A 72,089-nucleotide genomic window follows, 5' to 3' on the forward strand; every position below is an offset into this window, starting at 1 on the left:
AGCTCAGAAAAAGGCATCTGGCCGGCCTACAAATGGACTCAGCAGGAAATAGGGCGGCCGGGCCTCCCCCATTCCTGAATCACCTTCCACGGAGGTGGATCTGGGCATGAGCTCAATCATTGCTCTGAGGGGGAGGGCAGGTCGAGGGGCAGTCATAACCAACAGAGATCTGGATCCTCTTTCCTGGAATTCTGAGCCAATAGAGCCTTCCAATGGAACTGGAGCAGAGGTGGAGATGTCATGAATCCAAGTGGCCAGGCTACTCTGCTGGGCAGGATTGATGCTCAACTGCTGCCCTCTGTCCCTGGAGTCTCTCCCCTCTTCCTTCAGAGGCTCCCTAGAGGGTAACTGGACCATTAGAGCTGAAAGCTATCTCTTAGGGCCCCTCAACCTACCTCCTGCCATTGTAAGAAGCCCACCCCCTGGCCTACTGGTATCTCATCCACTCATTCATTCCACAAATCTTTATCTAATATTTACCCTATAGCACACTTCCCTCCAAAACTCTGCTTACTCATCATCCTGCTTGTCTATCTCCCATCAGAGGCTAAAAAATAACCTTCTATCAAGCTTCATGGGAAGCAGGAATCATGAAAACCTGGGGTAGCCTCCCAAGGAAACCCCCCCCCCCAAAGATATCTAAGTGAAATGGGAAGGACATGGCTAGACCCAGTTCTTATGAAAAGGCTTTGGGGTCTTAGTAGACTACAAACTCCAAGTGAGTATAAATTCAATATGGTAGCCAGATTAATTCAGCTAATCTTAAGCTACATTAAGACCTCACATTAAGATATTCCTATCTAGGGAGTCCAAGACTCCTTGGTCAGATCAGTACAGGACTTGTAATCAGGAAAATTGGGGTTCAAATCCTACTTTAGATGCCTAGGTGGGACTCTGGGAAGGCCACCTAATATCTCTGGACCTCAGTTTCTCCATCTCCACAATCAAGGAAGCTAGACATGATGGTTGTGAAGGTCCCTTCCAGGACTTAATCTATGAGCTTCTGAAGACATCCTGTTTAGTTCTGGGTACCAGAGTTTAAGAAGACTTTGACTGATAGGCCTGCCTCTATCCCAACTGAGATGACACCATCAACTTATCTATGTTCAAAGCTGGGCAACCAGGATGGAGAGCAGCTTTGGAGATTCTGCCACAGGCAGCAAATGGGAGTGATAACTGTCTGTCAGAGGAGAAGAGATCATTTTTGTTCTACATGGTCCCAGAGGTAGGAATGAGAAACAATGGGGAAGACACAAGGTGACACATTTCGTTTGATGTCTAGAGGGTGAAACCTTCCTAAAGTTGAGAACTACATCAGTGGGGTATCTTGGAAGACAGTGAGTTCCCTATCATTGGAGGTATTCAAGTACAGGCCAGTCTTGTGGTAGAAATTCCTTGAGGTTTCACCTTTCAAGCACTGAGAGTCAGTGGCAATCTGCCAGCCACCCCCAACCTCCAACACCCAAAGATTGTTGAGTTTTCACAGGAAGAAAGGGAGACTGGAAGTGTGAACTCTCAATGATAGCCCCACCCTGAAGAAACTAAAGTGGGTCATTGCCTCTATTCATGAGGGCAAATGGACCTGGGTGCCAATGGGAAGGAAGGGAACTGGCTGCCCTGAGGATGGCCAGAAACTTTTTCTCAGACCTCCCTTCAGCCAGAGCAGTCTTAGCTTCCCCAAAAATGCCTGTCCTTTGGAAGATGAAGGAAATCCTCAGTGAAAGACTGAAGAAGGGAAAGGAGGCAGAAGTCTTGGAAAGTTGGGTCCTGTTTTACTGCACAAAGGAAATTGGGGATGGGGGAAAGGACAGAGGAGGAGTGGAGGGAAGAAGAAGAAGAAGGAAAGGGGAAAGAGTAAATTGGAAGAAGAGAGGAAGTGAATGAGAGGAGAGGAAGAGAATAAAAAGGAAAAAGAGAGGGAAAGAGGATTAGAGAAGGGAAATGGAGAGAGGGAGAGAAAGAAAAACAGATGAGAGGGAGAATAAAAAGGATAGAAGAAATGGGGGGAGGAAGCAAAGAGGGGAGAACAGAGAAGAGGAAAGAGGGAAATTCAAGGAATTAATGGGGCTCCAAAGCCCTGAGTCCATTAGGGGATGACCTCTGCCTCTTGTCCAACCACATAAAAGATTCTAGGAGCCTGATCCTGGGCAGGTGTCACTAGAGGATGCCAGCCAGCCTGCCCCCCGATCCACCTCCCAGGCCCTCAGGCAGCTTTCCAAAATCTCGGGCGCCATGAAGCATTCAATTTGGGAGAGTCTAGTGCTCAGCATTTTGTATTTATACCATCCCTCCCTCTATGGGGCCCCAAGTTACACTTAGGCCAGTTCACCAGCCCCTGGCCCTGTCCAGCTCTCCCAAGAAGGAACTCCGCTACTCCTCAGAGATTCTATTTATTAATTCCCCTCACATCCATTCTTTGGGAGATTCTCACCCTATTTTACAGAGGGAAAACTGAGGCCCAGAGAGGGAAAGCAAACTGCCCAACATTATGTAGTTTGTAAAGATAAGGCAAGCTAAGACTCAAACCCAGAATTTGATTGAGAATTCCATTCCTGTATCTCTGACAAGTGACTTGTCCAAGGTCACACAGGTAGGAAGTATCTGAGATTGGATTTCAACTCCGGTCTTCCTAACTCTGGGCCCAGGGTTCCATCCATCGTACCATTGAACTGCCTTCCAAAGCAGCCCCTTCCCTTTTGGCACAGAACTCATGGTAAAGATTTCCTTCCTGACCTGCATGGCTGGAACCAAGCAGGACAAGGCTCATCTTGCTTTCATAGGACAGGCCTTCAGATACCCGCAGATAGAAGTTGTGTTGCCCCCAAGGGAGAGGAGGGGAAGAGGCAGAAGTCTTGGAAACTTGAGTCCCGTTTTACTGCACAAAGGAAATTGGGGATGGGGGGAAAGAGAGAGGAGGAGAAGAGGGGAGAAGAAGGAAAGGGGAAAGAGTGAATTGGAAGAAGAGAGGGAGGAGGGAGCCCAGAGGCAGAGACAGCAACAGGCACAAGACCAGAAACCTTAGACCTCCTTAGGAAATTCTACTGAAAGTCTTCCCTTCCTCCCCAGATGTTATCACAATACATCTCCATATGTCCTCTGAGTTTATTACATTTGGAAAGGTGAGTTGGAGTCAGATGGGGAAGGGAGATGAAGGAGAACAGAGAAAAGGAGAAAAACAGAGACAGAGAAGGAAGGGGGGGAGAGACAGAGACACAGAAAGGAAAAGAGAGACAAGGAAGTGGGGGAGAGCAGAGGTAGAAAGAAATGGGGAGAGATAAAGATAGAGAAGGAAAGAGAGGGAAGGAGAAAAGAGAGAGGGAAAGAGACAGAGAGACAAGGAGGAAAAAGAGGGAGCGAGAGACAGAAGCAGAGAAAAAAGAGAGAGAAAGAGGGAGAGAGGGAAACAGAGGGACAAAGAGACCAAGAGGAGGGAGAGAGAAAGGGAAAGAGTGGAAAGAGGGAGAGAAAGAGAAGAAAAGGGAAAGAGATAAAGAGAGACAGATAAAGGGAGAAAGGGGAAGAGAGGGAAGAAGGGAGAGGGAGGAAAAGGGGGAAGAGAAGAAGAAGAGCATTTAATAATCACTAAGAACATTCAAGGAATAGTGTTAAGATTGGAGATCCAGGATACAGGTAGAACCAGCCAGGTAGCACCTCCCCTGAAGGGGCTTCGGGTTCTCTTGGGGGAAGATCACAGCCAGAAGGAAGGATGCTAAGAGAAAAGTGGGATGAAGGGTCAGGTGAAGAAGTGCAGAATCAGGAAGCACCTGGACCACCTTGACTCTTTATGATAGCGTGGTCCCAGGAGGAATTCACCAAGCAGAAGAGGGGCCACTGAGTGGGAGAGCAGTCAGTCCATCAGCATCTATTAAACATCTACTGCATACCAGTAGGGTACAAAAAGGAGAGAAGACACTACCTGCCCTCAAGGAAATTCTAATCTAAGAAGGGAAATGTCCTGCAAACAACTGTATCCAGGGTAAGTGGGAAGCAATCCACCAAGAGAAGACCATGGAATGAAGAGGGACTGGGAGAGATTTCCTGGAGAAGAAGCAAAAGTGACCCAGGCCTTGCCCCCCAGGAGCTCAGACTCTAAGGAAGGTACCATGTTGGGCATGGCTCTAGCCTTCTTTCCCCTCCCCTGGAGGAGCTGAGGAGAAGAAGGAAGGCTGTGGAGGGATGGGAAGGAGGGAGCAGGCCCAGGAAGAAGGCAGAGCAGCCTTGGAAACCACTTTCCTAAGTCTATAGGCTTAGACCCTTTGAAAGTAACAATTTTGCAGCCTGGTAAAAATTGACTGCAGATGAGCCGGTACAGATCCTCGCTTAATCCAACAGACATCTATTAATCACCTCCTGGTTGCAGGGCCTGGTGCTGGATATTGGCCTCCTAAAAGAAAGGCCAATGGAGGCTTAACTCCCAAGAATCTCAAGGGCAGCTTCTGAGGGGCCAAAGGGTGGGCCCAGTAACTCTGCCAGTCATAGGTCAACAGTGCAGGGCAAAGGGAAGTCTCTGAGGGATGGGAGAAGCCAGAAAGTACCTTCACCTAAGCAGGAGGCACTGTCTGGGCACTCGAGACACTAGGATACAAATGAAAAGGCTGAGAGGGCAGGTAGGTGGTGCAGCAGATAGAGCATCTACCCTGGACTCTGGAAAACCTGAATGCAAATCAGACCTCAGAGACTTGATACCTGCTAGCTGTGTGATCTTGGCCAAGACAACCCATCTTCCCCCCAAAAAATGGAAAGGCAGAGTTTGGTCAAAAGTCTATTACCCTTAAGGGAATTTGATGAGAAATAAGCTGGAGAGATATATAGAAGAGAATCTCATCTCTGAGACTCCATTTACAAAACCTGTAAAATAGGGATGAGTAGGAACTATCTCAAATGACATCAAGAATGTAAAATGCTTTATAAACTTTAAATGTTTATATGTAAATGTCAGCCTCTTTTGTCATTATTACTCTTTTCTCTTGAAGGCAAAAACAAGAAGAGAAGAGAGCAGGTGGACACATGGGAATGAAGGACTAGAAATCTGGCCATTGGATGGGTTGAGAGGGCAGAAACTGGAAGCCGAGAGAGCAATTGAAAGGCTGTTGGGATGGTTCAGAGTTGGGGATGGAGTCCTGAATCAGCCTTATGCTTGGGGAGGAGGTAGAATTGAACTCCTCCTAGCCTAGGTCCTTAGCTCTGCCCTCTGGCCCTCATACACCATGCCCAATACCATTCCCCCCCCAGAATCCTAGGGACAGCTGGGAGACAAATGACCCTTTGGAAAACATCAAAGGAAGCCCTGGACTTCCTTCCCCAAAGGAATTTATGGGGGGCGGGGGAGCAAAGGGGAATTTCAGATAACTTGCCTCAAGTCAATAGAGCAAAGTGCCCTCCAACCACTCATCTCTACACCCCATTTCTTTGGAGCTCCCCTAGAGTCCAAGCCAGAGGCAAGCCAGGGATATCTTGTTTCTATTCATCCACCTGAGAGAGATCCCCAGAAAAAAAACTAAAGGAAGATCAAGAAATGAAGAGAGACACAGAAAGAAAGGATGAGAAAAAGGAAGGCAGAGAAAGGAGAGAAGTAGACAGATAAGAGAGGGGGAAACAGAAGAGAGAACCAGAAAGATGAAGAGAAAGAACCACAGAGGCAGGAAGAGGTTGGGAGATTCATTCCCACCCTGGAGGATTGGGAAGGAAGCATTAAACACACATAAATACATTATGTTCCCAACCAAAATGACAAGCAGAGTGGGGGGCCTGGCCTGGGAGAAAAATTATTCACAGAGATGGGTGGACATGGGGTGGTTAAGAGGAAGGTGTGGCATCAGAGTGGCCCCTCCAAGCAGTCAGGAATCCATCCAAATAGATATTCTGCATCCCTTTCAGCTCCAGTACCTGCTTCCTGGCCCTTGGTCATGAAGGGGCTTTGGAAAGCCCTGACCTCCCAGCTCTTGGGGAGCCTCAGCTGAGAGCCCAAGGGTTCCCACTATGTCCTAGAGGCCACTGGCAGCCACTCTGAGAATCTGTGTGAGTGTGCATGAGTGTGTGTGTGTAGTCTCAGCTCAATGTCTATTTTTAACTGTCACACACACATGCAATTATTTCATTGATTTGATTTATTTAAAATGTGCCTTCTCCTCTTCCAGCCCTAGGTTTCGAGGCCGAGGCTGATTATAGCCTGCCCTGCTCTCTCCCTTTGCCCCTCCCCGCACAGACAACACTATTCAGCCTCTGTCTCCCCTCAGATAGACTGGTGTAGACAGTATAAGTGGCCTAGGCTGTGGTCACCATCCCAAGCTTGAAGCTGAAAGGGTCCTTGGGGGGCCCTCGAGGGTGATGCCCTCATTTTACAGAGGAAGCCTGGCTGGGGCCTCGGAAGAGGGACTTGCCCAATTCTCATGGCCAAGGTGCAGCAAGGTTGAGATTGGAACTGAGCTCCTCCCACTATGGTACCACATTTATGCCAATGCTTTATGATGCCTCTATCCTGAGAACATAAAACCCAATATGCCAGAACAGGGAAGGGCCTTAGACTAGTCAATAAGCCAAAAGAAGCCCCTAGTCATTCCCTGAACTCCACACTTCATTTCTAAGACCCCATGTCTAGAATGAAAACCCTCTTCAAAGCCACCTCTGAAAATTCATGTCATCATTCAAGGTACCAGTTGCCCCCCACACACACACACCCAAATCCTTAATGCTCTCACCTTCTCTAGGCTACTCGGATCACTTACCTACAAAGATGTTGCTCTAACATTGTGTCTTCTCTCACACCTACACACACCCACAGGCCCTAACCCAAGTGGAATGCCCATTTTATCTTTTTTGTGTATTAAAGGATGCTGTATGGTGGCTAGCATAAATAAATTAAATTGAATATAGGATGTTGGTCTGGAGACCACTGGTCTCCTGAGACCTTTAAAATGTCCACCATGCCTTTCTCTCACACCTCTTCCTTTGTAGGTGACTCTAAAGATCAGAAAAGTAAAACAAGTGCCCCCAAGGCCCCCAACAAGCCAACGGCAGAAGCCAAGACCTATCTTGAAAGTTAGAGGGACCCTCAGAGCCACCCAGTCCAACCCCATCATTTTATGCACAAGGGAGATGAAGCCAAGAGAAATAGAATTCTTTGCCCAAGGTCGCAGTGGTTGGTAGTGCAGTTAGAGGGAGACCTGGAAGCCTTTGTGGGTTTCTATCTGGGAGGAGAAGTGGGAGCTGGGAGAGGGGAGGAGCTGCCCTGCAGGTCACACCCTGGGTCACACACACGCCTCCATCTTTTCCCCCTCTGCAAAGGAGAGAGGTCCACACTCCAGCCCCCTTACTGCTCTCCATCCTAGGATCCCATCAATCCCAGGAACCGTTTAAGAGAAGCACCTCTGGCTGTTAGCTCGACCCAGAAAACCCACTGTAGGACCAGGCCAGCCAGGTTCCCAAATTAGAAAGCTGCTGGTGAAGCTCTCCTCCTCCTCCTCCTCCTCCTCCCCCCTGCCTTCCTCCCCTTGCCTCCTCCTCCTCCTCCTCCTCCCCTTCCTTCCTCCCCTTGCCTCCTCCTCCTCCTCCTCCTCCTCCTCCTCCGGAGACCTGGTGAAACCCAACACCCCCCAGCCGGTCCATTATAGGCCGGTCTACCAGGTGCCAGGCCCCATCAAGGTGGGCTGCCTCTGTCTGCCGCAGGCTGCAGCCGCAGAGCACACACCCGGCAGCTAAGTGGAGATTGTTATTGAGGGCGAGAAAGGCAGAGGGGGGAGAGAAAGGGGAAAGGTAGGGCTGGAGAGGCAGAGCCAAGGCTCTCTGCTCGCTCCAGCAGGAGAGCAGCAGCCCAGGCTGCTCCCAGGTGGAATAGGGGAGCCCCGAGGCCCCTGGGCCAGGAGGGAGAGTGGGGCAACCCGGTTCCCCATCTCCAGGGGCCACGAGGTGCTCCACTGCTGCTCTGAGGCCCCCAGTAGAAAAACAAGAGGAATAGCAGGAGAAAAGAACTCAGGGGAAAGGAAGGGGATGAGTGGGCGGGTGAGTGCCCAGGGAAGGGCAGGGGCAAGCCCAGGAGCCCCACTCCTGAGGCCGATTCTGGCTGTTCAGCAGGTGGTCTGGGTCCCCTCATGACTGGGGGTTAGAGAATTGTGAAAGAGGATTACAAAATATCAGAGCTGAGCAGGACCTTAGAACACAGAACGTCAGAGCTGAGTGAGACCTTAGAACTCAGAATGTCCGAATTACAGGGAGATTAGAACACAGAATGTCAGAGCTGGAAGGGACTTTAGAACACAGAATGTCAGAGGAAGAGGGAGCTTGGAATACAGAATGTCAGAGCTAGAAGGGAGATTAGAACCCAGAATAGCAGTAGAAGGAGGATTAGAACCCAGAATATCAGAGTCAAAGAGAAATTAGAACAGAGTATCAGAGTAAAAAGGGCTTTAGAATACAGTGTCAGAGCTAGAAGGGAGATTAGAACACAGAATATCAGTAAAAGGAGGATTAGAACACAAAATATCAGTCAAAGGGAGATTAGAACACAATATCAGAGTAAAAGGAACCTTAGAACACAGAATGTCAGAGCTAGAAGGGACCTTAGAACAAAGAATGTCAGAGTAACAGGGAGATTAGAACACAGAATGTCAGAGCTAAGAGGAATATTAGAACAAATGTGATGACTGAGATAGACCCAAGAACAGAGTAGGTAAGAGCGGGAAGAGGGGTGTTACAAGAGGGGATATCGTAGATAAGGACCTTGGAATAGAGAACATGAAGTCAGACCTGGAAGGACATTAGAGCATTGGAAGTCAGAGCTGGTAAAGACATTAGAACCCTTTGAATCCAATATCTCATTCTTGAGATGAGGGGAAAGGCCCAGAGAAGGGACCCAAAACTCAGCCAGATGGCAGAGCCCGCACTCGAACCTTCACTGTCAGTGTTCTAACTGTAGGATACTAAACAGTTCCTGACACCCTAGTCAGGTGGGAGGCAAGCAGGCAGGTGTTAGAAGGGAGATGAAGTGGTGGCAGAGGGGGGAGAGGGGAGTCCTCAATTCAAAAGAGAAGTGGAGGGGGAAGGGCACATTGTATGTGGGGGGGGGGTGAGAGAGTGGTGGAGAGGGAGAGGGAGAGAGAGCTCTTGGCTTGTTAGCCGTGGATGCTGGGGGCTTTCAGTCGCAAGGCTAATACAGAGATCTTGGCAGAAGGAGCTGCACTGGGGTGGGGAGCAGGAGACACAATCGTTAGGGAAGCCCCAAACCTTGGGTCCCGAGGAGGATACCAGAATGCACAGCTAGATGGGAAGGTGAGGTCGTCTAAGCCAAACATCTCATTTTACAGAGAGAGAAACTGAGACCCAGAGAGAGGAAGGGGCTCACTAAGACACCCAGATTGTCGGCAGCAGAATGGGGCAGCTGAGCTCCAGCCAGAAGCCAGATCGGGGCGCTTCTACACGTCCCGTTGTTCATCCTAACCAGAACGCTATAGAAGGCTTACAAGCCTTCCATTGTGTACCATCACGGCGGGCACATGCCAAGGGGTGGAAGTGGTGAAGGAGGAGGAGGACGGGGAGAGAGGCCAAGCCCTCCAGAGTCCAGGGCAGACTAGCTCCAGGGCACCCCCCAGTTCCCACAGCCCTCTGAGGACCTGGACTCCACCCCCGCCCCCACCCTCCTGCCCACTCTCTGCTCAACATATGGACAGCTCCATGGTGCTGCTGCAGAATCCCAGGGATGGGCACAGGGTCTCTCTCTCTCTCTCTCTCTCTCTCTCTCTCTCTCTCTCTCTCTCAGCAGCCTGGTAAGCCACTGGGGACAATGCAAGTCTGCCAGCAGCCCGGGAGGAAGCCTCCACCCTCCTCATCGGAGTCTTCTCTAACCATCCTCCTCCCCCCACAGCAGGAGAGGTCACATGGGGGTCCTGCTTGGCAGAGGAAGGCCAAGGCTCTTTCCTCTCCTGTCCCCTCCCCATCTCTTCTCCCTCTCCCCACCCACAGCTTCCCTGCCCAGAACCAGCCAGTGTCTCAACCCTTTCCAGGCCACCCCAGGGCAGAAGCAAGTCCTTCCAGGTTCTCAGTTCCCTCCCCTCCCCAAACTGAGGGATGCGAGCCTGGAAACCAAGGAATGAGGTTGATTCCAAAAGGAAACTGCAGGTGGACAGGGACTTGCTGCTGCAGTTTTAGAGGGAGATCAGCCTCGTCCCCTTGAAAGGAACCCAGCAGGACCTTCCTGAGGGGAGTCCGGAGTCTGAGGCCCCTGATGCGGGAGCCCTGGCCCGGCCCTGCTCTCCAGCCCCTGCTGCTTCCGCTAGACTCGGCCCATTAACCCTTTCCACCTTCCCCTCCCCAGACCTCTTCACGGCCTGGCCCCTGGGGCTTCTGCTCTCTCTGCACATGTAGTCACCAGCACTGGTTTAGGAAAGGGGCAGAGAGCTGGGGGGGGGGGGGTGAGGAAAGGGAAATAGAGGCGGGAGAAGGGGAGGAGAGAGGAGAAGAGAAAAGGAAAGGGGAAAGAGGAGAAAAGAGACGGGAGAGGGAGAAGGATCAGAGGTGGGGAAGAGCCAGATTCCAGCAGCCTGCTTTTGGAGAGGCTGGGGGGCGGGGGGGGGGGGGGGGGCAGGAGGGGAAGAGGCAGGAGGGGGCAGGCAGGAGGCGGGAGGCAGGAGAGGGAGAGGGAGACAGGAGGGGGAGAGGGAGGCAGGAGGGGGAGAGGCAGGAGGGGGAGAGGGAGGCAGGAGGGGGCAGGGAGGAGAGGGGAGCCAGGAGAGGGAGAGGGAGGCAGGAGAGGGAGAGGGAGGCAGGAGGGGGAAGCAGGAGAGGGGAGAGGGAGGCAGGAGAGGGAGAGGGAGGCAGGAAAGGGAGAGGGAGGCAGGAGGGGGAAGCAGGGAGGCAGGAGGGGGAGAGGGAGGCAGGAGAGGGAGAGGGAGGCAGGAGGGGGGAGAGGGAGGCAGGAGGGGGGAGAGGGAGGCAGGAGGGGGAGAGGAGGCAGGAGGGGGAGAGGGAGGCAGGAGGGGGAGAGGGAGGCAGGAGGGGGAGAGGGAGGCAGGAGGGGGGAGAGGGAGGCAGGAGGGGGGAGAGGGAGGCAGGAGGGGGAGAGGGAGGCAGGAGGGGGAGAGGGAGGCAGGAGGGGGGAGAGGGAGGCAGGAGGGGGGAGAGGCCGGCATGGGAGAGGCAGGAGGGGGAGAGGCGGGAGGGCCAGGCCCACCCCCCAACAGACAGAGATAGGGCGAGAAAGCCTGTTCCAGCAGCCCCGCGAGTGACCCGAGCTCGTCTCGTTCGGCTACCGCAACCGCAACCGCGCCCACCCACCCCCCGGCGGCCCGCAGCCCCCTCTGGGCTCTGCGCTACCCCAGCTCTGTGTTAGTATGTGTGTGTGTGTGTGTGTGTGTGTGTGTGTGTGTGTGTGTGTGTGTGTGTGTCTGTGTCTGTGTCTCCCCCTGTCTCGGTGTGTCTCCGCGTCTCTGCCTCTGTCTCCCTCTCGGTCCGTGGGTCTCGGGGTGTCTCTGGCCGGGCGGCACGGCGCCCTTCTTCCCACCCAGCTCTTTGGCCTGAGCTTCTCCAAACTTCGGCGAACAGAGAACTTTGCCAGGCTGCCAGGCTCCCCGCGCCGCCGCGCCTCCGGCCCCCCCTTCTGCTCCCGTCCTTCCCTCCTGGCAGCTCCCTCCCCCAGGCCGCCGCCCCCCGGCACCCCGCGACTGGCCCGGGTCCGACGGGGGCCTGGGTCCGGGAGGAGGAAAGAGGCGCCCCCAGTCCCTCTCGGGTCCCGCCCTAGCCCCCCGAAGCGGCTGCGGCCCGCCCCGGGCCCCCTCCCTCCCACTCCCAGCCCCCTCCCCGAACCCCCAGGCCTTGGCCCAGCCCAGCCCTCCCCCCGCCTCCGGCCAGGCGCCACCGGCCCCCCCCCCCAGTCCCGGGCCTGTCCCAGGGAGAGCCCCCCCCAGCCCCGAGGGGCCACTGCGGAGCCCCGCGGGCGCGCCCAAGGGAGGGGGCCGGGCCCTGGGACCCGCCCCCGGCTCCGGCTCCGGCCGCCTGGCCCAGGGAAGCCGGGGCCCCCAGGCTCCCGCACCCCCCCCCGGCTCCGGGCCCCCCGCCCCCCCGGCCCCCCCCCGGGCGCGGGCTCACTCACCTCCCGCAAACGCTCTCTTCATCTTAGGGCCGGGGCGGCGGCGGCGCGGCGGGGGCAGAAGGTCCGGCCGGCCGGCCGCGGCGGGGGCCCGGCGCCCGGCACGTGGGGCCCGCGGGGGCCACTGGGCGGGCGAAGGAGGCGCAGCCGCCCCGGGGCCGGGGTCCGCATCCAGGCTCCGGCTCCGGCTCCGGCGGCGGCTCCCGCGGAGGGGTGGGGGGGAGCGGGAAGGAACGAGGGAGGCGGGGAGGGGGGAGACCGGGGGGAGACCGGGGGGAGCGGAGGGGCGATGCAGAGGGCGAGCCGAGGATGGGGGGCGCCGGGGAGCGGGGAGGAGGGGGGCGGGCGCGGGGGGCGCTGACCCTCGGCCCGGGGGAGCCGCGGGGGGCGGGGGGGGCTCGAGGGGGCCCGGGCTGCGGGGCTGGGGGCGGCGGGCCGCGCGCCGGTGGATGCGGGCGGGCTCCTCGCCGGGCTGGAGACGGGATGAATGTTTTATAGGATCATGTGGTTTGACGTGAGAGGAATCCGCCTGGAGCCGAGGTACCCGCTGGAGGAGGGGGAGAGGGACGGAGGGGGCAGAGAGGGAGGGGGAGAGAGACAGAGACAGAGAGAGACAGAGACAGACAGAGAGAGAGACAGAGAGAGACAGAGACAGAGAGAGACAGAGACAGAGAGAGACAGATAGAGAGAGACAGAAACAGAGACAGAGACAGAGATAGAGATAGAGAGACAGAGAGAGAAGAGACAGACACAGAGAGAGACAGAGATAGAGAGAGAGACAGAGAGAGACAAAGAGACAGAGAGACAAAGAGGCAGAGACAGAGAGAGACAGAGACAGACAGAGAAGAGTGACACAGAGACAGACAGAGAGACAGAGACAGAGAGAGACAAAGAGACAGAGAGACAGAGACAGAGATGTGAGAGAGAGAGAGATGAGAGACAGACAGACGGGGGGGAAACACACAGAAAGAGAGAGGGAGAGAGGGAGTGAGGAAGAAAAAGAGAGGAGGGGAAATAGAGCAGAGCGAGGAGGGAAAGGACGAGGTCGGGGTAGAGAGAAGGGAAGGAGACCAAGACAGACACCAAGAGAGAAAGGAGGACGAACGGAGAGACAGAAGGGAGGGAGAAAGGAGAGAATGGAGGAGGGTGAGAGAAAAGGGAGACTGAGCCCAAGAGGAAGAGAGAAGAGAAGGGAGAAAGGCAGAAAGCAGGGCCAAGTGTCCCCGGGGAGGGAGAGGAGAGGAGAGAGACAGAAACAGCAGAGAGGAGATGGGAGAGCCGGGAGCAGAGCGAGAGCCCGAGGCAGAGGCGCGGGGAGGCGGCGGCGGCTGGGTGACCGGAGAGCTTTGGAAGAGCGGGGCCGGGGACCTGGGACCCGACTGGGGATGGGGGTCGGGGGGGGGGGGGCTGCCCGTCCGGGCCGAGAGACCCTAGTCGGGAGGGGAAGGAGGCAGCGCCTGGGGGAGGCCGGGGAAGGGGGAGAGGCGGATCCCGGGGCTCACCTGGCCTGGGGGCCCGGGAGAAGAGGAGCAGCGGTCTGGGCGGGGCCCAGGAGCCTCCCGCAGGCGGGGCCCTGCCTCCTCCAGCTCGGTGCCCAGCGCCCCACCCGGCCCGGCCGCAGCAGACAAAGGGCGGCGATTTCTGAAGCGGCGGCGGCCTCTACAGGCGGCCGGGAGAACGCTGGTTGGGGGGGGCGGTTAGGGTGGGGGCACCCCCATCAAGCAGAGGGACCCAGGGGAGCTGAGCAGAGCTGGGGCTCTGGTCCCTATGGGGGCCTGCTGGGCCCTGCAGAATGGCCTTCACAAGGCCAGGCAGGCTGGGGGTGCCCGGGGAAGATACAGGTGGCAGACCCCAGCCCCCCACCCAGCTCCCAGTCCCTCAAAGAGCAGGAGAGGAAGCAACAGACCCGGTGACCTTGGGCCAGTCAATTAACTCCGCTCTGTATAAGTGAAGGGAGGAACTGAACTTGATGGCCTCTGAGGCCCTTCTGGCTCTGAGGTGACTTTGGCAAAACCCTTCCCCATCTCTGGGCCTCAGTTTGCTCTGCTGTCAAATGGGACCCCACAAGGTCTCTTCTAATTCCAAGTGGACGATACAATTATTTGCGTCCTTCTTTTTACAGCCGAAGGCTCTGAGGCCCCGGGGTCACCCCGGTAGCCAGTGACAGAGTTGAAGCTTGACCTCGGCTCTCAGCCACTCAGATGCAGAGCTTTCCAGAACATCACTGTCCCTACCTCTCAGCCATACTTGACTCACCTTCCCACCTTCCCTCACGCCCTGCAAGCCTGTCTGCGGCCTCTGGCTTCCCCACCTCCTCGGTACCCCTTTCCCTTCCATCCAGTCCCTTCCCTGCACTCTCATAGGCACCGCCCATGTCTGGCCCTATCCCTTTTCACCCCCACCTTTGAATGTCTCTCCCAGCCTCAGCCTTCCCCCAAAGGTCAAGAGATCTCTTAAAGGAAAGTCTGACGGGGCTGCTCTGGGCAAACCTGAGGCTCCCTCTTATCTGCACTGGGAGAGCATCCCAGCCCCAACCTCCTTGCTGGTCCTTTTGCTGATGCCTGTCTCCACCCTGCTCTTCTGTCTGTTCCTCAGCCCCATCTACAAGTCTTTGAACTGGCTGCACCCTTCCACCTCACCATCTTGCTCTCCTACTGAAATGACACCTTCTGGAACCTTTCCATGACCTCCCAACTGCTCACACCTTCCTCGACCTCCCCAATTACCTGGGATTTCTTTTCTATATGCCTATTTGTCTCCCCAAATAGAATGTAAGTTGCTTGAGAGCTGTGACTGCTTCTTCCTGGCCCACACTGATTTATTGATGGATTGTTTCCATAGTCTTCATTCCAGTCAAACTGACCCACCCCAAATCCCCATCCCTCCTTCCAAAGAATCCGTGAATTTGTGAAGGGACCTTGAGGGCCGTACAGGTCTGCAGGGGAGAATGCCGCACTGACAATAACCTGAGGTTTGAAGGCCTCCAAAGAGGGGGCTCACCACCTCGCTAAGTAGCCGCGTCCACTTCAGGACAGCTCTGCGTTCTTTCCCAGTTTAACCTTTGGAATCTGCCCCCATTGGCCCTACTCCTGAACTGGGTCCATGTGACCGACAGCTCTAACACCCCTCTCTCAGTGTTGGTTTTTCCAGGCTAAATCTCCTCTCCACTGATCCTTCAGTGCCATAGACTCCAGGTTCTTCCCCATCCTGGCTGCTCTCTGTTCTCTCTCCAGTTTATCAATGTCCTTTGTAAAGTGGGGCACCCACCCTGAACCTGATACTCCAGATGAGGTCTGACAAGGGCAGAGGGCAGCATCACCTCCCTCTTCCTGGACTCCCTGCCTGGAGCAAAAGAGAGCATCCCCTTTTTGGGTTGCCTCTCTGCTAATTCATAAGGGATGTGCAGCCCACTCAAACCCCCAGCCTTTTTCAAACTGCTATCTAACCACACTTCCTCCTTCTTGAGCAGCTAATATTTCGAACCCATTGACTATACCATCAGAGACAAGGGACCAACAGGAGACAAGGCATCCAGCTGAGAGTAGAGAAATGTACCAAGGGCAGACAGATGGTTGCCCTAGAAAAGAGAGACATACCGAGGACAAACACTGACGCAGACAGAAAAGAAAGGATAGCTAACCTAGGAAGGAAGCAGCTTCCAGGGCCGTGTCCCCTGGCACCAGAAAATGGCAGTGATGGACTCCAGAAATGACTCATCACCAAAAGTTGTGAGGTTACTCTTTGACTGTCACATATGTCTACCCTGTCGATGATGAAGATGATGAAGATGGTGTTGTGATGTAATGGATAGAGCACCAACCCCAGAGTCAAATCTGGTCTCAGATGCTAGCTGTGTGATCTTGGGCAAGTCACTTAACCCCAATTGCCTCACATCCAGGGCCATCTCCAGGCATCTTGATCCCTATTTGGTCACTGGACCCTGATGGTTCAAGAGGAGAAAGTGAGGCTGGTGACTTAGCATAGTACCCCCTCACTCAAATCAATTCACTTGCATGCCATGGGATCACTTCCCTTCAAGAATGAAGGATGAACCACAACAATGACAACAACGCCATCATACCCTAAGCCCACTCTTCCCCCTGACCCCATGTGTATTTGCAGAAGAACGAACCCCAGGCTTTTGAGGACAAATGTTTTATGACAATAGTTTTAACGGATCGTCTTGGTAAATACCTTTACTAGACGACTAATTGATTCTGGCTGGCCAACTATGAATAAAAACCAGACCAGTTGGGGCTCAAGAAAAAGCTGGTCACCATGGACAAACCCAGCCAGTCAATGAGAATGAAAATTAGGGAAACAGGTCAAAAAGAGGTGACTCATCTGTATTACCCAGCACCTTGCCCATGGTCATGCACACAGTAGGTGCTTCATAAGAGTCTGTGCAAATAAAATAAAAGTCAGGGGCTGGAAAGGAATCTGGAAGTCATTCAGCATTGTCTCCTTGTACAAAGGAAGAAACCGAGGCTCAAAGACTGGAAGGGACTAATAAATGGTGACACATCTAACAAAAGTGGCAATAGAAGCCAGAGTGGGGGCTCTTGCCATCCCATCATATACCATCTATTCCCGTCAAATCAAAACTGAAAAATAAGTGTAGTCTGAGGTGACATCCTGGGAAGCGCTCATGATCGTGCCATCCCAAGGATCCGATTTACCCGCATCACCTCCATCTGACAGCACCCTCTATTCTCCTTCCTTCATCCTCTTTCACCTTTCAAACCCAAGATTCTTAAGTTGTCCCAAGCCCCAAATGAGTTTGCTGAGCCTGCCCACCCTGCCTTCACCCCCTCTTCCTTCCTTCTTGCTTCTTTTGGGGAAGACTTCCATCTTTTGAGAGGTACCTACCTGCCCTTCGCTGGCATTTCTCTCTTTTTAAATGTGTCCACATGTCCTGTGGCTTTGGAATCCCTAGCCCCACTAATTCTTCCATTCTGCCAGGCTTCAGAGGGGCAGAATCCCGAGGCCTTTCTTTCAGGAGCGTATTCATCTCGGGGATTCCAGGGCCCTCGACACAGGTTTCCCAGGAGACTAAGGGGATCAAAAGATTTAGAGCTGGGAGAGAGCTTAAAGACCACAGAATCCACCTTTGTAATTTTTCAGATGGCCCAGAACTGAAGCTGAAAGAGATTTTTGTCCAAGGTCACATGGGATCAAAGATTTAGAGCAGGGAGTGACCTTAGAGGTCATTGAGCCCATCCCCCTTATTGTACATAGGCAGAGATGGTGAAAGCGCCTGCCCAGGGTCGGCCAGTGGAGCCTGAGCTCAGGTATTCCTGACCCCACTTCTAAGCCATACAATCTCTCAGAAAAGGTGAGGGCAAGCTGGCACTCAGATCTGGGCATCCTGACTCTGGCTCCATCATTCATGTATCTTTATTTCTCCCTCCATAACCCCAGAGACCATCTTGCTGCCCAGCTCTGGCTGCCTCCAGCCCCAAGTTACCTTCACAAGGAAAGGAACTAGGGAACTATCCTCAGTTTCCTCAACTGTAAAAAGAGGGAATTGGACTAGATGTTCTCCAAAATAGCTTCCAGGTTTAAATTCTGTAATCCCATCATCGTGACCACAGGTAATTCAGAACCAGGCCATTATATAGCTTTGGATTTTAAAAAAGTCACAATCACAGGAAATACAGAGGGACTGGGAAGGGAAATGTTTGTCTTGGAGTCAGAACTAGGTCTCCCTGCAGTCAGCACAAACTTCTCTGGGAACCAGGGGAGTGGGAAGCAGTTAGATCAAATGGGAATCTAGCCTCTACCACCACAGGGACCCCAGGGGAAGGAGGAGGGGCCCCTATCAGGAGAGACAGAGGAACCTCAGGTGCAATTGGGACCGTTCCTCTTCCTTCCCCTTTCCCCCTCCTTTCAATTCCTTAGACCTCTTCTGGGACCTTCCAAGACCTTCCCAACCCTTCTGTCTCTCTCTGGGGATAAAGGTTTGTGGAGGCCTGTGAAGTATAAGGGCCAGAGTTGATGGTCTTGGGATTTCCTAGGACAAGGCCCTGCTCCCCTGCCCTACATATGGGTCCACCCTCTGCTCCCAAGCCAGAAACAGTCTCATTAAATCAACATTGATTAAACACCTACTGTGAACCAAACATGGAGTTGGGGATACAATGATCCAACCCAGATGCTTCTGGTGTTCACCCTCTACGGGAGTTCACTGGTACCTCTCTTCCCCTCATCAATATAAGTGAAGGTAGAGGCATGAGAACCCTGTCTGGGGCCTAAAGTAGCAGAAACAGCCTGGCCCAGGGTCCGAAGACCAGAGTTCTAGTCCTGGTTCTTCCATTAGCCTTTGACCCTTCTCTCTTGGCCTCATTTGTAAATGTCTCGAGGTCTGTTCCTGCTCTCCTGTCCAAAGGAAAACATTTGTCATTTAACCCCATTTAACCCAAAAGGCAAATCCCTTCACTTTTCAGGGCTTAGTTTCCTCTCTTGTAAAATGGACTGGCGCTGGGAGGCAATAATACACTCCTCACCTCAAAGGAAGTGCCAAAGCTTAAAGTATTGGAGGAGGTGCCATGCTCTGAGTCCATGCAGAGGGTTCTGCCTGCTACCTACACAGGGGGTCGGATGAGCCTGCTTCTCCAAGTGTAGAATAATCTAGATGAGAGGGACCCTGCCCTTGATGCAGAGTGGGCTGTGTGAGTATGGATCTTGTCTGTAGCTTTCTCATTCTGACTCTGTAGCTGTCTCTCTGTCTCTTCTGTTTCTCTTTGTCTCTCTGTGTGTCTGTCACTGTCTGTCTCTGTTTCTGCTCTTTCCCTGTCTCTATCTCTCTGTGTGAATCTGTGTCACTTTGTCTCTTTCTCTGTGTGTCTCTGTTACTTTTGTGTCTCTCTATGTGTCTCTGTCTCTTTTTCTCTATCTCCGTCTCCTCTATTTCTCTTTATCTCTGTGTGTCTATCACAGTCTCTTTCTCCTCTAACCCTTTCTCTGTCTCTCTGTCTCTATTGCTATCTCTTCCCTTTTTCTGTGTGTGTGTGTGTGTGTTGCTATCTCTCTCTGTTTCTCTCCTCAAACTGGAGTGACCAGATCCACTTGGATGATGAAGAGCCTCAAAACCAAGGACAGGGAGGGGGACATGATAGCCAGCTTCTGGCATTTGAAGAGCTGTCCTCTGGGGGAAGCTGAGGGTTACCTGGCCTCAGAAGGCAGACCAAGGAGCAAGGTGAACTTGCCCTCCAGTCAGGGAGCTGTCCAAAAATGAATCGGGCTGGAATGGATGCAGGGAGCACCTCCCTCTGTCGCTGGCCATCTTCAAGGACAGTTGGATGACCATCTCGAGGAGAGTCTAGAAAGTACCTGAGTATTTCTGCTTGGTCACAATTTGGATGTGGACTCAGGAAGGGGGGTTCTCCTTTCTTTCATCTCCCCAGTTTTAGAGCCTCTTCCCAGGGATTTCTCCCATCCAAGGCTATTAGGCTTTCTACCAGTCAGAGCTGACCTCCCCCTTCCTGCCCCCATGTTTTCTTTGGAGTCCTGTCTGCTCTCAGGACAAAAGACTACAGAGTTTAGTTAAGAAAAGGTAGGTAATGAGCTATTGGTCACTGAGAGGGGGTCAAGCGGAAGCCAATGATCATTGCTTAGTGATGCTGTAGAACAAATGGTCAGAGGATCCACTGCCCCAGCACTCTTTCCTCCCTAACCCTTTCATTGTATAGATAAAGAAACTGAGGCTCAGAAAATCAAAGGATTTGCCCAAAGTCAAAGTCTTATAGATAGCAAGGGGTAGGGTTGAAATTTGAACCCAGACCCTCTGACTTTAGACCTGATGGTCTTGGGAGACCTCTGACATGCATTCAGATCTGACAGTCTATCTGTCTGTGATTACTGTTGACCATGGGAGAGAGGAAGCCGAGCAGATGGGAAGTCACAAACGGCCCAATGAAGCTTGAGGCTTAAACAAGCGATCGAACATGTTAGAAAAGAAATATATTTCCTAATGACAATCCTCATAAATTTCACAACTCAAGCATTAACTGGGTAATTAAATTAAATCAGTGTAAACTGGCATCACCAGGCTGCTCCTGCCAGGGTGGCACAGGAGGGCCACCCATCACGGGCTGCTCTGCTGCTCTGCTCCAAGTGAAGTCCAAAGATCTGGGCAGCTACTTTCTGCTGTTTGACCTCAGGCAGGCACCTCCAACACTCTGGGCCTTAACTTCCTTCACTGTAAAATGGGCATCCTCACCACAGCACTGCTTCCTTCTATGTCAAAGGCAACCCTTTATCCAATAACAGGGGTGCTCTGAAGGGGAGATGGGGAAAGAAAGCAGGGGATTTATTCAAGGTCCATTACAGGAACTCATCTCCCTGGGGACCATGACCCTTTCCCCTCTCTCCCATGAAGCTTTAAGCTTCTATTTTCTGCCTTTCTTTTCTTGCCTCAGAACCAGACCTTACCCTCCCTCCCCTCCCCAACCCCAACACCCAGCCAGCTCCCTAGATTCAGATTACCCCCCAGCAGCCCCTCCCCCTCAGAAAAAAATCACAGAGCTAACCCTTTCAGTTCCACAACTCCTGCCCTGTCCCCTTCACATTCCAATGGGGGAGTCGCCCAAGTGGCAGAACCCTAATTTCAGACCCTAGTCTGTCCCCCCACACATCTAGGCCAGCTTCTATAGCTAGCCAAAGTCTCTGTCTAGGTCAGCTTCAATCACACTTGTCTCTGCTATTAATGTAAGCTCACTGAGGCCAGGAACTGTCTGGTTTTCTATTTGGATTCTTAGTGTCTCCTACAGTGTGAGACATAGAGTGAGTATTTTTTCATTCATTGATTCACAAAGTGGCAGAATCTCAGAGCTGGAAAGGACTTGGGTGACCATCTATCTCCTCTATCCCTTGGACTCCCACTAAAGACCTTAAAGAGGAAGACCCCTCCATCTCATGAGGCAATGTATTGCATGTATGTCTATATCTAAGGCAGCATGGGTTATCAGAATCGAGGGGCTAGATTTGGCATCAGGAAGATAGAAGTTCAAATCCTGCCTTGGGCATCACCAGCACAGTAACTTTGAGCAAATCATTTTAGCTCCACCTTGGTCTCAGTTCTTCACTGATAAAATGATAGGGTGTGGATCCTTTTCTGCGATGGATGAGATGACTTCTAAGGTCCTTTCCAATTCCAAATCTCTTATCTTAGGAGCAAAACAATCGATCAATAATGTTTAAGAAGTTTCTCCTGACATCAAGGATGAATCTTCCTCTGGGCACAAAAATGGAGAATCCCTCAAAGGATCAGGCTTGATCTGCTTAGGGAAAGCAGGAGGGTACAGTCCAAAGCCCAAAGGGCACTAGCTCTGGTGTCCCTGCTGCTCATACCAAGGCCCCTGGCCAAGTCATTTACCTCACTGGGCCATCTGTCAGAGGAGGGGATTGGACAGGATGTCCTCCAGGATCCCAGGAGGCAGAATTAGGAGCAGTGGGTGGAAGTGACAGGTTTAGAAAATGAGGCAGCCTCAGAAAGAGCCAACAAATCACCTTCCCTGACCCCAAGTTTGGCCCAGGTCCTCCCCATCCTCCAAGCCCTCTAACAGGGAGAGAAGGGCACTCATTCCCTTTGCTTTGGCTAAGTAGTAAGTTGGATCCAGACAGAGGTGGGGATGTGCTAATTATTCTGAGGAGACACTTAGAAAGTAGGCTTGGATGTAATGAGGTGCTAATTAAATACTGGAAACAAAGAGGACTGAGAACTGGGGAAGGAAGAGGCTAGAGTGAGAGCCCCGGCTACTTGGTGATGGAAGACTGACCATTCTGAAGTCACAAGGTCACAAAACGCCAATTAGGAACCCTTGAGAGTGTCAGAGACCAGAACAGGGGAAGATGGGGGCCCCTGCCATAGGTACTGGGGGTGTACAACATAGGGAAGAAAAGCCTCAAGAAAGGGGAGGAGGAGGGGCAGCTAGGTTGCCCAGTGGATAGAGCACCAGCCCTGGAGTCAGGAGTCCCTGAGCTCAAATCCGGCCTCAGACATTTAATAATGACCTAGCTGCGTGGCCTTGGGCAAGTCACTTAACCCCACTGCCTTGCAAAAAATGGGGGGGGGGATATGGGAGGTGGCTTCCACTATCTGAAGGGCTGGAAGCGGGATTAGACTTATTGTCCTTGACCCCTGAGAGCAGAACTAGCAAGGGGAGGCAGATAAGGAGTTCCTGGTGCTTCTAACACAGTAACTTGGAACCTAGGTTCAAATGTCAGCTCTGCCCCTCATTTGTGGGCCTTTAGAGAAATCATCTCTGGACCAAAAGGGGAAACTGAGGGCCAGAGAAGTGAAGTGACTTAGCCAAGATCACAAAGATAGAGCAAAAGGATTAAATTCAGATTCAGCACTCTATCTACTATGCCACCTAGCTGGATGACTTCCCAAAGCTTTCTTGTGGTCATTTAGTAAACACTCTGGATATGATTTGGTAATACTCTGCTACAATAAAGTGTTCAGTTTAAGTTGGGGGCGATATAGGGACCCCTCAGGGGATTCCTTCCCCTGGCTTAGGGAATGCAGTTTATTTCATTTATTTATTTGTTTATTTGTTTGTTTATTTTAGTTTTTGCAAAGCAATGGGGTTAAGTGAATTGCCCAAGGCCACACAGCTAGGTCATTATTAAGTGTCTGAGGCGGGATTTGAACTCAAGTACTTAGGGACTGCATTTTAAATGAAAAAATTTAAGTTCAATCACAATTGTTCTGAGTCCCCAGTTAGGAAAATTCTTACCTTGTAGGCAGAGGTCGGACTTTCTATCTAACTTTACACATATCTGTATCTAATTAGCCACTGGATTCTTGTGGTTGAAGAAAAATTCAATTTCTGAAAATATTTGGGTACTGCAGCTTGATGATGCAGCGGAGTGAGCCACAGATCTGGAGTCAGGAGCACCTGAGTTCAAGCCCAGGCTCAGAAATTTACTAGCTAGTTGTATCATGCTAGGAAAGTCCCTTAGCCTCTGTCTACCTCAGTTTCCTCATCTGTAAAATAAGAGTAGCACCTATCATCCTGGATTGTTTAGCACAGTGCCTGGGAAGCCTTAACAAAACGGCAGAATATGGTTATCTCTGTGCATAGACAGGCAAGGGGAGAGGAAGTTGGGGCAGGTCAACATTTTCTGCCCTGACCTGAGTTTAATGATCAGGGATGCCTAAAGACCTAACGACCCTCCTCGGTATCTCCCTCCTACTCCTCAGAGGTGTGCTAGAATATCCTCTCCTGCTCCTTCCATTCAGGAAGCATCGATTAAGTGCTTACTGTGCGCTTGGGACTGTACTAAGTGTCTGCATCCCACATGCCATGGAAATCTGTTCACCCTAGACTTTTCTTTTGGTTTTGCAAGGCAATGGGGTGAAGTGACTTGCCCAAGGTCACATAGTTAATTAAGTAATTATTAAATGTCTGAGGCCAGACTCCGGTCCTCTTGACTCCAGAGCTGGTGCTCTATCTACTGCCCCACCTAGCCGCCCCTACCCTAGACTTTTAAGGAAGATGCCCACCCAGCTATGTCCTCATTGCACTCCTTACCCTCCAGACTTTCTCTACCCTCTCCTTCCCTTGTCTCTGCATGCATCTTCCCTTTTCTTTGACCACGAGTATGTAAGCAATTTGAAGGCAGGGCATTTCTTCTTTCTGCTTGTACTTGGGTTCCCAACATTCAGCATGGGGCCTGGACAAGAATAAGAGCTGGATATATGATGTGAGTTTGTCCTGACTTCCCATTTCCAGCTAACTTGATGCTTTCAGACAGAACTCAGGGAGCATGATCGAATTGCTCGGCAAATTGGAACAGGCTTCCAGTCTGACATCATTTCACTTCATCCAATGGCTTTCAGACTTTTCATGCTTAGTCTAAGGCCTATGAGTGAGAAGTTTGGGCATCTTAACGGTTGTTTGAAGTGAAGTGGGGTTAATGAAATCAATAGACTCACTGTTGCCTTCATATACATACCTGTTGCCTCATTCATTAGACTTGATCATTCATTAGATCTGGAGGACAGGGACCACTTAGCTTTAGCCTTGCATCTCCTGAATCTAGCAAAGAACTGTCACAGTAGTAGACACAGGTGGCACAGTGGATAGAGCACTGGCCTTGGAATCAGGAGGACAAGAGTTCAAATCCCGACTCAGACACTTGCCTCCTACTAGCTGTGTGACCTTGGAAAAGTCACTTAAAGCCCATCACCTTGTATCCAGGGCCATCTCCAGTCATCACCCTGTTTCCTATCTGGCCACTGGACCCAGATGGCTCTGGAGGAGAAAGTGAGGCTGGGGACTTAGCACAGCACCCCCTCACTCAAATCCAATTCATGTGCTTGTCATGGTGTCACCTCCCTGATGTCATGGTCTTTGAGAATGAAGAACAAACATGACGGCATGTTATTCCTCCTCTGATGATCATCTCTTCAAAGGGGGATAGTTTCAATTTTGTCATTGTATTACCAATGCTTGTGTCAGTATTGGGCATATAGTGGGTGCTTAATAAATGTTGAATGATTGATCCTGGCTCTGTCACTCCCCACTCTGGACCACAGCTTCCTTAGAAACTGGACAAGAAGAACTCTAAGGTCCCTCCAAGTTCTAAACTGGTGGTTCCATTACTCTCCTAAGTAAAGCAGCAAGTCACTTTCCCTGGAGTTCCTTGAGTATATGCCTTGAGTTTGGAAAACAGACCAGCTGGCCCAGAGTGGAAGCCAACTCCTCCAATGTGACCTTCCACTGAGGAGGAGGAGGGGCCAGCCAGAGTGAGCTGTCACCAGGGCCAGGGAACACTGGGGATGCTAGGTGCCCATCTGTCCTACGCCATGGCAAGCCAAAGCCCATCCAAGTCATTGCTGGTCTAATGGGGAAGATGGCAGAGCAAGGCAGAAAAAGACATTAACTTGGGAGTGGGGAAGCCTCTTTCAAATCCCAGCTCTGTCATTTGCCTAACCATCTGCCTCAGTTTCCTCATCTGTGAAATGGAGATAATAATATGGATGGATGGAGCAAAATGAGAATTTCAGGTCCCCAACAAGTCAGAGAGATTGGGAGAGATTGTTCAGAGCCCCACATTGCCTAAGGGGCAAGAAGAAGAATGTGGGAAGAAGACCCTGATTCTCCTGAGGTCCATATTTCATTGAGCCCCGCCCAGTTCTTAAGTCTAAGCAAGAGTCTGCCCGACTTATTCAGGCCCTCCTCACACTGCCTGACTATGGCTTCTTATTTAGTCAGTCTCTGGAAGTTCCTTTACCCGGATTTCTCCTGCATATACCAGTTGGGGGATGGCAAGAGTCAAAAAGAAGGACTCTCTGGCTCCTTCATGGAGGGAGGCAGTTTAGGGGAGGCAGGCAGAGCCCTGGATGATCAGAAGATCTGGTTCGAAATTACCTGGGCCATTCCCTTGCTGTATGATCTGGGGCAAGTTTTATTCTATATATCCATAATTAAGTAATAAGTTATATATAATTATAATAAATAAATTACATAAATTTATATAAATATAAATAATTAAATTGGCAGTTATTTATTTATTTGGTTGGTTGGTTGGTTGGTTGCTTTTAAGATTCCTCAAAATTATATTGTCTCTCTGTCTCTCTGTTGTTGTCTCCAGGTCTCTCTCTGTCTCCAGGTCTCTGCCTGTCTCTGCCATTTTTGTCTCTGTCAGTCTCTGTGTTTCTACCTCTCTCTGTCTCTGCCTTTCTCTGTCTTGTTCTGTTCTGGCTGCCTTTTTGTCTCTCTCGATCTCTGTCTCAGTTTACTTCTCAGTTTAATTAAAAAGTGGAACTCAAGTATTGAAAATGGCATCATTGGGTTGAATCCTGATCTTTCCACCTGACACCCTTGGGCCTGACCTACTTGAAAGGTAGGAGCCATGCAGCGTCCACTGGCTTGTGGATTTATCTGGGACTCCTTAAAGACAACTCACCCTCTTCTTGTCTAATTGACAAATGAAAACAAGGGGTCTCAACCTTTTGGAGGCTTGGAGGGACCCATGGGAAGCAGGAGAGGGGAGCTCTTACCCCAGCTGACACCAACTTTGATCTTGTGGTGAGCCCAGCTCTGTCCTTGGTGCTGACAGGGGCCAATGCCTGCCTGTCTACAGACTCCTGCCTAAACAGCTCATTAACATGCTAACGGGCTGCACCCTTGCTTCCGGGCCAAGAGATGCTTAATAATTTACAATTAATGCAATTATTACTTGGTTAATAAATAATTGATCAAGATGTTAAGCAAGAACAGACATAAAGCTGCCCCCTGCAGCGCCCCAACCTGCCACCAATCTCCAGCTACCCAGAAGGAGAGGGTGGGCCAGTGGTTAGCACTGTCATCCCCAAACTCAATTTAAAACATCTAGAACGCCACAGGATGTCAGGGGAAGAAATCATAATTACAGGCAATTAGTCCAACCTTTATTGGACAGGTAGGGAAACTGAGGCCCAAAGAGAGGAAAGAACTTGGGGTGATGGGGCATTGGGGGGGGGGCTTAGAACATAGCAGAGGGAATGTCAGAGTTGGAAGAGGTCAGGTTGGGAGGGGCCTTAGAACAGAAAATGTTCGAACTGGGGGGGAATTCGATTTAGAACAGGAAAAAATGAGTTGGGAGGGACCTTAGAATAGAGAATGCTAGAGCTGGGGGAAGGGGAATCTTAAACAGGGACTATCAGGACTGGGGGGGGGGGGCTTGTAATTGAGAATGATAGAATATCAGAGATGAAAGAATTCTCAGAAGTCATCTCATTCAATCACCTCATCCGATAGACAGAAAATAATTAAGTGCACACCACTTGCCAAATGCTGTGCTCAACCTTAGAGATTAGAAAGAAAAACAAGGGGGGCGGCTAGGTGGTGCAGTGAGCAGAGTGCTGGCCCTGGAGTCAGGAGGTCCTGAATTCAATTCTGCCCTCAGACGCTTGCTAATTACCCAGCTGTGTGACCTTGGGCAAGTCACTTAACCCCATTTGCCTTGCAAAAACCCTTTAAAAAAAAAAGAAAGAAAAGCAAGTGGGATTGTCCATGCCCTGAAGTAGTTTATCTTCTAATGAGAGGGGCTGGTGGGAATTACATGTGAAATATTATGACTAGAAATGTCTGGAAAGTTCTGTTGAGCCACGAAACTGAGGAAGACAAGATTTTGGCCAAAGTCCTAAAACAAGTCTTTCTTAAGCCTTCAAGGAGCTTACTCTCTAATGGAGGGAAGAAAATACCTAGAGAAGACAAAGGGGAGGGGGGCTTGGTGATGAAGTACAGAGAGTGAAGCATGGCTGATCTGAGACCTTTCTCAAAATGGAAGTTTGGGGCAGCTAGGTAGTGCAGTGGATAGAGCACGGGTCCTGGAGTCAGGAGGATCTGGATTCAACTCTAGCCTCAGACATAATAATGACCTAGCTGTGTGACCTTGGGCAAGTCACTTAACCTCACTGCCTTGCCAAAAAAAAAATGGAAGTTTAGGGAGGCACTCATCAATGAAGAAGGAGATCCAGGGAGGGAGAGGAAGTAGTTGATCCATGGAGGAAAGAATAATTAGCTCTAGAAAAGAGTCAGTGTCAGAGCCCTGATGTTAGTGTTTCTTTTTTTTTTCTTTAGATTTTTGCAAGGCAAATGGGGATAAGTGGCTCGCCCAAGGCCACACATCTAGGTCATTATTAAGTGTCTGAGGCTGGATTTGAACTCAGCTCCTCCTGACTCCAGGGCCGGTGCTCTATCCACTGTGCCACCTAGCCGCTCCCTGGTGTTTCTTTTTCAAAGGGGGAACATCATGTCAACCTTGATGCATGGAACTCCTCTCACCTGTTCAGAGAGCGAGGACAACAACCCTAGGACAATGGCTATGGACAATGCTATCCCCATCCAGAGGAGGAAAAACAAAACAAAGCAGCATTTGAGTGAACACTCCATCCACTTTTAAAAACTTCTCTTATGTATGTCTTTCCTGTCTCATGATTTTCTTTCATTTCCCTTAATCCTAATTCCTCACACTGACGCTAAATCATCTGTAAACATGGTAAACACAAATGTGTATGTACAATATTCACTTGACTGTTTGCCATTGAGGAGAGAGGCATAGGAAGGGAGGATGGAAAGGAAATTATGTGACTTAAAAATATGTATATAGGGGCAGCTAGGTGACACAGTGGATAGAGCACCGGCCCTGGAGTCAGGAGGACCTGAGTTCAAATCCAGCCTCAGACACTTAATAATGACCTAGCTGTGTGGCCTTGGGCAAGCCACTTAACCCCATTGCCTTTCAAAAACAAAAAAACCTAGAAAAAAGATGTATATATGCATGTGCATGAATGTGGGAAAACTTTCCTAACATGAAAAATAAAATATCAATAAAAAAAAAGAGGGACACCATGGGGTCATGTCTTGACTTGTGTGTGAACTGGATTAAAGTGAGGCAGAGTTCCACAAAGTTGTCAACTTCGCTGTCTTCCAGAATCACTGATGTCTGGTGGCAGGACAACATCAGGCCAACTGCAGACACACCAGGATGCAATGGATGGCCTTGGTATCTTCAAGGTCTGACCAAGCTCTAAGTGCTCCACAGAATCTGCTTCAACTACCTTCATGGCCATTGGCACAAACTGTTCTCATACAGCCTTCTGCTAAGGGAAGTCTTCATGTATGTAGGATCGAACCACTCCCCCCCCCCCAACTCACTGGAAGGTTTGACATGTCTCAGCTACCCTCAGTATGGTTCACTCCATGCGATGGGGTGATTTTGCCAGGTCTACGTACTACAGCTCCTTGAAGCCACAGGTGAGAGTCGGGTCAGAGGTAGATGCCAAAGGTGGCTGAGCAGCCCTGAAGAGGTAAGCCCTCACCCCAGAGATGCCGGTCCTCCCTGAACACCCCATACTTAAAGTGAGAAACCCGCTCTGGGGTTTGGTTTTGATAGTCATCCCCGCGTTCTTGGGCCAGCTCCTCCTCTCTAGTTCAAACCACATGGTTCTCTGGGTTGCTATCTGATCTCAGTCCTATGACCTGTGAAGGAGCAAGCTCAAGAATGGAAGGTAAGAGTCTTCTCCTCTTCCGAAGTTTCCCCAAAAGCCTCCTTCTTACCATGTCCATGAGCCCCAGCTCAGACATAGCCCAGAGGCCTGCCCTGGGATCTGCCTCCTGACCCAGCCAGCAGCCCCACCTCTGAACTCAGGTTTCCCTAATGGGTTCCCTATAGACAGTCCACTTAGTCGCATTAACCAGCCGTTGCCAATACTGGTCCTATTTACAGTGAGCCCATCACAGGGAAGGCTGATGGTGGAGCGGCCGGTTGTCGATAGCCTCCGCAGCGGCAGACAATTCATCACCCACTCAGCCAGCAAGTCCAACCCTGCTCCCATCCCAGCCAGCCAGAGAAAGTGTGTCTGCCTGGCCCAGGAAGGGATCCAGCTCTGCCAACCATGCCAACTTCCCAGAGCCTTTTGGGAACTTTTCCAAAGGACCACAGGATCCCAAAATCACAGATTGTTAGAGCGAGAAGGGCCTTTGGAATGAAGAACATGTGATCCAGGAAGGGCCTTAGAACAAGCAGTATCTGGGCTGGGAGGGGCCTCAGAATGAGGGTGTCAGAGCTGGGAGGGGGCTCTGAAAAGGGGATGTCAGAGCTGGAGGGGCCTTAGAACAGGGGATGGCAGAGTTGGGAGGGATCTTAGTATTTATTAATCACCTACTATTTACTCAGCATTGTGCTAAACTCTGAAGATACAAACAGAAGGGGAAAAAAGGACTGTGGGAATCACTTGAATTCTGTCTGTCTCTGCTTCCTCATCTGTAAAATGGGAATCATAATAGCACCTCCCTTCGAGCATTATTGTGAGGATCAAATGGGGTCTTAGCACAGTATCTGTGGCATACAGTAGGTGATAAATAAATGCCTTTTCCTCCATTCCCTAGGCAACTAGGTGGCACTGCAGTGGAGATATGGAATCGGGAAGATGAGTTCAAATTCAGCTTCAGACCCTTACTAGGGGTATGACCCTGGACACGTCACTGGAGCTGTTTGCCTCAGTTTCCTCATCTGTAAAACAAGCTGGAGAAGGAAAAGGCAAACCTCACCAACATCTTGGTCAAGAAAACCCCAAAAAGGGTCACAAAGCATCCAACACAACTGAATTAAGTGATGCAGACCTTTCTTCCTTAGTGAACACAGAAGATCAGAGATGAAGGAAAACTTAGAATATCAGAATGAAAAAAAGGTCTTCCTCCTGAAGCCTAAGAAGACTTTAGGGTGTGCTATGAACCCCGGGGGCTTGGGGAGCTGGCCTCTATCTAATCAGCTGGAGCTTTTTCAGACCTGGGGGATAATGGAGTCCAATTCTGAATCTTCTAGTTTGCCCCTTGTTCCAGGAAGTCTGTGAAGCAGCCAAGGTCATGGTGGTCCTATGGGTGGCATCAACAAGAGACCATTCCATCAGCAGCTTCCTGTTGGCTAAGATGGAGCCAGAGTTTGGACAACAGACCAATGAGGCAGACCAAGAGAGCTCAACTGGGCCAGTCCCAGATCTGAGCAGGCCTTTGGTGAAAGGGACCGGGGATGGAAGCTGCCCTTGTCGTGGGGTGCCCTGAAGCCTTGGGGTGGTGGGAATCTTGGGGCAAGGCCTCAGCCTATGGAGAATCATGGGCCAGGTTGGACCTGGAGAATTGTTGTGAAGGATTCACCGGCAAGCTCCCAATGGTCTCCCCTCGGGGGTCCAGGAGCCCAGCACCTCAGAGCTGGGAGGGACCTTGGAGGCATCTCCCAACATGACACCTCTGGAATCATGGGGTTAGAGGCAGACGAAGCTCCCAGGCCATTCAGCCCAACCTCCTCTTACTATCAGGGAGTAGAAAGAACTCACCCAAGGCCACACAGAGCTGGAGTCAAGTGTCCCCTCCAGTCTATCCAGGTTCTGGACACCCAGCCTCCAGCTGAAGCTGGCCATCCACAAAGGAGAGTCCCTTCTGCTTGGAAAGACCAGACCTGGTGGGGGAATCCTCTGTCTGGGTCTCAGTTTCCTCAACTGAAAAAAAGGAACTCAGGATTTGGTGACCTCTCCAGTCCAGCTTTAAATCTTGGGTCCTGGGATTGTACTGGAAAATTGTTTCTGACTTGCCAGCTGCAGGCTGCCTCCTGCCCAGGGCTCCCTGTTCTGCCAGGGGGTGGGGGGCACCAAACAAGACTCATCCCTCTTACTCATGACAGCCCTTCAGATACTTGAATCTCTTTCTAATGACAATTCTCATAATGACCTTCCCCTGGTGAATAATTTCTGAATTAGTCTCTCTTTTCCCTTGTTAATAACCCCTAGAAATGCACTCTCGTGGTCTGAATGTATGGAGATGGGGGGGGTGGCAAGGGGACAGGGTGGGAGGAGAGGGAGAAGGGAAAGGAAGGAGCCAGAAACCTGGGCAGGGTAGGAGCAGGAAAGGGGGGGGAGGACCCCGAACCCAGGAGCCTGGCACCCCCAAGAGCGGACTCCTGCCAAGGACAGGAGGCTTGACGCCCCTTGACTTGAGATTCAGGAAACAGGAGTGTAGAAAAGAATAAAAGGGCAAATCCCAAGCCCAGGACCCCAGTGTGGCTAAGAAAAAAGGTGCTGCTCACCTAGAGGGTCTGGGGTCTTTTGGTTTTGGGCCTCCTGTGCCCAACATGTGGTTGGCATGGCCTCAATTATCTGGCAGTAGTGTGCGTTCTTATGTGTCTCCGTGGCTCCCTGGATAAGCCAGAAGCTTCTTGAGGGCATGGACAGTCCCATGGTTGCCAGCACGGCTCCTGACATGTAGGAGGCACTTCATAAAGGCCTGGTAAATGGAATGTAATTGAACTGAACTGAAGCAAAATAAATTGAATTCCTACTTGTCCCAGGTGTAAACAGTCAGGCCTCCACTTCTCTGAAGGGGGTGAGTTCCCACCATAGATACTGAAGGAAAGAGGGAAGTTATTGGTTGGTGATACCGTAGAGAAGCCCAAGGGTTCTCCCCAGGAGTCGTTAGACAAATCCTTTCTCCTCCCTGAGCCTCAGTTTCTTCATCTGTAAATGAAGCTGTTGGTCCTTCAAGTCTGCGACGCCTGCCCAGGGAAGGGGGCTGCATCCAATGCCCCATGGAGAATCCGAGGCGATTTTACACACTTACACACACATGCAAACTCATACACACACTCACACACAACACACTCACAGTCTTGCACACACATACACACACACACACACACACACACACACACACACACACACACACACACGACCTGAACCTGCCAGGGATGAGGAGGAAAAAGTAGCAGAGGACTCAGCCCCCATCACTCAGAAGGGACTCATCCCAACACCTGGCTTCCCTATGCCGCAACCTTGGCCACAGCATCCAGGACAAGGCGCTCTGCAGAGAGGTGGCCCTGAGCCTGGGAGTCCCAGGCTAAGGACAGCCCAGAGGTCGCCGGTGCTGGACCAGGCCACAGGGGCAAGAGGAGGAGGCTGTCCGGGCCTTAGAACAGAGGATGTCAGAGCTCTGGACGGGCCTTTGAGATCACACAACTTCATCTTTACTTTAGAGGTGAAGTAACCAAGGCTAGGAAAAAGAAATGACTTTGCCAAGGTCACCAATAGCAGAGCTAGAATTCCAAGCCCAACCTTTAGATCCCACAGCCAAGGGCCTCATCATTTAGAACCATCTGGCTTCAATACCTATTTGGCACCTACTGTGCACCAGGTGCTGTGAGGCAGACTGGCCACCGGTACCCAGGAGAGCTTACCTGCTCATGGCAGGGAAGGTGGGGCTGGAGGGCCAGCGCGCCCAGGGCATAGGCTCAGGTAGGGGCATGGGAACCTGGGAGGAGGGGGGGGCATCAGAAAAGGCCTCTAAACATGGACTTGAGGCTCCCAGACTAGGGGCCGGGGGACCTTAGCTATTCAGCTGCGTAAGTAAATAGCCAGCATCAGGAGAGCCCACAAATAGACTAGGGGATGGGGTGGAGCCTGGCTTGTCTATGGCTGGCAAGAGTGGAGCATGCTGTGAGATTTGAGCTGGAAAGGACATCAGTTCTCATCTCTCCTGCCCCAGTCCCTTCATTCTTGGCCAGGAGGAAACTGAGGTAGAGAAGGGGGGGGAGGCTTGTCCTTGCTCACACAGAGCTAGGATTCACACTCAGTACTCTGTAGAAAGGTAAGTCTTCTTAGGGGCCAGATTGGGAGGGCCTTGACTTCCAGGATTGAGGATGGAGAATCTGGAGTCCAGAGAGGGTGGGTGGAGACCCAGCAGGCCAGCCCTAACAGCTGGAGGTACAGTCCCTTCTTACCTTCCCCATGCCAACCCCCAAGGCACTTGCACATCTCCCTTGTCCATGACACAACCCAGTGGAGACAATGCAGGGATTAGCCCAAACAAAGCCCCAGTGGGGGGAGTTGTCAGCCAGGCCCATCAGACCCAGGTGGGAAGCTGTCTCCATGCCCGCTCTGCCAGTGTGGTCTGGTCCAATTTTCCCGGCAGCAGATGACAGCCCTTATGGGTCTTCCCCTGGGGCAGCTATTCCTGGGGCTGGTGGCTGTCAGGGACCAGCTCTGACATTCAGCAGCTCCAACTTCCCTTAATTAGGTCAGCTCGGACCCAAGGCCCAAAGCTTGCAGGTGTATTCCTGGGCAGTGCCCTGGAAAGCCTCGGCTGCCCTCCTCCTGGCTGGGCTTCTGGTCTACTCACATTCAATCTGGGTATCTGCATTTGAGGAGGGGGAGGTGCCTCACATTCTCCAATCATGGCTACAAGGAACTGGGAACTCTCCTGGATACCCAGGACCCTTAATGAGGTCTGTTCAAGAGAGCACATCCTCCCATCTTCTCCTGAGGGTTCCCCAGCTGGGAGCGGCTATCCTCACCCCCAAGCCCAACCAAGGCAGATAAGAACCACCAAGATCCCACCAACTGCACCAGTTATCTGTCACCATTAATTCAGTTTGAACAAGAGACCAGATCTCCTCAGGGAGGAGCCAGCATCTTCCAGGGCCCTCCGCAGAAGGGAGGGCTGCCCTTGGGCCGCTGAAGGTGGCCATCTCTCCCATCCCCAGCCAGTCCGGAGGGGGCGGAGCTCTCTGTCATCTCGGCATCTCTTTCTGCCCCTCTGCATTTCTTCACTATTTATTTGAGTAAGAAAAGGATCACTGCCCCATCTGGATAAGGGATGGTCCCTGCATATCTGGATAGGGGAAGGTCCCTCCCTCACCCTCACATCTGGATAGGGAGAGGTTCCTCTCTTACCTCCATGTATAGCTAAGAGAAGGCTTTTCTAATGTCTCCACATCTGCATAAGAAAAAGTCACTCTCTCACCTTCTTATATAGAGAAAAGGAAGGCCTCTCTCACCTCCATATATGGATAAGGGAAGGCTCTTCTAGTGCCTCCTCATGTCCACATCTGGATAAGAGAAGGTCCTGCTCTCATTCCCCATCTGGATGAGGGAATCCTCTCTCACCTCCATGAATAGATAAGGTTCTATTGCCTCTACATCTGGATAAGGAAAGGTCTCTTTCTCACCTCCACATCTGGATGAGGGAATTCTATCTTATGTCCATGAATAGATAAGGGAAGGTTCTATTGTCTCCACGTGTGAATAAGGGAAAGACCCTCTCTCACCTCAAGATCTGGATAAGGAAAGATCCCTCTCTTACCTCCAAGTATAGATAAATGAAGGCCCATCGATTGTTTCCACATCTGGATAAGGAAAGGTCACTCTCTCATCTCCACATCTAGATAAGGGAAGGTCTCTCTGTCACTTCCACATATGGAAAAAAGGAAGACCCCTCTCACTTCTCTCACTTCCATGTATGGATAAGGGAAGGCTCTTCGTGTCCAAATCTAGACAAAAGAAAGTCTCTCTCTCTCTCTCTCTCTCTCTCTCTCTCTCTCTCTCTCTCTCTCTCTCTCTCTTCCCCATCTGGATAAGGAAATCCTCTCTCACCTCCATGAATAGATAAGGAAAGGTTCTATTGCCTCTACATCTGGATAAGGGAAGGTTGTCAGAAAAAATGGTTGGAAATGAGCAGAGGCAGACTACAAAGGACAATTAGCCATAGTCCCAATAACCCCTCAAAAAACCTATCAACTCAGGCCAACAACCAGTCAAGCTCATGAAAAAAAAAAATCAATCGGTCTGATTGCTGGCTCGAATGGGCTGATCGATCCCAGGAAAAATGATCAATGCATCACCATTTGTCAAGAGAACATTCCCCATGGAGCAGGAAGCCCAATGATGATGAGCTTCCCTGGGGAATCCAAGGGCACGCCTCAAGAGGGGCCAACAAGTGGCCAGATCATCTTCCTTTTCTTCAAAGAAGCCATGTGATCCAGTGATCAGAACGTTGAACGGAGAATCATGGGGACCTGGATTCAAATCCTGCCTTTAAGATCTACTAGTTATGTGACCCTAAGCAAGTCACTCAGCCTCTCGAAGCCTCAGTTTGCCCGTATGTAAAATGGATACGGTAACCTCACAACATTGTTTACATGAACCCAGTTGTGTATAGAGTGCCTTACAAATTCTAAAAGCCAATAAAAATAGCAACTATGATTCTTATGATTCCCCGCAGAGTGGTTGCTATTAATACGAAAACTTTTAAGCCTGAAAATGATAATAGTAACTGCCATTTCTATCACCCTTGCAAGTTTGCCAGGTCTTGAGACACCCTTCCCTTCTCTGAGCCTCAGTTTCTCCTACTGTAAAATCTTCTAGTGCCTCCTCATGTCCACATCTAGATAAAAGAAGGTCCTGCTCTCAATTCCCATCTGGATAAGGAGATAAGGTAAGCTCCTCAGACCTTTCCATCACTAGAGCTAAGAGCTCATGACCTCACTATACCTGTTTACCCCTCTGTAAAAATGAGGGGTGGGTAGATTAGAAGGCCCCTGAGTCCTTCTGGTTCTAGACCCATGACCCTGTTTTACCAAGCAGAACATTCATTTGGAAGACCCAGGAAGAACAGGTGACTTGCTGAGGATTCTCCACCTAAGAAGTGGCACAGCTGATGCCAGAACCCAGGTGGGCCTCCCCACTCCAAGGGTAGGTGCCGGTCATATGCAGCCTCCAACTCTCTCTAGGGCTATTCATTTCTCTCTTGTTCCTCTGACAAGTCCATGGAGGTGGAGGCCATGACTCACTGCCCAAGTGCCTTCCCCCAGAGAGACCCCCACACACACTGTCCTCATAGGAGCACCAGCCAGAGCTGCGCAAGGGAGAATGGGCATCCTGAATTACCTTTCGAGGCCTCAAGTCCAGAGGGAATGCAACTTAATAGCTCTGGCATAAGGGTGAGCAGCCTGTTGGAGTCTCTGCTGCTGGCTCAGAGAGCAGCCCCTTCTGTCAGTCGGCCCTCCTGGGCTTTCCTGGGCCCTCTGCCCAGGGCAGGGACTTGAGTCAACACCAGATGCACTCAGGTATTAGGGAATGACTCTGGACCCCTTTGCAAAAACAAGGTTAGGGTACCGTCTGCCTACAAGAAAGGAATTGGACTGAGTTGGGGAGAACAGGAGAGGAGGGCATCCAGGCAGAGGAAACAGACTGAGTAAAAACTTGGAGGTGGGATAATTCAGAGGGTAGAGTTGCCTCAATGGACTAGTGGAATCTAATCCTTTTTCAATGCAGTTTTGAAGGCCTCCTGCCCCCTGAGAGAGTAAAATATCAGAAATTCAAATTGACAAATGTCTGGTAAGTGCCACAAACTGTACCTGCACAGGCTAAAACAACAGCAGGCCCTGCCCTTGCAAGCCCATGATCTTCTGGGTCCGGCTAGAAAGGCAGGGGACACCCAACAGGAGAAGGCTCCACTAACCAGGCTGACAGTGGGAGCCATAGGGGAATCTAGAGAAAGAGAGAAGCATGACCAGGCCTATGCCAAAGACATAACGGGGGGAAGAGGGAAGATTTGGAGTTAGAGTTCCACTTCCAGTCAGAGCTTTGCTTCCTGCTCCCCAAGTGCACATGGGTAAGTTATTTCCTCTCTAGTTTCTCTTTCTGTAAAATGAGGGGGTTGGACTGAATGGTCCCTCCTAAGTCTAATCCGTGACCCAGCCAATACCTTAAAAATACAGACAAAAGTGAAAAATAATTAGGCTATGATATGTTAACAGATCTGTGTTACAAAACATTCAATGGGCATTCAAGGTCTGAAGGGGGAGAATGGGGCAGGTCTTCACTGGCCCGAATGGAGACTCATTCTTACATCATCAACCTCGCAAGCTTGACCTGGGGAAATCTCACTGCACACTTTCAACAGCTGGTGAAAGGAGCTGCCATTACTACTCACTGGTGTAGTGAGTAGGGCTGGACGTGGAGCCAGGAGAACTCTGAGTCGGAGTCCGGTCCTCAGTATTTACCAGCTTCTAACACTGGACAAGTTACTCAGACCTAGGAGCTATAAAAGAGTTGCTCCAAGTATCATAGATGCTATGCTGGAAGGCCTCACGTGGAAAGGTGAGGGCGCCATCTTCTTCCATGTGTGGATCCCTTCCCCATGACCATCACCAGCCTCTTCCAGTGCATCTCCTCCCACACCACAACTGTTGTCCACACTGGGGCCCTCTCAGTCAGCCTGCCCTGTTCCCACTGGTCTGAGTACCCTGAATCCCCAACCAGTCCCATCTTAGCTCACCTTTCACCTGCCTTAAACTTTATAACAATGGGTGGGTACCTCTAGCACCCCAGGGACTTCCACTCAAACATTGGCCAAACCTAAATAAATGAGGCAAAGCCAATGATTCTTCCTCTCTCTGTGTCTCACTGTATCTCTCTTCTCTCTCACTGTCTCTGTCTCTCTGTCTCTGTCTCTATCTCTGTCTCTGTCTCTGTCTCTGTGTCTGTCTCTTCTCTCTGTCTCTGTCTGTCTCTCTCTCTCTCTCCCTTCCTCCCTCTCCCCCTTCCTCCCTCCCTCCCTCCTTCCTCACTCCTGTCTATTTTTCACAAGAGTTCCAGCTGTTCCAAGCACTTTTCCACAGGAAGAAGGCCAGGGCTTTGAGTGATGAGAGAGTCAAAGGTGAAGAACCATTTGCACAAACAATAACCATGCAAATGACTCCCAGGGCCTCTTATTCCCTTAAAATTCCCCCCACAAAGGTCACCTTTTCACAGAGGAGTTCCATCACAGGTGCAGCAGGAATAAGAGGCCACCAAAGAGCAGGGGAGGACCATCCTGCCCTGGATGACTGAAGAGGCACAACAATCCCTTACTTTTATAAGTATTTTTTAAGGAAGTGAAGATGGGGGCGGCATAGTGGTGTAGTGGATAAAGCACCGGCCTTGGAGTCAGGAGAACCTGGGTTCAAATCCGGCCTCAGACACTTAATAATGACCTAGCTGTGTGGCCTTCAGCAAGCCACTGAACCCCATTTGCCTTGCAAAAACCTAAAAAAATGAAGTGAAGATGCTTTGCAGCCAGAAACAAGGGATGGAAGATTGACTCTGCTATTCTCATCTTTGTGAGCTCGGACTCAGTTTCCTCGTCGGTAAATTAAAGTGGAGTACACCACCTCTGAGATCCCTCCCAGTTCTAAATCCATGTTCCTGTATGAATTAAGCTTCAGAATCACTATGGTGTTCACCTTGACCAAGTCCTTCCCTTGCTGCCTCAGAGCAGAATGTGTCTAGGATCCCTTCTAGCTCTCATATTTTATGATTTGTACCTTAGATTTGGTGACTTGAGAATGAACAGGTGGAAAAGGCCTAGCCACTCTGAGAACCCCAGCTGCAATTAGATCCTAGCTAGGACCCCTGGGCTCAAAAATGATGAGGAAGAGGACTGACAGTCTTCCCCAAATATTCTCAGGCTCTGGTTTCTGCTACTCAGCTGCCATCTTCTCTAGGGTGGATGCCAGCTGGTCATGGCACACTCCCTGTCTCCCGAGCCTGGGGAAATGGGGGCTTTTCCTCTCTCACACAAGGGCCCCAAAAAGCTCCTTATTTATATTTGTCCAGTGATCTCAGTGCTATCCATGAGCACATATTCTTCCCAGTTATTCTTGGAGCTGCTAAGACTCCCCAGGAACCAGCTCCGCAGAGAGGTCTATTAATAACCTAGTGTCTGCTCAGCAGAGGGGGAGACCTCAAGATTCACTGCAGATTCCACCACCACCAGGATGGGATTTTTTTTAGTGGAATGTCTCCACTTGAAGGGTCCGCAGAGAGGTCCGAACCATAAAATCCCCAGAGAAGACAAAGACCGGGGCTTGTCTCCACCCTTTAGTGACTGCTAGACACTGTGCTAGAATGAGGATCTAAAAAGGCAAGAGATGGTTGCCCCCCCCCGCAAGAACTCCCAGTCTAATTGGAGAGACAACATGCAGATAACCAGGTGCAAACGACAGCAGACAGATAACCAGGTACAAGCGATACAGACAAGATAAATTGAACGCTAATCAGCAGAGGGATAGGGCATGCTCTAAGGGTGCTTGGCTTCTTGTAGAAGATGGATTTTACATAGAATTTTAAAGAAGCTAGGGAAACCAGGAGGCGGAGATGAGGATGGAGACTATTCCAGTCATATGGGACAACCAGGCAGCCAACCAAAGTCTCAGAAGCAGTCTGGTGTACCATATCTGCCACCACCTTGCTCTGTGTTCTCAGAAAAGTAATCTTATGCCTCAGTTTCTTCATCAAAGGTGACAGAATTCAGTCATATGGGAGAACCAGGCAGCTAGCTAAAATCTCAGAAGTAGTCTTAAGCACCATCTCTGCCTTCACTTTGCTCTGTGTTCTCAGAAAAGTCATTTTACGCCTCAGTTTCCTCAACAAAGGTGACAGAATCCTGTCATATGGGACAACCAGACAATCAAAGTCTCAGAAGCAGTCTTAAGTACCATCTCTGCCACCACCTTGCTCTGTGTTCTCAGAAAAGTCATCTTATGCCTCAGATTCCTCATCAAAGCTTACAGAATCACAGAAAAAATGAGAGGTTATCTTGACTGACCCTGACGAGGGCAACAATGTCAACCTCTCCTTAGTTAATTCAGTACCTGCCCTGCCAATCCATTCCAATTATGAACAATGAGAATAGTAGAGTATAGACTCTGGAGGCAGGAAGACCAGAGTTCAAAACAGAATCAAACTCTTAAGTAGTTGGGTGACCCTGGACAAGTCACTGCACTTGAGCATCAAATCCCCATCAGTAAAATGGTAATAAGAATGCCCATAAAAATTGCCTCACAAGGTGGAGATACATGTGTAAAATGAACTGCTCTTACTTAAAATTACTTTATAATCCTTAAAGTGACATATAAATATTGTTATTATGATTTAAAGAAGGGAGAGAATTGAACCCAATTGATTTGGGATTTCTCTGGTGTAGAGAAATTCCTATGAGGAATTTCTGCTGCCCAATCTAAATCAGCACCATTTATAACCTTAGAAAAAGATCAGGGGCTCCAAGGGAATACGACCACAGGTCTTCCCTGAAAGAAACCTTAAACCAATCTCTGATCTTAAAAATGGAAAGACTCATGTTCAGAGAGGAAAAATTTTCCCAGGGTCACACAGCCAGTAGGTGGAAGAGGCAGGACATGAACCCAGACTGTCCTAGGACAGCTCTCCCCTAGTCACTCTGGGAGGCAGCCTCTCTTGCTGCTCCTTTTAGCCTATTAGGATTCCTAGTATTCACATTGCTAATTAATAGGTTTAGTATTATTTATTATATACTTATTATATATTATTATACATGATATATGATATATATTATATATGTGATATGTGATGTATGATGTATGATATATATGATATGATATATTAGATCCTAGCCATTGGTTTTAGTTAGAATTATATATCATCGTCGTCGTCGTTATAATTCATTTGAGTAAAATCTGCCTCCCTGACTCAGATCCTATTTATTATTAGTGTTGCTAGGGTTATTGCTATTTTTTAAATTTCTTCCATTTCTAAAGGATTTTGAAGTCTGCAAAGCTTGCAAAGCATTTTCTTCACAATCACTTGTGAAATAGATTTTAGTATCATACCCATTTTCTGGTGGAGAAATTGAGGCTTTGAGAAGTTAAATGATTTCCCCCTGTGCTGGAGCCTGGACCTGAACCCACTTCTTCTGATCCCAAGACTAGTGTTCTTCCTGGTTCCTCAGCACCCTTTGGTTCTCATCCAGCTCAGGTTACTACCCTCAGTCCTGATCAGATCTCATCTGGTGGATTTTATTCAGTTCTCCACACCATAGTTTAAGGGAGGGCAACCCAGGATCATGAAGGTCTCCATCATGCTACCATCGAAGGATCAGCTAAAGGAAATAACCGGGAATTTTTATCCTGGAGAAGAGAGGTCTGGGGAGAGGGGGAGAACACAAAATTAACTTTAAATATTTGAGGGACTGCGTTTCCTTCGAAGGAGACATGGACCTCACTCTACTTGGTTCCAAAGGGCAGAACCAAGACCTTTGAATGACAGTTGTGAAGATGCTCATTTCAGCCAGATGTCAGGAAATTTTCCTAACAATTCAAACTGCCCCAAAACAGTGGCTTGGGTATCTACAGGACGGGGTGAGCTCCTCCTTCCACCTTGAGGGTTTTCTCCTTAAAGCTGTCAACTGTCAGGGTTAAAGATCTTATAAAGAGGAGCCCTGTCCAGATGTGCCCTCCAGATCCACTTGAGATCTGTAATTTTGAAAGACCAACAAGAAAATATTTAATCACTTTCCATTATGACATCCTTTCATATTCTTGAAGACAACTCTCACATCTCCTCCAAATCTTCTCTTTTCCAGGCTAAACATCTTGAGTTCCATTGACAGATCCATGGCATAATTCCAAGTTCCTTCTCCATCCTTGTCTCCCTTTCCTGGAATTTCTCTGGTTTGTCCATGGGCACTATGATGCATGCCTCTACCTTCCTCGTAGGGCATGGTGGGCAGGGCTGGGAGAAGAAAGGGAGGAGCACTTGGCAAGTTGGAAAGGGCTGTCAAGATTAGAATTGTTTAGATCCAGAAGAACATTGTACATCTTAACAGCAACACTGGGTGATGATCAGCTAGACTGGACTTGGCTCTTCTCAGCAATACAGTGATCAAAGATGGAAGACCGGCCATAGAAAATGCCATCCACATTCAAAGAGAGAACTATGGGATCTGAATACTGATCTTTAGCTTTCCCAATTTTGTTTGTTGCTTTTCCCTTCTCATGGTGTTTCTCTTTTTGTTCTGGTTCTTCTTTCACAGTGTGACTAATGTGGAAAGATGTGTAACACAATTGTACAGTATATCAGATTACTTGCTATCCATGGGTTGGGAGAGGGAAGGGGGAGAGGGAGAAAACTTAAGCAAAAAAAGAATTTTGCATATTATCTCTACATATAATTGGAAAATAAAGAAATAAAAATAAACATAGGGGCAGTTAGGTGGTGCAGTGGTTTGAGTGCCAGCCCTGGAGTCAGGAGGACCTGAGTTCAAATCCGGCCTCAGACACTTAATAATTACCTAGCTGTGTGGCCTTGGTCAAGCCTCTTAACCCGTTTGCCTTGCAAAAATCTAAAAAAGAATAAACATAAAAAAGATTAGAGCAGTTTAAATTGCTCTGAGCTTGTGCAGGGAATGGAGAAATGCTCCAGATTGGGTAAAAACAGCCATTTTCAAAATGGTGGCACTGCGTCATCCCATCCTGACTGTATGACATTGAGCAAGTCTCTCCCCCTTTCTGAGTCTTTGCCTCAGCACCGATAAGACAAGGAAGTTGGAGTAGGAGGTCTCTGAGGTCTCTTCCAACTCTGAGCTCCTGAGTTTCTCCAGTGACTCTCCAGTGAGTAGGTAAGAATCTGTTTTGATTCAAGGATGATGTCTACCTTCCCAAGGTGTGACCCAGCTCTCTCATTAGTGTGCCACTTGCGAACTGGTCCTTTTCTTCCTCCAACCTGGAGAGCCATTAATATCTTCCTCAGGCTTTGAGCATAGTTTCTATACAAGAGAGGAAGGATAATGTCAAAGAAGAAAAGCTAGTTGTAAAACCAAAGAACCTGACTCTTCCCTTTGGCCCACAAACATGCCCGCATCTCCTTCATCCTTGAAATTTGCTGACTGGATTCATCCATGTCCACTAGATATCATCCCATAACTCTTCTTCCTTTTGTGGTCAGACTCCTTAAAAAAGGTATGTGCACCAGATGCCTCTGTTTCCTCTCTGCTCGTTCTCTTCCCGACCCATTATAATATGGCTTCCGATTTCATCATTCCGCCAAAACTGCTCTCTCCAAAGTTACAGTTACATCTTAATTGTCAAATACGGTGGTTTCTTCTCAGTTCTCATTCTCCTCAACCACTCTGCAACCTCTGACACTAATCACCTCCTTTCTCTTTGATAGGCTCTTCTCTCTACATTTTTGGACACCCTCCTTTCCTAGTCCTACTACCTCCTATGTTGAATCCTCCTCCAGGTCATGTCCTCTAATCATCTGACGGCCCACAGAATTCTCTCCCGTGTCCTCTCCTTTTCTCCCTCTATACCACTTCATTTAGTGAGCTCGGCAATTCCCATAGATTTAATTGCCATCTTTATGCTGAGGACTCTTAAATCTACCTATCCCGCCTCACCTCTCTGCTGATCCCCAGTCTCACTTCTCCATTAGCTTATTGGACATCTTGAACTGGATGCCAGGAGACATCTTAAATTCAACAAGTCCAAACTCATTCAACATGTAAAAACTCATTATCTTTCCCCTCTAAACCTTCCCCCTCTGCTCATTTTTGAAGGCAAAACCATCCTCCCACTTCCCCAGGCTGTGAACCATGACATCATGCAGGACTCCTCACTCTGTCTCACCGCGCCCCATACAAGCTGTTGCCAAGGCCTGCTGATTTCACCTTTGCAATATCTCACAAATATGCCCCTTCTCTCCTCTGACCCTGCCCCCATTCTGCTGCAGACCCTCCTCATCTCACATATGGACTATTGCAACCTGCTGGGGGTGGAGGGGTCTGCCTGCCTCCAGTATCTCTCAACTCCAGGCCTTCCTCCATTTGTGACAGAAGTAATTTGCCTAAAGTACAGGTCTGACCAAGTCAACAACCTACACAATAAACTCCAGTGGCTCTCTATTGCATCCAAAATTTTCAAAATTGCTTTCACTGGCAAAGTCCTTCCTAACCCCATCCACTCCTACCTTTCCAGTCTTCTTACACCTTACCCTCCTCATGTTTGCCTCGATCTAGTGATACTGGCCTCCTGACTGTTCCACAAAGAAGGTGCTCCATTCCTCAGCTGGCTCAGTTGGTTAAAGCTTAAAACTGCATTAAGACTTTTGAAACATCCTGTAAGTTGGCCCTGGAGTCAGGAGAACTTGAGTTCAAATCCATCCTCAGATTCTTACTGACTAGGTGACACTGAGCAAGTTACTTAATCCTGTTTGCCTTATCTCTTCATCTGTAAAATGAGTTAGAGAAGACAATGGCAAACCACTCCAGCAACTTTGCCAAGAAAAACCTAAATGGAGTCATGGAAAGTCAGATACGACTAAAACAACTCAACACAGCAAAAGTACCAGTTGCGTATTTATTTCCCTATCCCATCTTTTCTCTTAGACCCTGAACCTGAACCCCATGGTGGTCCTGAGTTAAACACTGTGTCTCCCCATAATACAACCATCACAGCCCACTTCAAGACCTAGATTAGGTTCTCCTCACAAGAATACATCAGAAAGACAGCATAAATATTATTTTTCGTATTGCAAATGAAGAAACTGAGACGGACAGCGGGGAAAGAAGTGAGTCAGTCAGGAAAAGTTAGAGTCAAAATTAGAATGAGTGTCTCCTAACCTCGCAAATCTGAAATGCCTTCCTATGATTCAATTGATCACACTTGGTTTTATATATAGTAGGCATTTAATAAATGGTTATTGAATGAGGAAGGAAAAAGGAAATCCAACTCAACGAGGACTTCCTGGGTGCCCACAAAGTGGCAATCACTGCTATTCAAGGAGAAGGCAGAGACAAGAGGAAATAGGCCCTGCCTTCTGGGAGCCTATGAGTTATTAGAGGAGGCAGTTGGTATACAAATAAAGATAATATAGTGAATCATGCAAGCAAACGATAAGCAATTATTAAGCGCTGACTATATGCCCCAAGGTACTGGAGATCCAGGGACAAAAATGAATCAATCTTTGTCCTCAGGAGATTTTAAATATGTAATCAGATAAGTACTTGGAAAGTTTATGCTAAATAAACACAAAGGAAGGAAAGAAGGAAGGAAGGAAGGAAGGAAGGAAGGAAGGAAGGAAGGAAGGAAGGAAGGAAGGAAGGAAGAGTGAAGAAAAAAGGAAGAAAAGGAGGAAGGAAAGAATGAAAGAAAAAGAAGGAAGGAAGAAAAAAGGAAGAAAAAAGACAGAAGGAAGAAAAGGAGGGATAAAGGAAGGAAAAAGAAGGAAGGAAAGAAAGAAGAAAAAAGGAAAAAGGAAGAAAGGAAAAAGGAAGGAAAGGAGGAAGGAAGGAAAGATTGAAAGAAAAAGAAAAGAAAAAAGAAGAAAGGAAGAAAGAAAAGACAGAAGAAAGGAAGGAAAAATGAAGGAAGGAAGGAAAGAAGGGAGAAAGGGAGGAAGGAAGCAAGGAAGGAAAAAGAAGGAAGGAAGGAAAAGAGGAAGGAAAGAATGAAAAAGAAAGAAGGAAGGAAAGAAAGAAAGAAAGAAGAAGAAAAAGGAAAAAGAGGAACCCTGTAAAAATGTGTTGTGATGGCAAGACAATGCCCAGATTTGGAGAATGCCATTTCCAAAGTGTCCTTGTGAGACAGTAGTTTGGAATTCAGAGCCCATTTTTCCGTAGAAAGAAGAAAGATTTGGGTCTCCTGGAACATGCTTGGAATAGTGAACTGAACTGAAAAGGGCTAAAGCCCAGCAGGTATCTTCACCAGGCTTGGCACTGACTGGGCTGGTGAGGTCCCAGGAGGGGAAACAGATGTACAAGCACAACTGGGGGGGGAGGGGATGGGGAGATCCAGGCTGCTAACGTGCACCTCCGGGAAATGCCGACCTCCCTGGGGGGTGGGGGAGTACCAGGGTCCCAGAAGTGACCCTCCATCCTTTGGCCTCCTTAAGCCTCCTCATCTTTCAGCCGCCCATCTGGGTGCCTCCAGGGGCTCGGCGCTGGCCCTTCCTCACCGACCCTTACGTCTGACCTTGGGGAAGCATGCTGGCAATGCCCCTGGCACAGGTGTGAGGGCGGCTCTTTAGAAAGCCCGTTTTCAACAGACGCTGCCATTATTGTTGCTGTTACCATTGCCCATCATTATCAGGCGTAGCTTGTGTGTCCGGGGACAGAAGGCTGTTTAGGCTCCGCATTATCCTTCTAGAGACCTAGCTAGAGCAGCCCGCCCAAGCCCGGGCCCCAAACAGGCCCTATCGAGGAGGAAACTGAGGCCCAGACGAAAGGGAGCTCCTGCCTGAGGTTACAGAGCGGGGACTCCAACCCAGCTAGTCCACCCCGAGCCCACTGTTAGGACCCCTCGCAGCCCGACACCCCCGTGCTAAGGCCCCACGCAGCCCGACACCCCCGTGCTAAGGCCCCTCGCAGCCCGACACCCCCGTGCTAAGGCCCCTCGCAGCCCGACACCCCCGTGCTAAGGCCCCCTCCTCCCCAATTCGGGAACATCCTAGACGGCCCCCCCCCCCCGACGTTCTCCACCCTCGGACCCCGGCCCCCGCCCCCGGCCCGCACTGAGGCTGCCGGGCTGCAGAGCCACGGAGAAACCCTTGAAGTGCGCGCCTTTGAATCGAGCGTTTCCATAGCAACGCTTGGTGGGGAGGGGGCGCGGCGCTCGCTGGCTGGAGCTGCGCCGCCCCCTCCTCCCCTCCCCCCGCCGCCGCCGGGCTTGAAAGGAAAGTCATCTTTTCTGGATGCCGAGGGAGCTGGTGCCCCCGCGGGCCGCCCGGGCACCTCCTCGGGGGGCTCCGGCCGTCCGGGCCCGGCCCGCCGGGTCACACGCGCGCCGACGCACACACACGGACACGCTCGCACACAGACACACACAAAGGAGCCGACACGGACACACATGCACACATGCACACACAGAGACACCCCCCCAAAGACACCGGCAGAGACACACTCACAGACACACACACACACACACACATGCACACAGATGCACACACCCAAAGAAACCAACACAGACACACACAGATAAACACACACAAATACACACACTCACCTAGACACACACAAACTGACAGACACACACACAGAGACACACTCACACAAAGATACACAAAGGAACCGACACAGACACACATGCACACATGCACACACAGAGACACCCCCCCAAAGACACCGGCAGAGACACACTCACAGACACACACACACACACACACATGCACACAGATACACACACCCAAAGAAACCAACACAGACACACACAGATACACACACTCACCTAGACACAAACAAACTGACAGACACACACAGAGGCACACTCACACAAAGATACACACAAAGGAACCGACACACACACACACACACACACACGCACACACATAAACACACCCAAAGAAACCAACACAGACACACACACAGATACACACACACAAATACACACACTCACTTAGACACACACAAACTGACAGACACACACACAGAGACACACTCACACAAAGATACACAAAGGAACCGACACAGACACACATGCACACATGCACACACAGAGACACCCCCCCAAAGACACCGGCAGAGACACACTCACAGACACACACACACACACACATGCACACAGATGCACACACCCAAAGAAACCAACACAGACACACACAGATACACACACTCACCTAGACACACACAAACTGACAGACACACACAGAGGCACACTCACACAAAGATACACACAAAGGAACCGACACACACACACACACACACACATGCACACATGCACACACATAAACACACCCAAAGAAACCAACACAGACACACACAGATACACACACAAATACACACACTCACTTAGACACACACAAACTGACAGGCACACACACACAGAGACACACTCACACAAAGATACACAAAGGAACCAACACAGACACACATGCACACATGCACACACAGAGACACCCCCCCCAAAGACACCGGCAGAGACACACTCACAGACACACACACACACACACACACATGCACACAGATAAACACACCCAAAGAAACCAACACAGACACACAGATACACACACACACACACAGACATGCAAACACAGATATACACACACAAAGAAACCAACAGAGACAGACTCAGACACACACACACAGAGACATGCACACACAGACACACCCAAAGAAACCAACACAGACACACACAGATACACACACAAATATACACACACTCACATAGACACACACAAACTGACAGACACATACACAGACACACTCACACAGACACACACAAAAGAACCAACACACAGACACAGAAACACATGCACACACAGAGACACACATACCCAAAGCCACCAGCAGAGACACACTCACAGAGATACACACACAGACACCCAAACACAGATACACACACAAAGAAACCAACATTGACACACTCACAGAGACTCAGACACACACACACAGACATGCACACACAGATACACACACAAATAAACACACACTCACATAGACACATACACAGAAACCGACAGACAGACACACACACAGACACACTCACACAAAGATACACACAAAGGAACCAACACAGAGACACAGACACACAGGCACACATGCACACACAGAGACACACACACCCAAAGACACCGGCAGAGACACACTCACAGAGACACACACAGAGACATGCACACACAGATACTCACACAAATACACACACTCACACAGACACACACACACAAACCGACAGACACATTCACAGAGACACAGACACACAGAGATACACACACAAGCCCCAGCAGACACACTCGCACAGAGACACACTAACACAAAGACACACACGTTGCCTCTGCCAGCACAAGAACAAAATGTCATGATTCATACTGTCTTCATTTTTGCTCAGATTCCCAATCTGGCTCCAATGCTGCACACCAGAGGGGAAACTGAGTCTCATTGGTTTCTTGGTGCCAAGAGATCTGGTTTACATGGAAACAATGTAAAGACTAACAGATGCCTTCTGTGGGGGGTGGGGGGAGGGAAGCAAGATTAAGGGGGAAAATTGTAAAATCAAAATAAATAAAATCTTTCTAAAGAGAGAGAGAGACAAATAGACAGAGAGACAGAGAGACAGACAGAGAGACAGAGAGAGAGAGAGAGAGAGAGAGAGAGAGAGAGACAGAGAGACAGACAGAGAGAGAGAGAGAGAGAGAGAGAGAGAGAGAGAGAGATCTGCTTTGGCATGTGATAGCTCCAGGTGAGGGGAGTAGCTGAGAAGAGCTGTAAGAGGACCTTGGGAGTGGAAGAGAGAAGCAGCTCCCACTGGGGACCTTGAGGAGGAGAGGGCAAGAGATTTAAAACAGACCAACCATGACAAGCAGGCAGAATGGTAGACTGGACAGAACAGTCAATGGTTCATCTTTTGCCTCAGAAACCAGTTGTATGATCCTGAACAAGTCATTTAGCTTCTGTGCCTCGGTTTCCTCATCTGTAAAATGATGGAGATGGACTCACTGGCTTCTAAAATCCTTTCTGGCTCTAATTTTATGATTGAATGAAGCAAGCGAATACCTTCCAGACCAGGCCTCCTCTTCTCCCTCAGGATTCCCCTTGCCCAACCAAAGCTGCCAGTGTCTCTACAGAGATGCACTGCCCCCAGGTGGCCCTGGCTCAGCTGGTGCTGCCTTTCCTGAGCTCAGTAGCAGCCAGCCCATGTGGAGGTCTCTCCACTGAAGAGGGGCTGCAGAGCCCAGTCCACTTCAGTCAGAATCCTGGCTCCTCAAGGGCAGCCTGTGCGGGGGAGGAGGTGCCAGCCACCTCTCCGGAAGCTGTGCCATCAGCTCAATAGGCTCAATAGTAGTTTCTGGGCCTACAGCGCAGCCAGCAACTGTCCCTCCAACTGTTTTATCACCTTCATTACAGACACTTGGGTCTGATGTTGGCAGGAGGCCGAACACAAAGAAAGGTCAGGCCAACCACAAGCTCCAAGACCCAGGAAGGAAGAATAATTGTCCTGAACAGCAATCGAGTCACCCCTTCCTGGGACCCACAAGCCTCTAATCCAAAAAGCTCCCTTCGCAATGGAGCTCCAGCTTACAAAATGTTTGCTATCCATTACCTTATTTGATTCTTACCCAAAGGCCAAGAGGGAAGTAAAGCATGCTGTAGTGGCTGCTCAAAGAAGGAATATGGCAGAGGTAGTGAGCTCCCCATCCCTGGAAGTGTACAAGCAGGTTTGGATGTACACATGTCAGGGACGTTATAGAAGACATCCCTGCTTAGGTGAGGGTCTGGAGGGTCATTCTCTCCCACCTCCTAGGTGGCATAATGGATAGAGCAGGAGGATCTGAGTTCAAATCTGACCTCATACACTTGAAACTTACAAGCTGTGGGACCCTGAGCAAGTCACTTAACCTTGATTACATAAAAACAAAAATGGGCAGTAAGGCGATGCAGTAGATAAAGATAATAGAGTAGAGTAGATAAGAGTCTGAAATCAAGACTCCTTTTCCTGAGTTCAAATCCAGCCTCAAACACCCACTAGTACTGTGACCCTGGGCAAGTCACTTAATCCCAATTACCTCACCAAAAGAGGGGGTGGGGTGGAGAAAAGGTTCCTTCTCCCCTGAATTATTTTGCATTCATTGTGTATGTGCCCTTCCATATAGGGCTCTCTTCCAACAAAACAGAAGGGGGGGGGTGTTTTTAGATCCTCAAGAAAGCCTATTGTTTGCTGGGCACACTGGTAGATGCCCAAAAAATGTTCATTGGTCGAATTCTCTGGAATTCTCTTTTCCCTTCTACAAAATGAAGAGGTGAGACCTAATAGTGACAGAAACAGAAATTAAGCGCCAAAAGGGACTATCTCATCCAACACTCAAATTTCAGAGAAGGAACTGAGGTGCAAAACAGTTAAGAGATTTGCCCAGGATCAAATAGGGGAAAAAATATCTGAAGCAAGACTTGAACTGAATTCTTTTGCACTCTAGATCCAAGCCTAACCCTAATTCTAAATTCTAACCCTAATCCTAAATCCTCTCTTTGTTGCCTTCTCTCTTTGTCCCTCTCTATCTGTTTCCCTCTGTCTCTCTAATGTCTTTCCCTGTCTCTGTCTCCCTCTTTCTGTCCCTCTTTCTCTGTCTCTCTCCATCTCTGTCTCTGTCTCTGTCTCTGTCTCTGTCTCTATCTCTCTGTCTGTCTGTCTCTGTCTCTCTCTCTCTCTCTCTGGCTTTAATATTCTGAAGTCTATGGCCCATAAAATTCATAGGAAAGGGGACACGGAGGGATAAGGACCTCAGGAAGAAATGATCTCTGGCTTCAGCTATTTGCAGGTCTATCAAAGGCATAACTAGGGGAAATGAAGGTAGATTGTGAAAAGGCAGATCATGCTCATTTCCTTAACAAATAGGGCTGTCTAAAAGCAAGCTGGGCTACCTTAGCAGACAGTGAGCTGCCTGTCACTTGAGGTGTTCAAAGAGAGCCTTGGCTAGCCACCTCTCTGGGATGTTATAGATGGAATTCCTTTTCAGGTATGCTTAAACTAACAGGACTTGATGGAGTCAAAGCTCTGAAATTTTGGATTTCTTCAATGGAGTCAACCACTCATCCCGAAAGCTATGATCCTAGAAATCAGACCCCCTTCCTCATCACCTCCTCTGGCCTTCAGCCCCACGACCACATGCCTAGGAGACTCAGTCTCACCAAATGAACAGCTTCACAGAAAGTTGTAGCCAGAAAAGACCTGAGGAGTCACTGAATTACAGAGAAAAATGAGGCACACAGTGCCAGCTATGTTCCCCACAGTCACAGAGCAAAGAGCAGACTCACAATTCAAGCCTGCGATCCTCTGTTTTCCAATCCAGGGTTCTCTCTGCCCTGCCACCCTGGCGTCACCAGCCTTACCTGCTTGACAGGTGAAGTGACAGTTCTCCTGCCCAGTCACTGGATCCATTTATTCAGCTGAAAGCTTAAACCCTGCCAAGATTTTTCTCCATATTCCATCCCAGCCCTAGCCTTCCCTTCACTCTCCTCAAATTCCCTGTGGTCCAATCTCACACCTTGCCTGTCATTGAGGAAAAGATCCTGTGCTGGTGGGTTTCTTCAGGTCTGTCCTAATGCATCCTTGCTTGGAGAAAGGAAGCTCCCTACATGCCAAGGATATGAGGGCAGTGGCAGGAGCTGGGGAGCTGTCTCTTCCTTCTTGGCAGTGTGTGGGGGAGAGAGAGAGAGAGAGAGAGAGAGAGAGAGAGAGAGAGAGAGAGAGAGAGAGAGAGAGAGAGAGAGACAGAGAGAGAGAGACAGAGAGAGAGAGACAGAGAGAGACAGAGAGAGACAGAGAGAAGGAAGGGAGGGAGGAAGTGGGAGAGAGAAGAGAGACAGAGAGAGAGACAGAGACAGAGGGCATGAACTGATATTTCCTTGCTAATGTCTGGTATACAGGAGGTGCTTAAGAAATGCTGTTGCTTTCTAACAGACAGTGGGCTGAAGCAGACACAGGCAGCTGATCAGGGTCAGAGATTCATGTGATGTACTCTAGGGAAGAGTCAGGAAACATGATCAGGGGGTGCAGCATCTGGCCAACTCCCTCTGCCCATGGATGGTACCCCTCCAAGCCCTCCCCCTCCTCCCCTCCTCTGACTCTTGCCCCACCATGGTTGTACTAGCCTCTGCAGCCCTGCCCCCCACTGCCTGGACACCCCCACTCTGGGAAGAGGCTGTTGTGGGGTGAATCTGAGCCCACTGCCATCATGGTTCACTCCTCCACCACCAGTGCCTGTTGTATGGGGGCCCTGAATTCAGATAGAGACAGTTCCCCCCAAGCCCCACAAGTGAAGGCTGCTCACAGTCTCTTGGCACAAAGGGACAAGGTTTCTCCTCCTCAAAAAGTCTAATTCTAGCTATTCCCACCCCCCTCCCCACCAGCAGGCTCCCCCCACACACACATTCTCTGGCAGCAGGTCCAGAGTCAGGACCCTTTGTTCCATTCAGGGGCTCCTCCAAGCATCCTGGTGGCAGTGCCCATCTGTGCCCATCTGCTGGGCAGACCACTGGACTTTCCATTCTAAGAAAGCTGCAGACTTCAAGTCTCTTTCTTTCCTAGACAGGAGCTCCTGAGCTCTCCTGAGCTATATTTTGAGTTCTCTACCCAAAGAATGGGTGTTTTCAATCTGCCCACTCTCTGCATCCCTTCAGCATCCATTGCCCAGTTCAGCAGAGCCTTGCCCATTTTGTTCTATTCAGCTTAATTAAATTAAGCAATCATTGACCAAGCAGTGACTGTGAGGAGTGTCTGGGCCCTGATTGAGGGGCGGGGGAATTTAGACTTCCACAAGGGCAGAGAATCCCTGAGGAAGGAACTCCAGCAGTCAGTTGAGTCCAGTCTCCTCAATAACATCTCACTCTGCCTAAAGACTCCTGAGGAGAGTTTGGGGGAGCTCAGCTCTAAGAGGATTCTTCTTTGCATGGTTGACAAGCTTTCATCTTATCTCACCAAGTCTGGGGTCCACCATGACATTGCTTCAGCATCTCTCCACCCCCCCACACACTTCATCTTATTAACTCCAGCTCCAAAATCTGATACCTAACCAAGTCAACACTTCCATTTCCAATAGGACTGGGTGATCAATTTAATCAATTACTGCCCTCCCCCATTCTCTCTGACTTCCCTATCTAAAGCTTTGCTCCCCAAAGATATCTCCCTCCCCATTAGAATGGAAGCTCCTAGAGGGAAGGCCCTGGTTCACTTGCTTAAATTTGGATCTTCCCCAGCTTAGTGCTTTTTCTTCATTCATTCATCTGAATATAAATGTATTTTCTTGAACCTCATCCAGAGTGCCTCGATTTACCCTCTAGACACAAGCAACATCCCTCAGTCACATTATGTTCTTTATAGTACAAAAAGCCACCCCCTCCCCTCTCTCAATTCTCAGGTCCCCCCTTTCCCTCTCCCCAGCTTTCCTTTCTCCAGGCTAACACTCCCCAGTTCCTCTCTGTGCTCCAGCAAGGCTCCTCTGACTGTCCCCCAGCTTGTGACAACCCATCTCCATCCAAGGTATCAGGACTAGACACAAGAGTCTGACTGGCCCCTTGGCTCTCTCCAGTCCAACCACTCAGAGCTGGCCCAGACGGGATTTGCTGTCCATGCATGCAGATCTAGTCCTTCCCCACTCTGGCCCTCAGTCTCCTCCTCTATAAAATGATAGGACTACATTAAACTATGCTAATTCTCCCCATCCCATGGAGCAAAAACAGAAACCAGCCAGAGAAGGACTGAGGCTAGCGCTAGAACCTGGGCATCCTGACTTCCAATCCAGGTTCTGCCCACTGCCCCATCCCATCATTTCATCAGATGTGTTTGGAGGCAGTTAAGAAGGAAACTGCTGGGGGGACTAGGTGGCATAGTGGATAAAGCACTGGCCCTGGAGTCAGGAGTACCTGGGTTCAAATCCAGCTTCAGACAATAATGACCTAGCTGTGTGGCCTTGGGCAAGCCACTTAACTCCGTTTGCCTTGCAAAAACCTAAAAAAAAAAAGAAGAAGAAAGCTGCTCCTCCTAGAAGCCTTCTCTGATTCCCACCAATGACAGTGCTCTCCCTCCAGTCTCAACCTGGGGGCTGTAGATAGAGTCTTGGATTGGGAGTCAGATAGACCTGAGACTGAAATCTGCTTTAGGTGTATTCTGGTTGTGTGACCCTGGGCAAGTCACTTTCCCTCTATTTTACCATATGTAAAATGGGGATCATGATAGCCCCTTCCTCCCAGGGCTGTTGTGAAAATCAAAAGAAATAATATTTAGAAAGTCCTATATAAATGGTAGTTTTTGATGCCTGTAATGCTTTTATCTGGGAAAAGGTTTAGGTGGGTAATGACTCACCTGTATAATGGAAATATACTTAGGATCTGAATTCAAATTCTGCTTCTTTCCATTTACTACCTGAGTGACTTTGGACAGGTCCTTTCATAGCCTAAACCTCAGTTTCCTCAAATGTAAAATGAAGGAGTTGGTCTCTGTGAGGGATTCTTCCAACCTTGATCTACAAATGATCCCATGACTTTGAGGTGCTACGGTCAGAGGCCTGAATGGACTTGTTCAAGGTCCCTCAAGTACTAAGTGGACCCAGGTTCTCTGACTCCCAATCCAACCCTCTCTCCCCCATACCGTCAGCCTATCACTCACTCACCATTTCTGAAGATCTGTGTTGGGAGCACAGCCTGGCCTTCGCGAAGCTTCCATCCCAATGGTGGAGCCAATGGTCAGTAGAAAGGATACAGACAGAGTGGACACAATTGTCCTAACAGATGCCACCTGGCCAACCCTTTTATTTTACAGCAGGGGAAACTGAGACTCAGAAAAAGGTCTCAAGGCCCCCCATCCTGTGGCACCGAGGAGTGGACAGGAAGGCAGAAATGTGTGGTGCAGAGGAGCAATGTTGGGAAGGGAAGGGGGGCTGGTGAGAGAGGGGCTGTGGGTGTGGAGGTGAGACAGTCAGCATAGGGAGACAGAGGCAGGCTGGAGCTGGGTCAAGGGCCCTGCTGGTTCGGGGAGGGGGTGGCTGGGTGAGGGTGGGGCTTCTGGCCAAAGTCCCCTCATTTGCTTGTTTCCCAGATGAAAAGTTGCTTCCATTAATCATCGGACTCTTTCAGGAATGAAATGCTGGTGGCCTTGGGAAGAAGAAAAGCCGGCTCGGAGCTGGGAAACGGGGTCATTGTGTGGGGGACAATGGGAGGACTCAGCTGGTGCTGCCAGAGTGGAGGAGGACCTGAGGAGCTGGGGGCTGGGGGCTGCTGCAGAGGAGCCAGGGACCAGAGAAGGGTTGGGGGGTGTCAGGGACTGGGGAGGGGCAGGGGAGCTGCAAAGATGCCAGGAGGAGGGGCTAGGAGGTTGGGGGGCAGTTTGGGAATGGGGCTGCATCCTGAGGCAGGATACCTGGGGCCTCTGCATCAAGCTCTGCCACTGATTCATTTAATGTCAAATCCACCAAGCTTTGGGGTAAAACTTAAAAGATTCAGTTCAATAGGCATTCCACAAACACCTACTATGTGCCAGACACCACTTCTACCTCCTATTCAACAATCCATGGCTGGTGTATTAGAGCTGGGCAAATCTAGGCCTATTTAAATTCTGAGGGAAAGGCCTTTAGCTAACGCTGGAACATCAGGAAAGGCTCCATGGAGGAGGCTACACTGGGCGGATCAAGAGAGGAGTGGATTGACTGACCCACCTAACAAGCCGCCCCCCCCCCCACCAGGGCTCTCATTCAAGCCGGTCCAAGGGCAGACAAGGTACCAGAGGGCAGTGGGGTGAGGGGAGGCAGCCCAGTGGGAGACTCACCCCTCTGGGGTCTCCCCATTGATTAGGTTATCAAAATCTGCACCCCAAGCAGACAATGTCACTAGAAGAAAAGCAGACCAAAAGAAAGTAATGAAAAAATGAACTTCAAAGAAGAGAAGCAGCTTCAAGGACCCTAGCCTGGCAACTTGGAGACGGTGCCAGCCAGGGACTCCAGAAAAGCACCTATCCTTAGAGGCTTCCCAGAGTTCCATCTAAGAGGAACTCCATGAGGGGGAGAAAGGGGGTCTTAGGGTCAAAGGGAGAAAATTAGTGTTTATTAAATGCATACTGTGGGGCAGTCACTTGCATTTTGCAAATATTATCTCATTTGATCCTATCTCATAATCATAGTTCACATTATATAGAAATTACTGTGGGTCAGACCCTGTACTGAACATTTTACTTTCATTAGTTCATTGGACCTTCACAATCACCCTGGGAGAGAAGTAATATTATTATCACCCCCATTTTACAGATGAAGAAACTGAGGTAAACTGAGGTTAAGTGAATCGTCCAAGATCATACAGCTAATTATCAAGTGTCTGAGGCAAGATTTGAACTCAGATCTTCCCAACTCTAGGTCTGGTCCTCTGTCCCTACACCACCTCAGTTGGAAAGGGAAAGAAGATTTTCACTGAGAATGTTCTTACTGCAATCATCTTAACAAACGTTTTTCCTAAAAATTAATTAATGCCTAATGGCTTACCAGTATTAGTGGGAAACACACTGATGGGGGCTCATGGGCAATAGTAGTAACAACAATCCATGCCACTCAGGGTTAAGGGGGGCAGCAGCCCATCACCCTCTGGAGACCTAGCCTTTTTGTGCAGATAGGAGTTGCAGAAGTAACCCCAGGGATGGGAAGGGCTGCTACACAGTCATAAGAAAGATTATTCTGGAGGTGCAATGAAGAACAGGTTGGAGGGGGGTGAGAGGGTGGAGACAAGAAGACTTTAAAAGAGACTTTAGTGAGCAGTTGTATCATAGACCTGGGAAAGGTCTAAATTGTTTTGCTGCAATTTGCTTTTTATGGGATGGATTTACCGCCTGCTTTAATGCTTATGGGTAGCTTCCTCTAAGACCCCCTCTCTCCCTAAAAATAAGACAAGCAAATACCCCCTCCCCTCAGCTCCTGCCTCAACACCCAACCCCTAGAGAGACTGGGCAAGGCCATCTCAGGAGGAACACGTCCTCTAATCAGGTTGGGAATGGATTTATTGGCCCCCAAGCCTGACCATGAATTGGTCAGCGAGCCCCTGTTGGGGATGATGGATGTACCTTGATGCTCTATCTTAGGTTGGGCTCACATACTGTTAATTAGTGAGAGCAAAAGTAGGTGATTTATGGGCCTATCAGCTACCTATCCAGAACAAAGAGAGGGAGGTGCTCACCCACCTCACTGGCCTGGGGAGCATCGCCTGCATCAGACACAAGATACAGAGTGATCCTACCCTTGTGGATGCTTCTTGGATCAGTTGGCCAAAAAGGAGGGTGGGCAACCATGAGAGGCAGTGTGGGCCAGTGGGTAGAGAGCTCCAGTGTCTCTGTACCTCCCTCACAAAACCACCTTGTATTTGTGCAGAAGGTGCTTAGATGGGCAGCATGTCTCCCCCAATCAAATGGAAGCTCTCAGAGGGCAGGGTACCTGGCTCACAGTAGGCACTTGATAAGTATTTATTGGTTGATTGATTGATAGAGAGGGCTGACCTTGGAGTCAGGAAGACCTCAGTTCAAGTCTTGACTCTGATGACATACTAGCTGTGTGACCCTGGCAAAGTCACTTAATCTCTGGGGAGCCCTGCTCCCCCCACCCCCCCACAGCTCTTATAAGACCTCAGCAGGGCTCCTTTACAACAAGAAACCACAGATGCAAACAAAAACAAACAAAATGACTCATCTGCTGCTTTAAACTCTTAAAACATTTCAAATACAAAATCTCATTTAAGCCTCCCACCAGTTCTGTGAGGTCAGTGATATTATTATCTCCATTTTATCAAGGTTCCAAGAAGGGAAGTAGATTATCCAGGGTCACACAGGCCAGGGAGCTTCTGAGGTGAGATTTGAACACAGCACTCTGCTAGAGCAGGTTGCCTCTACCAGGGGAAGGGCCACACATCCCTAGGCAGCTTTGATGTCATTGGAGATGGCAGCAGACATCAGAGCACAGAACACTAGGACCTGGGGCCACTCTTCTGACTGGGGTCGCCACTTTAGGGCTGCTGGTCCAGTTCAGAGAGCTGACGATTCCCACCCAATCCTGAGGATCTCTTAAAAAATTCTTCTCTTCAGTGAATTCTAATGCCAAGCCAAGCCAGAGTTTTGTACTTTTAACCCAAAAGAAGCTATTGGGGTGACCAGGTTTGTGCCACTGGGGGGCCTTCCCCAGGGTAGTGGCTGTGGGAACGGAGGAGAGGGGACCCACACAAGAGACAATGCAGAGATGAGGTCTACAGGAATGAAAACTGATTGACTAGAAAAGGTCCAGGAGAAGGAAGAGTCTGCCTCCAAGTTAATCAGCAAGCCGTTATTAAGCACTTGTTGTTTGAGCATTACCCCTGGGCTAAGCCCTGAGATACAAGGGAAAAAGCAAAAACAGCTACTTCCCCCGAGCTGGCAGAGAGAGCTAACATAAATATTCAAATTTCTAGGCAAAAATCAATTTTTAAAATTGATATAAGATGATTTTGAAGAGTGGGTTGGGAGATCAGGAAAAGCCTCATGTAGGAGGTTGTAGATGAGCTATGGCTTGAAGAAAACTAAAAATTGTTAGCGATGGAAATGGACGGTACATGAGGTATCACCAGTGCAAAGGCACATGGATGGGAGATGGGGTGCCCCAGGTGAGGAACAGCAGGAGACCACCGGGAGATGGGCAGGGGGTGGCACCAGAAACAGAGTATCATCAAAAAGAGGACCAGATTAAGGGGGAAAGAAAAGGAACAGTTTGAGGGATCAGCAGGACATATGGCTAGATAGGTCCTGTAGATAGTTGGATGTACAAGTGGGGAAAGAATTTGGGGAGGTGATAGCTTTAGTGGAGGGATTGGAGTCATGGGAATCAATAGAGTAAGGGAGAGAGAGAGGGAGAGAAAGGGGGGAAGGAAGGAAGGAAACAAAGAAGAAGGGAAAGAAGGAAGGAGAGAGAAAGAGAAAAGGAGGGAGGGGGAAAGGAGGGAGAGAAGAAGAGAAGGAAGAAAGGTAGAGGAGGAAAGAAGGAAGGAAGGAAGGAAGGGAGGAAGGGAGGGAGGGGAGGGAGAAAGGAAGGAAGGAAGGAAGGAAGGAAGGGAGGGAGGGAGGGAGGGAGGGAGGAAGGAAAGGAGAGAGGGAAGGAGGGAGGGAGGGAGAAAGAGAAAGAAACAAAGAAACAAAGAAAGAAACAAAGAAACAAAGAAAGAAGAAAGAAAGGAAGGAAGGAAGAGAGAAAGAAAGAAAGAATAAACAGGGGATGAGAGAAAGGGAGGGAAGGAGGGAGAGGAAAGAAGGGAAGGAGGAAGGAAGGCAAAAGGAAGTGAGAGAGGTCATTGAGGGGGAACTGAAGAGCACAGTGTTAATGAAGTCATGAAGACAGAAGCCAAATTGCAGGTGGTTGGAGGGAGGGGAGGGCAGTAACAGAACAGTAAAGGAGAATCACTTTTACAAAGAATAAGCATTGAGGGGAGGGGAGAGCTGGGATGGTGGGTGGACAGGATAAAAAGGTCAAGGGAAAGCTCAGGTAGGCCTGAATAAATGTGAGCATGTTTGTAGCAAGTGAGAAAAGCCAGGGAGGTGGGGGAGGTTGATCTGAGAATCCCAGATCTGAAGGTGTGAGAGTCCTCAAATTTTGCTTGTTTCGTCAGTAGAGAAACTAAGGCCCATAAAAGGCCTGAGGTCACACAGATAGGATCATAAGAGTCTAAACCCAGAACTAGAATTGGCTCCTAGGCCATCCAGTCTAATAATCACAATAACTCTAAAGTTAGTTCCAATTTAGGGATCCTCATTATTCCATTTTCAGATGCAGAAACACAAAGCAGTAAACTCACATGTTCAGAGTTACACATCTTTATTTTACAGAGGAGGAAACTGAGGCTCAGAGAGGTATAGTCATTCACCCTAAGTCATAGGATCATAGATGATGGACTGGAAAGAACCTTAGAAGAGGCACACACACACACACACACACAAACACACACACACACACACACACACACACACACACACACACACACTTTGTTTTACAGACGGCAAAATTGAGGCCCATAGAGTTTACCCAGATTAGCCAGGGTCACAAATGGAATAAGAAACAGAATCAGACTTCAAACCTAATACTCCATCCTCCTCCATCAGTTGTTCTATCACACTGGCTGGATCACTCCCATCAGTGCAGTCAGGAAAGAAAAGTAATGGCGACCTGGAGGCTTGGTTGGAACAGACCAAGGGGAAGTAGAGAGATTAATTTAATGAGCAGACAAAAGAAGGAAAGAGAGGGAAAATTTTGTCAATCAAAGGAAATCTTGAATTGCCAGTCACAGCAAACTCATGGGTGTTTCTTGTTTCTCTTGTCTCTCTTGTTTCTCCAGCAAGGACCATAGTGCTTTATGCATAGTGGACACCTAATAAAGTTAAAGGCTTGCTGAGGAGATATGAAGACTGGAGAAGGTGAGGGCTAAGGAGGAAGGTGGGATTGGGAAGGGTGGCAGGGATCTAGGCCAGATGGACTGAGTTTCTCAACCAAGTGGGAGGCAAGGTGATCTGCTACAATCATGATAAGAATAATATAAAGCATGGAAGATTGGTGTTGAGGTCAGAAGAAAAAGTTTGAAAAGATAAATATAAGAAATGAGATCTAGGATATTTATAATTGCAGGATTATTGAACTGTAATGAGGTTCCAGCTGAGGGAATGGAGGTGATAGGGAAAGTCAAAGTGATGGGGAAAACCAGTTCAGTTTCAAGACATTCTCTTCCATGGTGTCTGAAGCAGAATTGGGGGAGGAAATAAGTTCGGTAAGGAAAGGTTTCCAAGGGGGCAGCTAGGTAGTTAAGTGGATAGAGCACTGGCCCTGGAGTCAGAAGGACCCAAGGAAAGGATTCCAATAGAATAGTTTACCTAGATTTGAGCAAAGCATTTGATAAAGTCTCACACTGTTCTTTTGAAGAAAAAAAATGGAGTAGACTAAGAGATAATGGAGTTTGATGGAATAGATATTAATAACTTGATGCCAACAAGCCAGAGGATCTATAAGCCAGGGACTCGTGCTTGGTCCTTTACTCAACATTTTTACCAATGATTTAGGTATCAGAGGTCACAGGGGCAGTTAGGTGGCGCAGTAGACCAATGGCAGTCAAGAAATCTGATGTGGCCTTAGGAAGAGGGCTCATGACTAAGGAGGTGATAATTCTATCCCACTTTATCTGGAGTATTGATTGGAATTAGTTCCGGGTGATATCATTTAAAAAAGGATATTGATTGGCGAGTGACCCAAGGAGAATGACCAGTAGAGAGGTGCCACATGATGATTGGCTGAAAGACCTGGAGATATTCACTCTTGAGGAGACAAGACAGGGAGAGCAGGTTAACTAAGGGCATAATTCTGTGAAGAATTCAACCTGTTTTTGACCTCAGAGAATAGAAGAAGGAAATGAGGACAGGAGTATCAACCAGTCATCACAAAAAAGACTACAGAAGTCAAGAGTCACGTTCAAATCTTTGCTCTGCCTCTTATAAGACAGATGGCCATGAGCAAGTCACTTTTGCCTTGTTTCCTCTCTGTGCCTCTGTTTCCTCATATCCAAAATAACTTACTCAACTAAATGATCACAGTGATCTCTTCTAATCTTGCATTTCAGCTTGATAGTGAACATTTTCCAACAATTAGAGCTAAGCAAACATGAATTAGATACAGCGCGGTCCCCTTCTCTTTAGGCCTTCAGGCAGAGGCCGGATGCCTATTCAATTAAATTCTAGAATTAAAATTAGAAGTCCAAGATCCAAATCTCATCTCTAACACTTACTGGTTGTGTGACTTTGGGCAGTCAATTAGAGTATAAGACCCTCCTGGAAAGTTACCCTCCCAAGGCACACTGGCACTGGTAAGTTAGGCCCCCAGAAAAGTGTGTGCTACCATTTTCAGGATAACCTTGTAGGTGACTAATATGAGATCATGGGTCCCTCTCAGTGTGTTTCCCTAGTTCTATAACAAAGATATTTACTCAAATGGCCTAGGAAGAACAGGAATAATCTAAGCCTTTTCCTCAAAAACCTTGGATGCGCCATCCCATAATCATGCATAGAGTCAACGGTGGGAGAGTAGGCACAAATTTAAAGTACAAGCATCAGGAACAATGTGAGTAGGGAACAAGTGGCCATGATAACTCACAATCCCAGATCCCCAGAGTCTCAACGTGTTTTCTTTCTTTGAAGGGGCTCCGTGGAGTCCAATATGGCAGGGTGGCACTGTTAATGAATAAGTCACTCCACGGCTCACTTGTAGTCATTTGATCATCAAACATTTATTAAGGGCCTTCTCTGTTCTAAGCACTGACAATACAAAGAACTCAGAGGAAACTTGCAAAACACTCACATTCTAATGAGAGACAACATAGAAGTAGCTAGGACATACATGATATAGACAGAACACATACAAGATGCAAGGTAATCTCGGAATTTTGTTGTAGTTGTTTGATCATGTCTGGCTCTTCTGGACCCCACTTGGGGCTTTCTTTTGCAGAGATACTGGAGCTGTTTGCCATTTCCTTCTCCAGTTCATTTTACGGATGAGGAAACTGAGACAAACAAGGTGAAGTGACTCGTCCATTGTCCACCTAGGATGTCTATCATCCCTACAGTCTAAATCTCTGATTTTAGGAACCTTCTAGTTCCATTTCCAATGTCTCCAGGAATTTCTGGGCCTTCTAAGACAGATGATAGCCATCTGTTTTCTTCCCAAGGGCCCCAGAAATGGAGGCCCCATGACCAGTAGGCTCTACTCCTTACCTGCCTACGGTAATGGCTTATCCCCCCAAGATCCTTCTTGATTGCTAAGGATGGCCTACATATAAATAGACACCCAGACATCTCTATCCTTTCCTGTTTCCTGCTGATGCTCCCAGTGTGCCCATATCTAGGCTGGCTCAGGTTTCTGTTCCCTGGCATTGTCACCTTCATCTACAATTAAATGGGGGATGACTCATTTCCCTCCCCCTCCCCGCCTTCCTGGCCTGCCTGGCATCTCTCAAAAGATCAGTTCTCTGTGAAGGAACAATCTCTGCTTTGCCTAATCAAACCCTTTGGATAATGATGTCAGTGTTGAGCTGTTAGATACCAGACATGCTTGAAGAGGTCCTAGGGAGAGGCCAGGGATATCCAGCCCTGGATGGTGAGTTGAAGGGAGGGGGGAGCTAGGAGCTCAGCTTTGACTTAGGGTAGGACAGCTGTTGAGATGAAACCAAGAGCCCTGAATCAGGAGCAGAGGCTCTGAGTTCCAATTCTTACCCTACCCATGTCTAGTTGGGTAGCTACTTTTTAAAATTATTTATTTAAGGCAATGGGGTTAAGTGACTTGCCCAAGATCACACAGCTAGGTAATTATTAAGTGTCTGAGGTCAGATTTGAACTCAGGTCCTCCTGACTCCAGAGCTGGTTACCACTGAACTTCCCCGAGTGACTACTGATATTGGTAAAGTTGCTTCTCATTTTTGAGGTTCCTTCATGAAATAGAGAGAATAATAGATTTACTCTCAATTTCACAGGGATGTTGTGACCAACCCCCCAAAAAGTGCACTTTGTAAAGTTAAAATCAGCTACAGACTTGGAATCATGAAGCCTAGGGTCTTATCTTGCCTCCAATACTTATCTGTGTGAGCATGGGAAAGCTTCATCTCCCCTTATGGCCCTGGGGTCCATCTAGATAAGCCCAGGAGAGCAGGAGCTCTAGAACCAAACTTCATGAGAGAAATCTGTAGATGAAGTTTTCATCTTGGAGTGAGCCTCCTGTAGAGGACCCCTGAACCAGGTAGGAGACATACAATATGTGGGAGTGACCCCAGATGCTGTCGTTCAAAGGTACTTGAACCATGTGAAGTGTCCAGGGCTTGGTGTCTAATAAACAATTGACTGACTGTCCAGGCCCAGGACAACTGAGTTAGCTCTCTCCCTCCAGTCCCAAAGATCTACCCCTTCTGTGAAGCCAACCCTAGAGGAATGCTATAAGTTTGGACGGGGGATGGCGGAAACTGGGGCTTTTGCCATAGCATTGCATGGCTGTTCCAGTTGGACCATGAGGATAACTGAGAGCCACAGAATCAATCATTAGGATTTTTGAGTCCCTTGTACGAGAAGAAGGTTAAATCAGTCAATACTTAAAGAAGTTAATTCGGACCGATCACTGGGAGATCAGCTACTGAAGCTGAAGCCTAAATGCCTTGGGCCAGGTAGAGAGAAGACCGGACTCATTAGACAAGACCTTGATGATGGGGAAGACTGAAGTAAAAAGGAGCAACTGGCAGAAGATACATGGAGAGATCATGTCATGGAAGCATGAGTGCGAGCTTGGATAGACTTGGGGAGAGAGTGCAGGATAGAAGGATTTGGCAAGCTGTGGTCCATGGGGTCCTGAAGACCCGGATTCAACGGAATGACACAAATTAGTTTAGACTTTAACAGTCACTCGGGGAGGTCGAGGCCCACCAGAGAGGAAGAGAGTTGAGGTGTCCAGCCTCAGACACAAATCCTGCATTTTCAGACAGATCTAGAAAAAAGGTCAAGTCCTGACCTTGGTTGGGGTACATGCCAATGTGGGACTGATTCCATAAAATTCTGAGCTGTGATTCTAGGCCCTTGCTATATCTCAGTTTTTACCATCTGTGAGGGAAGTTAGGTGGTGCAGTGGATAGAACACTGGCCTTGGATTTAGGAGGACAGGAGTTCAAATCCAGCCTCAGACACTTGACACTTCTTAGCCATGTGATCTTGGACAAGTCACTTAACCAATCCAGGGCCATCTTCAGTCATCCTGATTCCTATCTGGCCACTGGACCTAGATGGCTCTGGAGAAGAAAGTGAGGCTGGGGACTTAGCACAGCCCCCTCCTCATTCAAATCTAATTCACATGCTTATCATGGCATCACCTCTGTGATGTCATAGTCTTCTTCAAAAATTGAAGGACAAACATTTACTATAAAATGTACTGTAAAATGGGGGTAGATTTTCTTGACATTGTGAGCCTTATAGGGTTAGTATCAGTAAATTATTTTGTAAAAATATTAAAAAGGGATGGTGGTGGTGGTGGTCCAAAAAAGATCTCCATGGACCAGAATGATCCATCCATGGAGGACCGACCCCTTTCCCATATCAACCTGCCTCTCCTCCCCCTCCCAGCCCCCCACTACTAAGGGGGCTGGGACTGTCGGCAAAACTATTCTTCTATGCCCCTCTCTCCTTTAGAAGAAAAGGAGCATCGGGAGAGCAGTAGGAAGCCAATTACCCTTGAAGACAAACTGTCTGCAGATAATTGGAAATATAGACTTTTAACTGGTAGCATGTCAGCTCCATTCGGGTGAGTCCTTAGAACATTTAATAGACACATTTTTGAATGTGCAAGACTGGTCTCGTGGCAGAGACCTGATGTGGAGCTTCAAGTGGCTGGGTAATCAAGGAAGCCTCCCTGGAGGATGTGGGCTTCACAAAGATTTTTCTGGAGCATCTATAATGAGAAAAGAATTCAGAGCCAGCTGATGAGGAGGAAGAGGCATAAATAATAACAACTTACAATTTCAAGAGAGTTTGAAGTCTAAGAAGCATTTTCCTTGCAACCAACCAGGGAGGGAAGGCTGATTGGAGATTATTAGCCCATTTTACAGAGAAGGAAACAGAGGCTCAGAGTCTGTGTCCAAGGTCATATGACTGAACAGCATCTGAGCAGAAGCAAGACCAGGTCTCAAAGACTGTCCAGGTCCTGGGAAACTGAGGCAACTTTCCTACTCTAGCCCTATTGCATCTATACTCAGGGACCTGAGATGCCATCCTCCTATCTGAGAGAACCCTGGGCCTTGTCATCTACAGGAAGGAATCAAGGGAGTGGCCTGAATGAGCTGCAAAGATGGGCCCCCTTGTTGGGGCAAGTGGATCCATAGACCTTGCTTGAGGTCTTCCCACTTGAGAATTAGTTCTTGAGGAAAAAAAAAAGCCAGACTTCTCACCCCCTAACATGATGCCCTCCTGCCTTCTGGCCCATGCCCATTGGACTTAACAAATTGGGTGCCTCTTATTTAACAAGTCCTGCCACCCACACCCCAAAATATGCACCTAATACAATTCTAAATACCAGAACTCACGAGTTTACACTCTCGTTGCTAAGTATGGACTTTCCAAGATGGCCTTAGAGTGACCGGGGCATTGCCTCAGATCTGGACTCCAACAATGAACCTGTGGCATCCCGGAAAGACCTCATCCCAGACTGCTTCTGGAGCAGAATGCCAACCCCTTGGTCCCACAGAGATTCTACCCACAAGATTAAGGAGAGATGATAGGGGCGGCTAGGTGGCGTAGTGGATAAAGCACTGGCCTTGGAGTCAGGAGTACCTGGGTTCAAATCCAGTCTCAGACACTTAATAATTGCCTATCTGTGTGGCCTTGGGCAAGCCACTTAACCCCATTTGCCTTGCAAAAAAAAAAAAGATTAAGGAGAGATGTAGAAGGGAGATACAGATTCCCCCCCTCCTCCCAAATAGCCAAGCACCAGGGAAGAGGATGCCAGGGAGGCTGTTTTCAGAGCGAGCAGACAATTGAGTGGGCCCTGGAGTGCCCTGGCGGCTCACCTGGCTCAGTGAGCAATCTGGGACATCAAGAGGCAAAAAAGTGGGTCAGCCTCATTAAATCTACCAGCTCAGGGAACAGCCCCTCCTCTTCCTTAGAGTCTGCACCAGGGCAAGGCATGACGCCATTCAGCGGGGAGAGCGCAGGGCGCTACCCAGCTCTTCTCTGGTCACAGTGGTGGCTCTTATGGGCGTGGGAGAATACACCAATGCCAACAATAGTCAAACAATTGTGTTAGAGAGAGGGGAAGACCCAGGAGGGAGAGGACCTCCCTGATACCTACAGAGTTAGGCTTCAAAGCAGGGATGGGGAACTATTTTCCTGCCAAGCACCATTTAGATATTTATAACATCATTCACAGGCCACACAAAATTATCAAATTAAAAGCCTTTAATTCACCCCCCCAAAAAAGCTCCTAGATTTATTGAATTTCAAGTCCTGCCTGCGATTGCCTTACCAGTAGTGGACCAAATGATTTCAAGGGCTTGACACCATGGACTAGACCAGTTTTAAAGGAGAAGGGAGGTAGGGGAAGAAGGGAATGATACAAACCAAGGTCTAGAGGGGGAAAATCATGGGGAATGTTTAGAGGAAAGTGTTCGCTCCATGGACCACAGACTGTGGTTGAACTCTAGACTATGGATATATGAAGAAGATGAGGCATCGGCTTGGGCAGCATCCGGGTAAGGAGTGTAACGGCCGGCTGTGGAAGGTTTCTGAGAAGAGGAGGCACGAGCAGATCCAGGTCTCACACTGCTCTCATCTAGCCACTCAGAGAAGTGTCTGGGGATGGGGAGAGTGCATCCAGGGGCAGTGGTGAAGAGAGGCCTGGGCTGGACCAGCCACCGGGCTGATGATGCCCACAACTCCTGCAAGCCAGGAACCTGCAGAGGAGAAAGCACTGTGGCTGGCCCCTTGCCTTGGGTTCAAGTTCCAGCCATGTCACATGTGTGTGAGTGTATATATATATATATATATATATATATGTATATATATATATATATGTATATATATATATATATATACATATATATATATATATATATACACATACATATATATATTTAGATTTATATAATGTCCCTTCACATCCCTGAGCCTCTCTGGGTTGGAGGGCTGCAATCTGTGTCAGTAGAGGTAGTTTCCACACTGGGAGTTACAACAGTGACAAAAGCCCATGTCTTTGATGGATTGCATTGTAATCCTAATCCTCAGGGAGGAAATCTATTTCTTAGATTTTTTTTTCTAACCCTACTGTGTCTCCTGACCTCCAGTCTCATGTCTCCCATCTCCTTATTGGATAGCTTAAATATAGATGTACCACTGAAGCGGAAGGGGTCTTGGAAGTCCAGGGTCAATAGACTGAATGGTAACATCAAACCTTGTCCAGGCCTCTCCCTCTACAGACAAGTCTACCCATTGGGGAAACCAAGGTTCAGAGAAGGAGTGTGATGTTCCTGTGGTCACCCTGTTAGGATCAGAACCAGGGGGCCCTGCCCCTCAGCAGAGCCCCCCAGCTCCCTTCCTAGAGGTGGGGGTGGGACGATACATGAGGCTGGGAGCAGGGACAAGCAGCAGGACACTGAGAGCCGCCTCCGTCGTGCAGCTCCGCAGTTTATCAAGGCCATCTCCAATGGTAACAGGGAGCTGCAGAGCAGCCAAAAACTTCCACAGCCTCCGCTGCCTTTGTGACCACATGGGGCCATTCAGCGACTCCCCAGTCTGGCTACTGAAGGGAAGGTGGGGGAATGTTGTCCCATGCTGCCTTGGAAGGGAGTGAGCTCCCCCTCCTGGCAAGTATGCAAGAGAATGGTACAGTCAACTTTGTTTAAAGGGGATTCCTGCAAGGACCAAACAACCTTCCTTTAGGTCCCAACTAAAATCCCACCTAGTAGTTAGGTGTTGCTGACCCTGAAGTTAAGAGAACCTGAGTTCAAATTTAGCATTAGACACTTTCTAGCTGTGTGACCTTGGACAAGTCACTTAACTTTGATTGTCTCCCATCCAGAGCCATCTCCAGTCTGATCCATGTCTGGCCACTGGACCCAGCTGACTCTAGAGGAGAAAGTGAAGCTGGTGACTTAGCCCAGCACCCTCTGACTCAAATCCAACTCATACGCTTGCCATGGCATCACCTCCCTGATGTCTGGATCCTCTTCTAGGATAAACAGCATCAAAGCTCACCTTCTACACAAAGGAAGCCTGCCCCATCCTCTTAATTCCAGAGCCTTCCCTCTATAGATATTTGCATCCTGTCTCTCCCATTAGATTGGAAGCTCCTTGAGGGCAGGGACAGTCTATGGCCTCTTAACCCAGTGTCTGGTAGGTAAGAGAATTTTGATGATGATGATGATGATGATGATGATGATGATGACAATGATGACTTCTCTCAGGTCCTCGGTTTCCCCACTTGTAAAATGAGGTCCTTGGGCCAGATGACCCTAGAGATCCAGCCCTAGACTTGTGATCTAATGGGGGGGAAACCCTGTTTGTATTGTACTCACCACTCCCCAAGGCCCGACCTGAGCTCAAGACACTGAAGTCTCTAAAATGGGCAGAATGTTCCTGTGTTTCCATAGTAGAAGAATGATTCTGTTCGGGGCAGAGAGCTGCGCAGACAGGGCAGAAGTGACCAGGCTGGGGCCAACAAGAGGATGACCCCAAAAACAAGCTGGCTGACCTCACCCTTTAATCTAGGACTCCCTGGCTTCCTATTGGGGAGCTCTGTTAGAATGTTAGTGTTAGAAGGTGCTTAGAGATCAACTAATCCACCACTCACCACCTTTAACAGCAAGGGAAACTGCGACCCAAAAAAGGTGAGGATTTAGTCAGGGCCATACAGCAAGAGAATGAGATAGAGAAGTGTAGGGAGAAGGTTCCATTCATAGTCTGGAGACCTGAGCTCAAGTTCTGACATTGCTATATCCAGGCTGTGCATTCCCTTGGCCTCTCTGAACCACCATTTCTTCAACTATAAAACGAGCAGGATGGACTGGATGGAACCTGAGGGTCCCTTCTGTCTCCAGAGCTGGAGACCAGAGAGCTCCCCTGCCTGTATGGGCAAAGGCAGAGAGGCAGGGAGAAAATACTCTACATCATCCTCCTTCACTTGCCAGTCTCGTCAGCTCCCTGGATTTAATTATCATCTCTCCATGGATGATTCTCAAATCTCCTTCTCTGGACATCTAGGCTCAAACACCCCCACCATCCCCCACTGCCTATTGGACATCTCCAACTCAATGGGTCCACAAAGAATGGCACTCTCATTTTCCTGTCTCCCCATGACTACAGGGGGCACTGCCCTCCCAGGAATCATCCTGGATCCCTCACTATCTCCCACCCCCCACACCATGTCCAGTCTGTGTTCCCTGGGTCTGCCAATTTCCCCTTTAATAATAATAAAATCACTAACTTTTATATAGTATCTACCATGACAAGAGTCTGCTGGAACATTTGTGCCAATTTTGTCCCCATTTTACAAATCAGGAAACTGGGGCAAACAAAGGTCAAGTGACTTGTCCAGAGTCACACAGCTGGTGAGTGCCTGAGGCTGCATCCAGATTCAGGTTCTCCTGACTTCAGGTCGGGTGCTCCATCTGCCAGCTGCTCCTCCACCTGCATTCCTCCAATGCGTGCCCACCTCTCTCTCATCCTGCTCCCACCTTGCTGCAGCTCCCATCTACTTACACCCAGACAGCTACAATATTTGCTGGGGGAGGAGGGGTCTTCCTATTTTGAGGCTCTCCCTACTCCAGCCCATCTTCCATTCAGCCACTGAAGGAATGTTCCTAGAGTCAGACCATGTCACCCCACCCTCTGCTCCATAAGCTGCTGGGGCTCCCTATCACCTCTGGGGGTAAATACACAAGATGCCTGTTTGGGCTTCAGCCACATCTGTGCCTGCCTTCCCAGGCTGGTGCACTGTCCAAGCCAGTGATGCCGGCCTCCCGAGGCTCCACGGTTCTCGTCCACCCAGTCTGCTTCCCTCATGCTCCAGCCAGACTCTGCCCAGCTCCAGGCCGTCCCTCTTCCCTCAGTGGATCTTCTCCAATGGGTCGTCTCTATACGTTATTTGTTATTATCCTTCATTTTTGAAGATGACCAAAGGCATCCCCGATTGATGTCAACTTGTGTGTGAATTGGATCTCAGTGAGGCAGAGTTGGGCAAAGCTGTCTTCCTCATGCTCTGAATCTGAATCACCGATGTCCAGCGGCCAGACACAGGTCAGGACGACTAGTGACTAGCATGAACTGGGTGGCGGTAGGTAACCTTGGCATCTTTGCTGTCTAACCAAGCTCTGCTCTCATCTGACATTCCACCAGGCTTGGGGTGGGCACCCCCAACTACCCATAGGCCTGAGGCTGGTCCTTAACCTGGTTTAACCTGTTGGCAAGATAGCTTCACCAGAGGGGTAGGGATGAGGGGTGGCCATTGCCAGCACTGGACACTGCCAGAACTGCAGCTCCTTGGAGTCAGACATGAGCGTTGGGGGGGCAGGGGGCACCAAAGGACAGGCAGCCCTCCTCCAGATGTGCCAGTCCTCCTGCTTGTCCTGAGACATCTGCCTTTGAAGAGTCAGCTCCTTGAGGACAGGCACAATCTTGCGCCTTTCTCTCTACCCTCAGCACTTGGCATAAAGCCTACAGTAGACACTTAATACAGTAGGCACTTAATAAATGCTGTCTGACTGATTGGCAAAGGGTTCTCCATTCCTTTCTTCCAGAACCTTGGTTTCTCATCTATACAATGGGCTCGTTTTCCTTGGCCTTCCTCACAGGCCGGTTGTGAAGAAAATCCTTGGACATGCAAGTAGAAGAGCTTTGGAGAGCCCAACCACCAATGACGGTGCTCCTGACT

This window comes from Macrotis lagotis, chromosome X (assembly GCF_037893015.1).
Source record: "Macrotis lagotis isolate mMagLag1 chromosome X, bilby.v1.9.chrom.fasta, whole genome shotgun sequence".
Classification (NCBI taxonomy): domain Eukaryota; kingdom Metazoa; phylum Chordata; class Mammalia; order Peramelemorphia; family Peramelidae; genus Macrotis; species Macrotis lagotis.